Below are 70,794 nucleotides of genomic sequence, written 5' to 3'. Positions count from 1 at the left end.
CATGTGTGCATGCTGCTATAGACTCTGCATTGAGTCACAGTGAGCCATGTGTGTGTGCTGGCATAAGCTGTGCATTGAGTCATAGTGAGCTGTGTGGGGCTGCGCAGGTATAGCCTGAGCATTGAGTCACAGTGAGTTGCATGTGTGTGTGTGTATGTGTTACTTATAGACTGTGCATGGAGTCACAGTCAGGTGTGTTTGTGTGTGTGTGTGTTGGTATAGGCTGTGCACTGAGTCACCGTGAGCTGTGTTTGTTTGTGTGGGCTGGTACAGGCTGTGCATTGAGTCACACTGAGCCATGCGTGTGTGTGTGTGTGCTGGTATAGGCTGAGCATTGAGTCACACTGAGGGATGTGTGTGTGTGTGTGTGTGTGTGTGTGTGCTGGTTTAGGCTGTGCATTGAGTCACACTGATGTGTTTGTGTGGGTGTGCTGTTATAGATAGTGCATTGAGTCACAATGTCGTGTGTGTGTGTGTGTGTTTCTGCACACTGATATAAGCTGTGTATTGAGTCACAGTGAGAGGTGTGTTTGTGTGTGTTGCTATAGGCTGACCATTGAGTCACAGTGAGGGGTGTGTGCATGCTGGTATATGCTGCACATTGAGTCACAGGTATGTGTGGGTGTGAGTGTGCTGGTACAGGCTGCGCATTGAGTCACAGGTGTGTGTGTGTGTGTGTGTGTGTCCTGGTGCAGGCTATGCATTGAGTCACATTGAGTTGGGTGTGTGTGCTTGTGCTGGTATGGACAGTGCATTGAGTTAAACTGAGCAGTGTATGTGTGTATGTGCTGGCATAGACTGTGTATTGAATCACAGTCAGCTGTGTGTGTGTGTGTGCTGGTATAGACTGTGCAAAGAGTCACAGTCATGTGTGTGTGTCTGTGTGTCTGTATGCTGTTATAGGCTTTGCACTGAATCACAGTGAGCCATCTGTGTGTGTTTGTATGTGTGTGCAGGTATGGACGGTGCATTGAATCACAGTGAGCAGTGTGTGTGTGTGTGTCTGTGCACGGGTGCTAATTTAGGCTGTGCATTGGGTTGCAGTGAGCTGTGTGTGTGTATTTGTGCTGATATAAACTGTGCACTGAGTCACACTGAGCCGTGTGTGTGTGTGTGTTTGACCTGGTGTAGGCTGTGCATTGAGCCATAGTAGCTGTGTGTGTCTCTGTGCTGGTATAGGCTATCCATTGAGTCACAGTGAGATGTGTGTGTTTGTGTGTGCTGGTATAGACTGTGCATTGAGTCACAGCCATGCGTGTGAGTACGTGTGTGCTGGTATAGACCCTGAATTGAGTCACAGTCAGGTGTGTTTGTGTGTGTCTGTGTACTGGTATAGCCTGTGCATGGAGTCACAGTGAGCCGTTTGTGTGTGTCTGTGCACGATGGTATAGGCTGAGCATTGAGTCACAGTGGGGTGTGTGTGTGTGTGTGTGTGTGTGTGTGTGTGTGTGTGTGCCGGTTTAGGCTGTGCATGGAGTCACAGATGTATGTGTGTGTGTGTATGTGCTGATATGGAAAGTACATTGAGTCACCCTGAGCCATAAGTGTGTGTGTGTGTGTTGGTATAGAATGTGCATTGAGTCACTGGTGTGTTTGTGTGTGTGTGTGTGTGCTGGTGTAGAATGTACTTGAGTCACAGTCAGCCATGTGTGTGTGTGTGTGCACACTGGTATAGGCTGACTTTGAGCCAGAGTGCGCTGTGTGTGTGTGTGTGCATGTGCTGGTATAAGCTTTGCATTGAGTCACAATGAGCTTGTGTGTGTGTGTGTGTGTGTGTTGGTATAGACTTTGCACTGAATCACAGGGAGCCATGTGTGTATGCTGGTATAGACTGTGCATTGAGTCCCAGTGACCCGTTCTTGTGTGTGTGTGTGTGAGTGTGTGTGTGCTGCTATAGGCTCTGCACTGAGTCACATTCACCTGTGTGTGTGTGTGTGTGTGTGTGCACGCTGGTATAGGCTGTTCATTCAGTCACAGTTAGGGGTGTTTGTGTATGTGTGTGCTGGTATAGGCTGAATATTGAGCCACAGTGAGGTGTGTGTGCATGTGTGTGTGTTCCGTTAGAGTCTGTGCATTGAGTCCCAGTGATTCATGTGTGTGTGTGTGCATGCGTGTATGCTGGTATAGGCTGTGCATTGAGTCACAGCCATGCGTGTTTGTGTGTGTGCTGGTATAGACCCTGAATTGAGTCACAGTCAGGTGTGTTTGTGTGTGTCTGTGTGCAGGTATAGTCTGTGCATTGAGTCACAGTCAGCCGTGTGGGTGTGTGTGTGTGCACAATGGTATACACTGTGCATTGAATCACAATGAGGTGTGTGTGTGTGTGTGAGTGCTGGTATAGCCTGAGGACTGAGTCACATTGAGCCGTGTGTGTGTGTGTGTGTGTGTGTTTGTGCAGATATGGATGGTGGATTGAGTCACAGTCAGTCGTGTGTGTGTGTGTGCACACTGGTTTAGGCTGTGCATTCACTCACCATTATGGGTGTGTGTGTCTCTGTGTGCTGTTATAGGCTGATCATTGAGCCACAGTGAGGTGTGTGTGTGTGTCTGTGTGCCGTAAAAGCCTGTGTGCCATTAAAGTCTGTGCATTGAGTCACAGTGATTCATGTGTGTGTGTGTGCATGCGTGTGTGCTGGTATAGGCTGTGCATTCTGTCACAGTGACCCGTCTGTGTTTGTGCTAGTATAGACTGTGCATTGAGTCACAGCCAGAAATGCGTGTATGTGTGTGTGTGTGTGTGCTGGTATAGACCCTGCATTGAACCACAGTGAGCCGTGTGTGTGTGTGCTGGTATAGTCTGAGCATTGAGTCACAATGAGATGCGGTTGTGTATGTGCTGCTTATAGACTGTGCGTTGAGTCACAGTCAGCTGTGTTTTGTGGTTCTGTGTGCTGGTACAGACTGCATTGACTCACAATCAGCCATGTGTGTGTGTGCATGTGTGCATGCTGCTATAGACTCTGCATTGAGTCACAGTGAGCCATGTGTGTGTGCTGGCATAAGCAGTGCATTGAGTCATAGTGAGCTGTGTGGGGCTGCGCAGGTATAGCCTGAGCATTGAGTCACAGTGAGGTGCATGTGTGTGTGTGTATGTGTTACTTATAGACTGTGCATGGAGTCACAGTCAGGTGTGTTTGTGTGTGTGTGTGTTGGTATAGGCTGTGCACTGACTCACTGTGAGCTGTGTTTGTTTGTGTGGGCTGGTACAGGCTGTGCATTGAGTCACACTGAGCCATGCGTGTGTGTGTGTGTGCTGGTATAGGCTGAGCATTGAGTCACACTGAGGGATGTGTGTGTGTGTGTGTGTGTGCTGGTTTAGGCTGTGCATTGAGTCACACTGATGTGTTTGTGTGGGTGTGCTGTTATAGATAGTGCATTGAGTCACAATGTCGTGTGTGTGTGTGTGTGTTTCTGCACACTGATATAAGCTGTGTATTGAGTCACAGTGAGAGGTGTGTTTGTGTGTGTTGCTATAGGCTGACCATTGAGTCACAGTGAGGGGTGTGTGCATGCTGGTATATGCTGCACATTGAGTCACAGGTATGTGTGGGTGTGAGTGTGCTGGTACAGGCTGCGCATTGAGTCACAGGTGTGTGTGTGTGTGTGTCCTGGTGCAGGCTATGCATTGAGTCACATTGAGGTGGGTGTGTGTGCTTGTGCTGGTATGGACAGTGCATTGAGTTAAACTGAGTAGTGTATGTGTGTATGTGCTGGCATAGACTGTGTATTGAATCACAGTCAGCTGTGTGTGTGTGTGTGCTGGTATACACTGTGCAAAGAGTCACAGTCATGTGTGTGTGTCTGTGTGTCTGTATGCTGTTATAGGCTTTGCACTGAATCACAGTGAGCCATCTGTGTGTGTTTGTATGTGTGTGCAGGTATGGACGGTGCATTGAATCACAGTGAGCAGTGTGTGTGTGTGTGTGTCTGTGCACGGGTGCTAATTTAGGCTGTGCATTGGGTTGCAGTGAGCTGTGTGTGTGTGTTTGTGCTGATATAAACTGTGCACTGAGTCACACTGAGCCGTGTGTGTGTGTGTGTTTGACCTGGTGTAGGCTGTGCATTGAGCCACAGTAGCTGTGTGTGTCTCTGTGCTGGTATAGGCTATCCATTGAGTCACAGTGAGATGTGTGTGTTTGTGTGTGCTGGTATAGACTGTGCATTGAGTCACAGCCATGCGTGTGAGTACGTGTGTGCTGGTATAGACCCTGAATTGAGTCACAGTCAGGTGTGTTTGTGTGTGTCTGTGTACTGGTATAGACTGTGCATGGAGTCACAGTGAGCCGTATGTGTGTGTCTGTGCACGATGGTATAGGCTGAGCATTGAGTCACAGTGGGGGGTGTGTGTGTGTGTGTGTGTGTGTGTGCCGGTTTAGGCTGTGCATGGAGTCACAGATGTGTGTGTGTGTGTGTGTATGTGCTGATATGGAAAGTACATTGAGTCACCCTGAGCCATAAGTGTGTGTGTGTGTGTTGGTATAGAATGTGCATGGAGTCACTGGTGTGTTTGTGTGTGTGTGTGTGTGCTGGTGTAGAATGTACTTGAGTCACAGTCAGCCATGTGTGTGTGTGTGTGCACACTGGTATAGGCTGACTTTGAGCCAGAGTGAGCTGTGTGTGTGTGTGTGCATGTGCTGGTATAAGCTTTGCATTGAGTCACAATGAGCTTGTGTGTGTGTGTGTGTGTGTGTGTGTGTGTTGGTATAGACTTTGCACTGAATCACAGCGAGCCATGTGTGTATGCTGGTATAGACTGTGCATTGAGTCCCAGTGACCTGTTCTTGTGTGTGTGTGTGTGAGTGTGTGTGTGCTGGTATAGGCTCTGCACTGAGTCACATTCACCTGTGTGAGTGTGTTTGTGTGCACGCTGGTATAGGCTGTTCATTCAGTCACAGTTAGGGGTGTTTGTGTATGTGTGTGCTGGAATAGGCTGAATATTGAGCCACAGTGAGGTGTGTGTGCATGTGTGTTTGTTCCGTTAGAGTCTGTGCATTGAGTCCCAGTGATTCATGTGTGTGTGTGTGCATGCGTGTATGCTGGTATAGGCTGTGCATTGAGTCACAGCCATGCGTGTTTGTGTGTGTGCTGGTATAGACCCTGAATTGAGTCACAGTCAGGTGTGTTTGTGTGTGTCTGTGTGCAGGTATAGTCTGTGCATTGAGTCACAGTCAGCCGTGTGGGTGTGTGTGTGTGCACAATGGTATACACTGTGCATTGAATCACAATGAGGTGTGTGTGTGTGTGTGAGTGCTGGTATAGCCTGAGGACTGAGTCACATTGAGCCGTGTGTGTGTGTGTGTGTGTGTTTGTGCAGATATGGATGGTGGATTGAGTCACAGTCAGTCGTGTGTGTGTGTGTGCACACTGGTTTAGGCTGTGCATTCACTCACCATTATGGGTGTGTGTGTCTCTGTGTGCTGTTATAGGCTGATCATTGAGCCACAGTGAGGTGTGTGTGTGTGTCTGTGTGCCGTAAAAGCCTGTGTGCCATTAAAGTCTGTGCATTGAGTCACAGTGATTCATGTGTGTGTGTGTGCATGCGTGTGTGCTGGTATAGGCTGTGCATTCTGTCACAGTGACCCGTCTGTGTTTGTGCTAGTATAGACTGTGCATTGAGTCACAGCCAGAAATGCGTGTGTGTGTGTGTGTGTGTGTGTGTGCTGGTATAGACCCTGCATTGAGTCACAGTGAGCCGTGTGTGTGTGTGCTGCTATAGTCTGAGCATTGAGTCACAATGAGATGCGGTTGTGTATGTGCTGCTTATAGACTGTGCGTTGAGTCACAGTCAGCTGTGTTTTGTGGTTTTGTGTGCTGGTACAGACTGCATTGACTCACAATCAGCCATGTGTGTGTGTGCATGTGTGCATGCTGCTATAGACTCTGCATTGAGTCACAGTGAGCCATGTGTGTGTGCTGGCATAAGCAGTGCATTGAGTCATAGTGAGCTGTGTGGGGCTGCGCAGGTATAGCCTGAGCATTGAGTCACAGTGAGGTGCATGTGTGTGTGTGTATGTGTTACTTATAGACTGTGCATGGAGTCACAGTCAGGTGTGTTTGTGTGTGTGTGTGTTGGTATAGGCTGTGCACTGAGTCACCGTGAGCTGTGTTTGTTTGTGTCGGCTGGTACAGGCTGTGCATTGAGTCACACTGAGCCATGCGTGTGTGTGTGTGTGCTGGTATAGGCTGAGCATTGAGTCACACTGAGGGATGTGTGTGTGTGTTTGTGTGTGTGTGTGCTGGTTTAGGCTGTGCATTGAGTCACACTGATGTGTTTGTGTGGGTGTGCTGTTATAGATAGTGCATTGAGTCACAATGTCGTGTGTGTGTGTGTGTGTTTCTGCACACTGATATAAGCTGTGTATTGAGTCACAGTGAGAGGTGTGTTTGTGTGTGTTGCTATAGGCTGATCATTGAGTCACAGTGAGGGGTGTGTGCATGCTGGTATATGCTGCACATTGAGTCACAGGTATGTGTGGGTGTGAGTGTGCTGGTACAGGCTGCGCATTGAGTCACAGGTGTGTGTGTGTGTGTGTGTGTCCTGGTGCAGGCTATGCATTGAGTCACATTGAGTTGGGTGTCTGTGCTTGTGCTGGTATGGACAGTGCATTGAGTTAAACTGAGCAGTGTATGTGTGTATGTGCTGGCATAGACTGTGTATTGAATCACAGTCAGCTGTGTGTGTGTGTGTGCTGGTATAGACTGTGCAAAGAGTCACAGTCATGTGTGTGTGTCTGTGTGTCTGTATGCTGTTATAGGCTTTGCACTGAATCACAGTGAGCCATCTGTGTGTGTTTGTATGTGTGTGCAGGTATGGACGGTGCATTGAATCACAGTGAGCAGTGTGTGTGTGTGTGTCTGTGCACGGGTGCTAATTTAGGCTGTGCATTGGGTTGCAGTGAGCTGTGTGTGTGTATTTGCGCTGATATAAACTGTGCACTGAGTCACACTGAGCCGTGTGTGTGTGTGTGTTTGACCTGGTGTAGGCTGTGCATTGAGCCATAGTAGCTGTGTGTGTCTCTGTGCTGGTATAGGCTATCCATTGAGTCACAGTGAGATGTGTGTGTTTGTGTGTGCTGGTATAGACTGTGCATTGAGTCACAGCCATGCGTGTGAGTACGTGTGTGCTGGTATAGACCCTGAATTGAGTCACAGTCAGGTGTGTTTGTGTGTGTCTGTGTACTGGTATAGACTGTGCATGGAGTCACAGTGAGCCGTATGTGTGTGTCTGTGCACGATGGTATAGGCTGAGCATTGAGTCACAGTGGGGTGTGTGTGTGTGTGTGTGTGTGTTTGTGCCGGTTTAGGCTGTGCATGGAGTCACAGATGTGTGTGTGTGTGTGTGTATGTGCTGATATGGAAAGTACATTGAGTCACCCTGAGCCATAAGTGTGTGTGTGTGTGTTGGTATAGAATGTTCATGGAGTCACTGGTGTGTTTGTGTGTGTGTGTGTGCTGGTGTAGAATGTACTTGAGTCACAGTCAGCCATGTGTGTGTGTGTGTGCACACTGGTATAGGCTGACTTTGAGCCATAGTGAGCTGTGTGTGTGTGTGTGCATGTGCTGGTATAAGCTTTGCATTGAGTCACAATGAGCTTGTGTGTGTGTGTGTGTGTGTGTGTGTGTTGGTATAGACTTTGCACTGAATCACAGCGAGCCATGTGTGTATGCTGGTATAGACTGTGCATTGAGTCCCAGTGACCTGTTCTTGTGTGTGTGTGTGTGAGTGTGTGTGTGCTGGTATAGGCTCTGCACTGAGTCACATTCACCTGTGTGAGTGTGTTTGTGTGCACGCTGGTATAGGCTGTTCATTCAGTCACAGTTAGGGGTGTTTGTGTATGTGTGTGCTGGAATAGGCTGAATATGGAACCACAGTGAGGTGTTTGTGCATGTGTGTTTGTTCCGTTAGAGTCTGTGCATTGAGTCCCAGTGATTCATGTGTGTGTGTGTGCATGCGTGTATGCTGGTATAGGCTGTGCATTGAGTCACAGCCATGCGTGTTTGTGTGTGTGCTGGTATAGACCCTGAATTGAGTCACAGTCAGGTGTGTTTGTGTGTGTCTGTGTGCAGGTATAGTCTGTGCATTGAGTCACAGTCAGCCGTGTGGGTGTGTGTGTGTGCACAATGGTATACACTGTGCATTGAATCACAATGAGGTGTGTGTGTGTGTGTGAGTGCTGGTATAGCCTGTGGACTGAGTCACATTGAGCCGTGTGTCTGTGTGTGTGTGTGTGTGTGTGTTTGTGCAGATATGGATGGTGGATTGAGTCACAGTCAGTCGTGTGTGTGTGTGTGCACACTGGTTTAGGCTGTGCATTCACTCACCATTATGGGTGTGTGTGTCTCTGTGTGCTGTTATAGGCTGATCATTGAGCCACAGTGAGGTGTGTGTGTGTGTCTGTGTGCCGTAAAAGCCTGTGTGCCATTAAAGTCTGTGCATTGAGTCACAGTGATTCATGTGTGTGTGTGTGCATGCGTGTGTTCTGGTATAGGCTGTGCATTCTGTCACAGTGACCCGTCTGTTTGTGCTAGTATAGACTGTGCATTGAGTCACAGCCCGAAATGCATGTGTGTGTGTGTGTGTGTGTGTGTGTGTGCTGGTATAGACCCTGCATTGAGTCACAGTGAGCCGTGTGTGTGTGTGCTGGTATAGTCTGAGCATTGAGTCACAATGAGATGCGGTTGTGTATGTGCTGCTTATAGACTGTGCGTTGAGTCACAGTCAGCTGTGTTTTGTGGTTCTGTGTGCTGGTACAGACTGCATTGACTCACAATCAGCCATGTGTGTGTGTGCATGTGTGCATGCTGCTATAGACTCTGCATTGAGTCACAGTGAGCCATGTGTGTGTGCTGGCATAAGCAGTGCATTGAGTCATAGTGAGCTGTGTGGGGCTGCGCAGGTATAGCCTGAGCATTGAGTCACAGTGAGGTGCATGTGTGTGTGTGTATGTGTTACTTATAGACTGTGCATGGAGTCACAGTCAGGTGTGTTTGTGTGTGTGTGTGTTGGTATAGGCTGTGCACTGAGTCACCGTGAGCTGTGTTTGTTTGTGTGGGCTGGTACAGGCTGTGCATTGAGTCACACTGAGCCATGCGTGTGTGTGTGTGTGCTGGTATAGGCTGAGCATTGAGTCACACTGAGGGATGTGTGTGTGTGTGTGTGTGTGTGTGTGCTGGTTTAGGCTGTGCATTGAGTCACACTGATGTGTTTGTGTGGGTGTGCTGTTATAGATAGTGCATTGAGTCACAATGTCGTGTGTGTGTGTGTGTGTTTCTGCACACTGATATAAGCTGTGTATTGAGTCACAGTGAGAGGTGTGTTTGTGTGTGTTGCTATAGGCTGACCATTGAGTCACAGTGAGGGGTGTGTGCATGCTGGTATATGCTGCACATTGAGTCACAGGTATGTGTGGGTGTGAGTGTGCTGGTACAGGCTGCGCATTGAGTCACAGGTGTGTGTGTGTGTGTGTGTGTGTCCTGGTGCAGGCTATGCATTGAGTCACATTGAGTTGGGTGTGTGTGCTTGTGCTGGTATGGACAGTGCATTGAGTTAAACTGAGCAGTGTATGTGTGTATGTGCTGGCATAGACTGTGTATTGAATCACAGTCAGCTGTGTGTGTGTGTGTGCTGGTATAGACTGTGCAAAGAGTCACAGTCATGTGTGTGTGTCTGTGTGTCTGTATGCTGTTATAGGCTTTGCACTGAATCACAGTGAGCCATCTGTGTGTGTTTGTATGTGTGTGCAGGTATGGACGGTGCATTGAATCACAGTGAGCAGTGTGTGTGTGTGTGTCTGTGCATGGGTGCTAATTTAGGCTGTGCATTGGGTTGCAGTGAGCTGTGTGTGTTTGTTTGTGCTGATATAAACTGTGCACTGAGTCACACTGAGCCGTGTGTGTGTGTGTGTTTGACCTTGTGTAGGTTGTGCATTGAGCCACAGTAGCTGTGTGTGTCTCTGTGCTGGTATAGGCTATCCATTGAGTCACAGTGAGATGTGTGTGTTTGTGTGTGCTGGTATAGACTGTGCATTGAGTCACAGCCATGCGTGTGAGTACGTGTGTGCTGGTATAGACCCTGAATTGAGTCACAGTCAGGTGTGTTTGTGTGTGTCTGTGTACTGGTATAGACTGTGCATGGTGTCACAGTGAGCCGTATGTGTGTGTCTGTGCACGATGGTATAGGCTGAGCATTGAGTCACAGTGGGGTGTGTGTGTGTGTGTGTGTGTGTGTGCCGGTTTAGGCTGTGCATGGAGTCACAGATGTGTGTGTGTGTATGTGCTGATATGGAAAGTACATTGAGTCACCCTGAGCCATAAGTGTGTGTGTGTGTGTTGGTATAGAATGTGCATGGAGTCACTGGTGTGTTTGTGTGTGTGTGTGTGCTGGTGTAGAATGTACTTGAGTCACAGTCAGCCATGTGTGTGTGTGTGCACACTGGTATAGGCTGACTTTGAGCCAGAGTGAGCTGTGTGTGTGTGTGTGCATGTGCTGGTATAAGCTTTGCATTGAGTCACAATGAGCTTGTGTGTGTGTGTGTGTGTGTTGGTATAGACTTTGCACTGAATCACAGGGAGCCATGTGTGTATGCTGGTATAGACTGTGCATTGAGTCCCAGTGACCTGTTCTTGTGTGTGTGTGTGTGAGTGTGTGTGTGCTGCTATAGGCTCTGCACTGAGTCACATTCACCTGTGTGTGTGTGTGTGTGTGTGTGTGCACGCTGGTATAGGCTGTTCATTCAGTCACAGTTAGGGGTGTTTGTGTATGTGTGTGCTGGTATAGGCTGAACATTGAGCCACAGTGAGGTGTGTGTGCATGTGTGTGTGTTACGTTAGAGTCTGTGCATTGAGTCACAGTGATTCATGTGTGTGTGTGTGCATGCGTGTATGCTGGTATAGGCTGTGCATTGCGTCACAGCCATGCGTGTTTGTGTGTGTGCTGGTATAGACCCTGAATTGAGTCACAGTCAGGTGTGTTTGTGTGTGTCTGTGTGCAGGTATAGTCTGTGCATTGAGTCACAGTCAGCCGTGTGTGTGGGTGTGTGTGCACAATGGTATACACTGTGCATTGCATCACAATGAGGTGTGTGTGTGTGTGTGAGTGCTGGTATAGCCTGAGGACTGAGTCACATTGAGCCGTGTGTTTGTGTGTGTGTGTGTTTGTGCAGATATGGATGGTGGATTGAGTCACAGTCAGTCGTGTGTGTGTGTGTGTGCACACTGGTTTAGGCTGTGCATTCACTCACCATTATGGGTGTGTGTGTCTCTGTGTGCTGTTATAGGCTGATCATTGAGCCACAGTGAGGTGTGTGTGTGTGTCTGTGTGCCGTAAAAGCCTGTGTGCCATTAAAGTCTGTGCATTGAGTCACAGTGATTCATGTGTGTGTGTGTGCATGCGTGTGTGCTGGTATAGGCTGTGAATTCTGTCACAGTGACCCGTCTGTGTTTGTGCTAGTATAGACTGTGCATTGAGTCACAGACCGAAATGCGTGTGTGTGTGTGTGTGTGTGCAGGTATAGACCGGGCATTGAGCCACAGTGAGACGTGTGCGTGTGTTTGTTTTTGTGTGTGTGTATCTGCTGGTATGGAAAGAGCATTGAATCACACTGAGCCGTGTCTGTGTGTGTGTGTGTGTGTGTGCTGGTATGGACCCTGCATTGAGTCACAGTGAGCTGTGTGTGTGTGTGCTGGTATAGTCTGAGCATTGAGTCACAATGAGATGCGGTTGTGTATGTGCTGCTTATAGACTGTGCATTGAGTCACAGTCAGCTGTGTTTTGTGGTTCTGTGTGCTGGTACAGACTGCATTGAGTCACAATCAGCCATGTGTGTGTGTGCATGTGTGCATGCTGCTATAGACTCTGCATTGAGTCACAGTGAGCCATGTGTGTGTGCTGGCATAAGCTGTGCATTGAGTCATAGTGAGCTGTGTGGGGCTGCGCAGGTATAGCCTGAGCATTGAGTCACAGTGAGTTGCATGTGTGTGAGTGTATGTGTTACTTATAGACTGTGCATGGAGTCACAGTCAGGTGTGTTTGTGTGTGTGTGTGTTGGTATAGGCTGTGCACTGAGTCACCGTGAGCCGTGTTTGTTTGTGTGGGCTGGTACAGGCTGTGCATTGAGTCACACTGAGCCATGCGTTTGTGTGTGTGTGTGCTGGTATAGGCTGAGCATTGAGTCACACTGAGGGATGTGTGTGTGTGTGTGTGTGCTGCTTTAGGCTGTGCATTGAGTCACACTGAGGTGTGTGTGTGGGTGTGCTGTTATAGATAGTGCATTGAGTCACAATGTCGTGTGTGTGTGTGTGTGTGTGTCTGCACACTGGTATAAGCTGTGTATTGAGTCACAGTGAGAGGTGTGTTTGTGTGTGTTGCTATAGGCTGACCATTGAGTCACAGTGAGGGGTGTGTGCATGCTGGTATATGCTGCACATTGTGTCACAGGTATGTGTGGGTGTATGTGTGCTGGTACAGGCTGCACATTGAGTCACAGGTGTGTGTGTGTGTGTGTGTCCGGGTGCAGGCTATGCATTGAGTCACAGTGAGGTGGGTGTGTGTGCTTGTGCTGGTATGGACAGTGCATTGAGCTAAACTGAGCAGTGTATGTGTGTATGTGCTGGCATAGACTGTGTATTGAATCACAGTCAGCTGTGTGTGTGTGTGTGCTGGTATAGACTGTGCAAAGAGTCACAGTCATGTGTGTGTGTCTGTGTGTCTGTATGCTGTTATAGGCTTTGCACTGAATCACAGTGAGCCATCTGTGTGTGTTTGTATGTGTGTGCAGGTATGGACGGTGCATTGAATCACAGTGAGCAGTGTGGGTGTGTGTGTCTGTGCACGGGTGCTAATTTAGGCTGTGCATTGGGTCGCAGTGAGCTGTGTGTGTGTGTTTGTGCTGATATAAACTGTGCACTGAGTCACACTGAGCCGTGTGTGTGTGTGTGTTTGACCTGGTGTAGGCTGTGCATTGAGCCACAGTAGCTGTGTGTGTCTCTGTGCTGGTATAGGCTATCCATTGAGTCACAGTGAGATGTGTGTGAGTACGTGTGTGATGGTATAGACCCTGAATTGAGTCACAGTCAGGTGTGTTTGTGTGTGTCTGTGTACTGGTATAGCCTGTGCATGGAGTCACAGTGAGCCGTTTGTGTGTGTCTGTGCACGATGGTATAGGCTGAGCATTGAGTCACAGTGGTGTGTGTGTGTGTGTGTGTGTGTGTGTGTGTGTGTGTGTGTGTGTGCCAGTTTAGGCTGTGCATGGAGTCACAGATGTATGTGTGTGTGTGTATGTGCTGATATGGAAAGTACATTGAGTCACCCTGAGCCATAAGTGTGTGTGTGTGTGTTGGTATAGAATGTGCATTGAGTCACTGGTGTGTTTGTGTGTGTGTGTGTGTGCTGGTGTAGAATGTACTTGAGTCACAGTCAGCCATGTGTGTGTGTGTGTGCACACTGGTATAGGCTGACTTTGAGCCAGAGTGCGCTGTGTGTGTGTGTGTGCATGTGCTGGTATAAGCTTTGCATTGAGTCACAATGAGCTTGTGTGTGTGTGTGTGTGTGTGTTGGTATAGACTTTGCACTGAATCACAGGGAGCCATGTGTGTATGCTGGTATAGACTGTGCATTGAGTCCCAGTGACCCGTTCTTGTGTGTGTGTGTGTGAGTGTGTGTGTGCTGCTATAGGCTCTGCACTGAGTCACATTCACCTGTGTGTGTGTGTGTGTGTGTGTGCACGCTGGTATAGGCTGTTCATTCAGTCACAGTTAGGGGTGTTTGTGTATGTGTGTGCTGGTATAGGCTGAATATTGAGCCACAGTGAGGTGTGTGTGCATGTGTGTGTGTTCCGTTAGAGTCTGTGCATTGAGTCCCAGTGATTCATGTGTGTGTGTGTGCATGCGTGTATGCTGGTATAGGCTGTGCATTGAGTCACAGCCATGCGTGTTTGTGTGTGTGCTGGTATAGACCCTGAATTGAGTCACAGTCAGGTGTGTTTGTGTGTGTCTGTGTGCAGGTATAGTCTGTGCATTGAGTCACAGTCAGCCATGTGGGTGTGTGTGTGTGCACAATGGTATACACTGTGCATTGAATCACAATGAGGTGTGTGTGTGTGTGTGAGTGCTGGTATAGCCTGAGGACTGAGTCACATTGAGCCGTGTGTGTGTGTGTGTGTGTGTGTTTGTGCAGATATGGATGGTGGATTGAGTCACAGTCAGTCGTGTGTGTGTGTGTGCACACTGGTTTAGGCTGTGCATTCACTCACCATTATGGGTGTGTGTGTCTCTGTGTGCTGTTATAGGCTGATCATTGAGCCACAGTGAGGTGTGTGTGTGTGTCTGTGTGCCGTAAAAGCCTGTGTGCCATTAAAGTCTGTGCATTGAGTCACAGTGATTCATGTGTGTGTGTGTGCATGCGTGTGTGCTGGTATAGGCTGTGCATTCTGTCACAGTGACCCGTCTGTGTTTGTGCTAGTATAGACTGTGCATTGAGTCACAGCCAGAAATGCGTGTATGTGTGTGTGTGTGTGTGCTGGTATAGACCCTGCATTAAACCACAGTGAGCCGTGTGTGTGTGTGCTGGTATAGTCTGAGCACTGAGTCACAATGAGATGCGGTTGTGTATGTGCTGCTTATAGACTGTGCGTTGAGTCACAGTCAGCTGTGTTTTGTGGTTCTGTGTGCTGGTACAGACTGCATTGACTCACAATCAGCCATGTGTGTGTGTGCATGTGTGCATGCTGCTATAGACTCTGCATTGAGTCACAGTGAGCCATGTGTGTGTGCTGGCATAAGCAGTGCATTGAGTCATAGTGAGCTGTGTGGGGCTGCGCAGGTATAGCCTGAGCATTGAGTCACAGTGAGGTGCATGTGTGTGTGTGTATGTGTTACTTATAGACTGTGCATGGAGTCACAGTCAGGTGTGTTTGTGTGTGTGTGTGTTGGTATAGGCTGTGCACTGACTCACTGTGAGCTGTGTTTGTTTGTGTGGGCTGGTACAGGCTGTGCATTGAGTCACACTGAGCCATGCGTGTGTGTGTGTGTGCTGGTATAGGCTGAGCATTGAGTCACACTGAGGGATGTGTGTGTGTGTGTGTGTGTGCTGGTTTAGGCTGTGCATTGAGTCACACTGATGTGTTTGTGTGGGTGTGCTGTTATTGATAGTGCATTGAGTCACAATGTCGTGTGTGTGTGTGTGTGTTTCTGCACACTGATATAAGCTGTGTATTGAGTCACAGTGAGAGGTGTGTTTGTGTGTGTTGCTATAGGCTGACCATTGAGTCACAGTGAGGGGTGTGTGCATGCTGGTATATGCTGCACATTGAGTCACAGGTATGTGTGGGTGTGAGTGTGCTGGTACAGGCTGCGCATTGAGTCACAGGTGTGTGTGTGTGTGTGTCCTGGTGCAGGCTATGCATTGAGTCACATTGAGGTGGGTGTGTGTGCTTGTGCTGGTATGGACAGTGCATTGAGTTAAACTGAGTAGTGTATGTGTGTATGTGCTGGCATAGACTGTGTATTGAATCACAGTCAGCTGTGTGTGTGTGTGTGCTGGTATACACTGTGCAAAGAGTCACAGTCATGTGTGTGTGTCTGTGTGTCTGTATGCTGTTATAGGCTTTGCACTGAATCACAGTGAGCCATCTGTGTGTGTTTGTATGTGTGTGCAGGTATGGACGGTGCATTGAATCACAGTGAGCAGTGTGTGTGTGTGTGTGTCTGTGCACGGGTGCTAATTTAGGCTGTGCATTGGGTTGCAGTGAGCTGTGTGTGTGTGTTTGTGCTGATATAAACTGTGCACTGAGTCACACTGAGCCGTGTGTGTGTGTGTGTTTGACCTGGTGTAGGCTGTGCATTGAGCCACAGTAGCTGTGTGTGTCTCTGTGCTGGTATAGGCTATCCATTGAGTCACAGTGAGATGTGTGTGTTTGTGTGTGCTGGTATAGACTGTGCATTGAGTCACAGCCATGCGTGTGAGTACGTGTGTGCTGGTATAGACCCTGAATTGAGTCACAGTCAGGTGTGTTTGTGTGTGTCTGTGTACTGGTATAGACTGTGCATGGAGTCACAGTGAGCCGTATGTGTGTGTCTGTGCACGATGGTATAGGCTGAGCATTGAGTCACAGTGGGGGGTGTGTGTGTGTGTGTGTGTGTGTGTGCCGGTTTAGGCTGTGCATGGAGTCACAGATGTGTGTGTGTGTGTGTGTATGTGCTGATATGGAAAGTACATTGAGTCACCCTGAGCCATAAGTGTGTGTGTGTGTGTTGGTATAGAATGTGCATGGAGTCACTGGTGTGTTTGTGTGTGTGTGTGTGTGCTGGTGTAGAATGTACTTGAGTCACAGTCAGCCATGTGTGTGTGTGTGTGCACACTGGTATAGGCTGACTTTGAGCCAGAGTGAGCTGTGTGTGTGTGTGTGCATGTGCTGGTATAAGCTTTGCATTGAGTCACAATGAGCTTGTGTGTGTGTGTGTGTGTGTGTGTGTGTGTTGGTATAGACTTTGCACTGAATCACAGCGAGCCATGTGTGTATGCTGGTATAGACTGTGCATTGAGTCCCAGTGACCTGTTCTTGTGTGTGTGTGTGTGAGTGTGTGTGTGCTGGTATAGGCTCTGCACTGAGTCACATTCACCTGTGTGAGTGTGTTTGTGTGCACGCTGGTATAGGCTGTTCATTCAGTCACAGTTAGGGGTGTTTGTGTATGTGTGTGCTGGAATAGGCTGAATATTGAGCCACAGTGAGGTGTGTGTGCATGTGTGTTTGTTCCGTTAGAGTCTGTGCATTGAGTCCCAGTGATTCATGTGTGTGTGTGTGCATGCGTGTATGCTGGTATAGGCTGTGCATTGAGTCACAGCCATGCGTGTTTGTGTGTGTGCTGGTATAGACCCTGAATTGAGTCACAGTCAGGTGTGTTTGTGTGTGTCTGTGTGCAGGTATAGTCTGTGCATTGAGTCACAGTCAGCCGTGTGTGTGTGTGTGTGTGCACAATGGTATACACTGTGCATTGAATCACAATGAGGTGTGTGTGTGTGTGTGAGTGCTGGTATAGCCTGAGGACTGAGTCACATTGAGCCGTGTGTGTGTGTGTGTGTGTGTTTGTGCAGATATGGATGGTGGATTGAGTCACAGTCAGTCGTGTGTGTGTGTGTGCACACTGGTTTAGGCTGTGCATTCACTCACCATTATGGGTGTGTGTGTCTCTGTGTGCTGTTATAGGCTGATCATTGAGCCACAGTGAGGTGTGTGTGTGTGTCTGTGTGCCGTAAAAGCCTGTGTGCCATTAAAGTCTGTGCATTGAGTCACAGTGATTCATGTGTGTGTGTGTGCATGCGTGTGTGCTGGTATAGGCTGTGCATTCTGTCACAGTGACCCGTCTGTGTTTGTGCTAGTATAGACTGTGCATTGAGTCACAGCCAGAAATGCGTGTGTGTGTGTGTGTGTGTGTGTGTGCTGGTATAGACCCTGCATTGAGTCACAGTGAGCCGTGTGTGTGTGTGCTGCTATAGTCTGAGCATTGAGTCACAATGAGATGCGGTTGTGTATGTGCTGCTTATAGACTGTGCGTTGAGTCACAGTCAGCTGTGTTTTGTGGTTTTGTGTGCTGGTACAGACTGCATTGACTCACAATCAGCCATGTGTGTGTGTGCATGTGTGCATGCTGCTATAGACTCTGCATTGAGTCACAGTGAGCCATGTGTGTGTGCTGGCATAAGCAGTGCATTGAGTCATAGTGAGCTGTGTGGGGCTGCGCAGGTATAGCCTGAGCATTGAGTCACAGTGAGGTGCATGTGTGTGTGTGTATGTGTTACTTATAGACTGTGCATGGAGTCACAGTCAGGTGTGTTTGTGTGTGTGTGTGTTGGTATAGGCTGTGCACTGAGTCACCGTGAGCTGTGTTTGTTTGTGTCGGCTGGTACAGGCTGTGCATTGAGTCACACTGAGCCATGCGTGTGTGTGTGTGTGCTGGTATAGGCTGAGCATTGAGTCACACTGAGGGATGTGTGTGTGTGTTTGTGTGTGTGTGTGCTGGTTTAGGCTGTGCATTGAGTCACACTGATGTGTTTGTGTGGGTGTGCTGTTATAGATAGTGCATTGAGTCACAATGTCGTGTGTGTGTGTGTGTGTTTCTGCACACTGATATAAGCTGTGTATTGAGTCACAGTGAGAGGTGTGTTTGTGTGTGTTGCTATAGGCTGATCATTGAGTCACAGTGAGGGGTGTGTGCATGCTGGTATATGCTGCACATTGAGTCACAGGTATGTGTGGGTGTGAGTGTGCTGGTACAGGCTGCGCATTGAGTCACAGGTGTGTGTGTGTGTGTGTGTGTCCTGGTGCAGGCTATGCATTGAGTCACATTGAGTTGGGTGTGTGTGCTTGTGCTGGTATGGACAGTGCATTGAGTTAAACTGAGCAGTGTATGTGTGTATGTGCTGGCATAGACTGTGTATTGAATCACAGTCAGCTGTGTGTGTGTGTGTGCTGGTATAGACTGTGCAAAGAGTCACAGTCATGTGTGTGTGTCTGTGTGTCTGTATGCTGTTATAGGCTTTGCACTGAATCACAGTGAGCCATCTGTGTGTGTTTGTATGTGTGTGCAGGTATGGACGGTGCATTGAATCACAGTGAGCAGTGTGTGTGTGTGTGTCTGTGCACGGGTGCTAATTTAGGCTGTGCATTGGGTTGCAGTGAGCTGTGTGTGTGTATTTGTGCTGATATAAACTGTGCACTGAGTCACACTGAGCCGTGTGTGTGTGTGTGTTTGACCTGGTGTAGGCTGTGCATTGAGCCATAGTAGCTGTGTGTGTCTCTGTGCTGGTATAGGCTATCCATTGAGTCACAGTGAGATGTGTGTGTTTGTGTGTGCTGGTATAGACTGTGCATTGAGTCACAGCCATGCGTGTGAGTACGTGTGTGCTGGTATAGACCCTGAATTGAGTCACAGTCAGGTGTGTTTGTGTGTGTCTGTGTACTGGTATAGACTGTGCATGGAGTCACAGTGAGCCGTATGTGTGTGTCTGTGCACGATGGTATAGGCTGAGCATTGAGTCACAGTGGGGTGTGTGAGTGTGTGTGTGTGTTTGTGCCGGTTTAGGCTGTGCATGGAGTCACAGATGTGTGTGTGTGTGTGTGTATGTGCTGATATGGAAAGTACATTGAGTCACCCTGAGCCATAAGTGTGTGTGTGTGTGTTGGTATAGAATGTTCATGGAGTCACTGGTGTGTTTGTGTGTGTGTGTGTGCTGGTGTAGAATGTACTTGAGTCACAGTCAGCCATGTGTGTGTGTGTGTGCACACTGGTATAGGCTGACTTTGAGCCATAGTGAGCTGTGTGTGTGTGTGTGCATGTGCTGGTATAAGCTTTGCATTGAGTCACAATGAGCTTGTGTGTGTGTGTGTGTGTGTGTGTGTGTTGGTATAGACTTTGCACTGAATCACAGCGAGCCATGTGTGTATGCTGGTATAGACTGTGCATTGAGTCCCAGTGACCTGTTCTTGTGTGTGTGTGTGTGAGTGTGTGTGTGCTGGTATAGGCTCTGCACTGAGTCACATTCACCTGTGTGAGTGTGTTTGTGTGCACGCTGGTATAGGCTGTTCATTCAGTCACAGTTAGGGGTGTTTGTGTATGTGTGTGCTGGAATAGGCTGAATATGGAGCCACAGTGAGGTGTTTGTGCATGTGTGTTTGTTCCGTTAGAGTCTGTGCATTGAGTCCCAGTGATTCATGTGTGTGTGTGTGCATGCGTGTATGCTGGTATAGGCTGTGCATTGAGTCACAGCCATGCGTGTTTGTGTGTGTGCTGGTATAGACCCTGAATTGAGTCACAGTCAGGTGTGTTTGTGTGTGTCTGTGTGCAGGTATAGTCTGTGCATTGAGTCACAGTCAGCCGTGTGGGTGTGTGTGTGTGCACAATGGTATACACTGTGCATTGAATCACAATGAGGTGTGTGTGTGTGTGTGAGTGCTGGTATAGCCTGTGGACTGAGTCACATTGAGCCGTGTGTCTGTGTGTGTGTGTGTGTGTGTGTTTGTGCAGATATGGATGGTGGATTGAGTCACAGTCAGTCGTGTGTGTGTGTGTGCACACTGGTTTAGGCTGTGCATTCACTCACCATTATGGGTGTGTGTGTCTCTGTGTGCTGTTATAGGCTGATCATTGAGCCACAGTGAGGTGTGTGTGTGTGTCTGTGTGCCGTAAAAGCCTGTGTGCCATTAAAGTCTGTGCATTGAGTCACAGTGATTCATGTGTGTGTGTGTGCATGCGTGTGTTCTGGTATAGGCTGTGCATTCTGTCACAGTGACCCGTCTGTTTGTGCTAGTATAGACTGTGCATTGAGTCACAGCCCGAAATGCATGTGTGTGTGTGTGTGTGTGTGTGTGTGCTGGTATAGACCCTGCATTGAGTCACAGTGAGCCGTGTGTGTGTGTGCTGGTATAGTCTGAGCATTGAGTCACAATGAGATGCGGTTGTGTATGTGCTGCTTATAGACTGTGCGTTGAGTCACAGTCAGCTGTGTTTTGTGGTTCTGTGTGCTGGTACAGACTGCATTGACTCACAATCAGCCATGTGTGTGTGTGCATGTGTGCATGCTGCTATAGACTCTGCATTGAGTCACAGTGAGCCATGTGTGTGTGCTGGCATAAGCAGTGCATTGAGTCATAGTGAGCTGTGTGGGGCTGCGCAGGTATAGCCTGAGCATTGAGTCACAGTGAGGTGCATGTGTGTGTGTGTATGTGTTACTTATAGACTGTGCATGGAGTCACAGTCAGGTGTGTTTGTGTGTGTGTGTGTTGGTATAGGCTGTGCACTGAGTCACCGTGAGCTGTGTTTGTTTGTGTGGGCTGGTACAGGCTGTGCATTGAGTCACACTGAGCCATGCGTGTGTGTGTGTGTGTGCTGGTATAGGCTGAGCATTGAGTCACACTGAGGGATGTGTGTGTGTGTGTGTGCTGGTTTAGGCTGTGCATTGAGTCACACTGAGGTGTGTGTGTGGGTGTGCTGTTATAGATAGTGCATTGAGTCACAATGTCGTGTGTGTGTGTGTGTGTGTGTGTCTGCACACTGGTATAAGCTGTGTATTGAGTCACAGTGAGAGGTGTGTTTGTGTGTGTTGCTATAGACTGACCATTGAGTCACAGTGAGGTGTGTGTGCATGCTGGTATATGCTGCACATTGTGTCACAGGTATGTGTGGGTGTGTGTGTGCTGGTACAGGCTGCGCATTGAGTCACAGTTGTGTGTGTGTGTGTGTGTGTCCTGGTGCAGGCTATGCATTGAGTCACAGTGAGGTGGGTGTGTGTGCTTGTGCTGGTATGGACAGTGCATTGAGTTAAACTGAGCAGTGTATGTGTGTATGTGCTGGCATAGACTGTGTATTGAATCACAGTCAGGTGTGTGTGTGTGTGTGCTGGTATAGACTGTGCAAAGAGTCACAGTCATGTGTGTGTGTCTGTGTGTCTGTATGCTGTTATAGGCTTTGCACTGAATCACAGTGAGCCATCTGTGTGTGTTTGTATGTGTGTGCAGGTATGGACGGTGCATTGAATCACAGTGAGCAGTGTGTGTGTGTGTGTCTGTGCACGGGTGCTAATTTAGGCTGTGCATTGGGTCGCAGTGAGCTGTGTTTGTGTGTTTGTGCTGATATAAAGTGTGCACTGAGTCACACTGAGCCGTGTGTGTGTGTGTGTTTGACCTGGTGTAGGCTGTGCATTGAGCCACAGTAGCTGTGTGTGTCTCTGTGCTGGTATAGGCTATTCATTGAGTCACAGTGAGATGTGTGTGTTTGTATGTGCTGGTATAGACTGTGCATTGAGTCACAGCCATGCGTGTGAGTACGTGTGTGATGGTATAGACCCTGAATTGAGTCACAGACAGGTGTGTTTGTGTGTGTCTGTGTACTGGTATAGACTGTGCATGGAGTCACAGTGAGCCATTTGTGTGTGTCTGTGCACGATGGTATAGGCTGAGCATTGAGTCACAGTGGGGTGTGTGTGCATGTGTGTGTGTTCCGTTAGAGTCTGTGCATTGACTCACAGTGATTCATGTGTGTGTGTGTGCATGCGTGTGTGCTGGTACAGGCTGTGCATTCTGTCACAGTGACCCGACTGTGTTTGTGCTAGTATAGACTGTGCATTGAGTCACAGCCAGAAATGCGTGTGCGTGTGTGTGTGTGCTGGTATAGACCCTGCATTGAGTCACAGTGAGCCGTGTGTGTGTGTGCTGGTATAGTCTGAGCATTGAGTCACAATGAGGTGCGGTTGTGTATGTACTGCTTATAGACTGTGCATTGAGTCACAGTCAGCTGTGTTTTGTGGTTCTGTGTGCTGGTACAGACTGCAATGATTCACAATCAGCCGTGTGTGTGTGCATGTGTGCATGCTGCTATAGACTCTGCATTGAGTCACAGTGAGCCATGTGTGTGTGCTGGCATAAGCTGTGCATTGAGTCATAGTGAGCTGTCTGGGGGTGCGCAGGTATAGCCTGAGCATTGAGTCACAGTGAGTTGCATGTGTGTGTGTTTGTATGTGTTACTTATAGACTGTGCATGGAGTCACAGTCAGGTGTGTTTGTGTGTGTGTGTGTTGGTATAGGCTGTGCACTGAGTCACCATGAGCTGTGTTTGTTTGTGTGGGCTGGTATAGGCTGTGCATTGAGTCACACTGAGCCATGCGTGTGTGTGTGTGTGTGCTGGTATAGGCTGAGCACTGAGTCACACTGAGGGATGTGTGTGTGTGTGTGTGTGTGTGTGCTGGTATAGACTGCGCAATGAGTCACATTTGTGTGTGTGTGAGTGTGTGTGTCTGTGTGCTGTTACAGGCTTTGCACTGAATCACTATGAGCCATCTGGGTGTGTTTTTATGTGTGTGCAGGTATGGATGGTTCATTGAATCACAGTGAGCAGTGTGTGTGTGTGTGCACAAGTGCTAAATTAGGCTGTGCATTGGGTCACAGTGAACCGTGTGTGTGTGTTTCTGCTGATATAGGCTGTGCACTGAGTCACACTGAGCCGTGTGTGTGTGTGTGTGTGTGTATGTTTGATCTGGTGTAGTCTGTCCATTGAGTCACAATAGCTGTGTGTGTCTCTGTGCTGGTATACGCTATCCATTGAGTCACAGTGAGATGTGTGTGTTTGTGTGTTTTGGTATAGCTGAGAATTGAGTCACAGTGAGGTGTGTGTGTGTGTGTGTGCAGGTATAGGCTGTGCATTGGGTCACAATGAGGTGTGTGTGTGGGTGTGCTGGTATAGATAGTGCATTGAGTCAAAGTGCTGTGTGTGTGTGTTTCTGCAAGCTGGTATAGGCTGTGTATTCAGTCACAGTGTGGGATGTGTGTGTCTGTGTGTGCTGCTATTGGCTGACCATTGAGTCACAGTGAGGGGTGTGTCTGTGCTGGTATATGCTGCGCATTGAGTCACAGGTATGTGTGGGTGTGTGTGTGCTGCTACAGGCTGCGCATTGAGGCACAGGTGTTTGTGTGTGTGTGTGTGTGTGTGTGTGCTGGTGCAGGCTGCGCATTGAGTCACAGTGAGGTGGGTGTGTGTGCTTGTGCTGGTATGGACGGTGCATTGAGTTAAACTGAGCAGTGTATGTGTGTGTGTGTATGTGCTTGTATAGACTGTGTATTGAGTCACAGTCAGGTGTGTGTGTGTGTGTGCTGGTTTGGAGTGCATTGAGTCCAGTCGTGTGTGTGTGAGTGTGTGTGTCTGTGTGCTGTTACAGGCTTTGCACTGAGTCACAGTGAGCCATTTGTGTGTGTTTGTATGTGTGTGCAGGTATGGACGGTGCATTGAATCACAGTGAGCAGTGTGTGTTTGTGTGTGTGCATGGGTGCTAATTTAGGCTACACCTTGAATCACAGTGAACCATGTGTGTGTGTGTTTGTGCTTGTATAGACTGTGCACTGTGTCACACTGAGCCATGTGTGTGTGCGTGTGTTTGTCCGGTTGTCGGCTGTGCATTGAGTCACAATTAGCCATGTGTGTGTCTGCAGGTATAGGCGATTCATTCAGTCACATTAAGCCATGTGTGAGTGTGTGTTTGTGTTTATGTGTGTTCTGCTATATGCTTTGCATTAAGTCACATGATCCCTGTATCTTTGCGTGTGTGTGTGTGTGTGCTGGTAAGGCTGTGCATTGAGTCACACTGACGTGTGTGTGCGGGTGTGCTGGTATACATAGTGCATTGAGTCACAGTGCCATGTGTGTGTGTCTGCAGGATGCTATAGGCTGTGCATTGAGTCACAGTGAGGGGTGTGTGTGCTGGTACAGGCTGCACATTGAGTCACAGTTGTGTGTGTGTGTGATGGTGCAGGCTGTGCATTGAGTCACAGTGAGCCTTGTGTCTGTGTGCTGGTATAGTCTGAGCATTAAGTCACACTGAGGTGTGTGTGTGTGTGTGTGTGTGTGTATGTGCTGCTATAGGCTGAGCATTGAGTCACAGCTGTGTGTGTGTGAGTGTGTGTGCCTGTGTGCTGTTATAGGCTTTGTCCTGAATCACAGTGAGACATCTTTGTGTGTTTTTGTGTGGGTGTTTTTGAAGGTATGAACGGTGCACTGAGTGACAGTGAGCTGTGTGTGTGTCTGTGTGTGTACATGTGTGCTGGTACAGGCTGTGCATTGACTCACACTGAGATGTGTGTGTGTGCATGTGTGCTGGTATAGATAGTGCATTGAGTCACAGTGCCGTGTGTGTGTCTGCACACTGCTATAGGCTGTGCATTGAGTCACAATGAGGTGTGTGTGTGTGCTGGTACAGGCTGCACATTGTGTCACAGGTGTGTGTCTGTGTGTGCTGGTGCAGGCTGTGCATTGAAGCACAGTAAGGTATGTGTGTGTGTGTGTGTGTTGGTATAGACTCTTCACTAAGTCACAGTGAACCATGTGTGTGTGATGGCATAAGCATTGCATTGAGTCACAGTGAGCTATGTTTCTGTGTGCTGGTATAGTCTGAGCATTGAGTCACACTGAGGTGTGTGTGTGAGTATGTGCTGGTATGGATGGTGCATTGAGTTACACTGAGCCGTGTGTGTGTGTGTATGTGCTGCTATAGACTGTGCATTGAGTCACAGCTGTGTGTGTGAGTGTGTGTGTCTGTGTGCTGTTATAGGCTTTGCCCTGAATCACAGTGAGACGCTTTTGTGTGTTTTTATGTGTGTGTGTGTGAAGGTATGGACAGTGCATTGAGTCACAGTGAGCCGTGTGTGTGTCTGTGTGCATATGTGTCTGCTTGTACAGGTTGTTCATTGAGTCACACTGAGGTGTGTGTGTGTGCATGTGTGCTGGTATAGATAGTGAATTGAGTCACAGTGTCATGCGTGTGTGTGTCTGCAAGCTAGTATAGGCTGTGTATTGAGTCACAGTGAGAGGTGTGTGTGTCTGTGTATGCTGCTATAGGCTGACCATTGAGTCACACTGATGTGTATGTGTGTGTGTGTGTGCTGGTATAGGCTGCTCATTGAGTCACAGTGAGGTGTGTGTTTGTTTGTATGTGCTGGTATGGACGGTGCATTGAGTTGCACTGAGCCATGTATACACTGTGTGTTGAGTCACAGTCAGGTGTGTGTGTGTGTGCTGGTGTATACTGTGCAATGAGTCACAGTCGTGTGGGTGTGAGTGTGTGTGTCTGTGTGCTGTTATAGGCTTTGCACTGAGTCACAGTGAGCCTCTGTGTGTGTTTGTATGTGTGTGCAGATATGGATGGTGCATTGAATCACAGTGAGCAGTGTGTGTGTGTGTGAACGAGTGCTAAATTAGGCTGTGCATTGGGTCACAGTGAGCCGTGCGTGTGTTTGTGCTGATATAGACTGTGCACTGAGTCACATTGAGCCATGTGTGTGTCTGTTTGACCTGGTGTAGGCTGTGCAAAGAGTCACAGTAGCTGTGTGTGTGTCTGTGCTGGTATAGGCTATCCATTGAATCACAGTGAGATGTGTGTGTTTGTGTGTGTTGATATAGGCTGAGCACTGAGTCACAGTGAGGTGTGTGTGTGTTTGTGCCAGTTTAGGCTGTGCATGGAGTAACAGATGTGTGTGTGTGTGTGTATGTGCTGGTATGGAAAGTGCATTGAGTCACCATGAGCCATGTGTTTGTGTGTGTTTGTTTGTGTTCTGGTGTAGAATGTACACTGAGTCACAGTCAGCCGTGTGTGTGTGTCCACACTGGTATAGGCTGATTTGGAGCCAGAGTGAGGTGTGTATATGTGTGTGTGTGTGTGCATGTGCTGGTAAAAGCTTTGCATTGAGTCACAATGAGCTGTGTGTGTGTGTGTGTGTTTTGGTATAGACTTTGCACTGAGTCACAGGGAGCCGTGTCTTTGCTGGTATAGACTGTGCATTGAGTCCCAGTGACCTGTTTTTGTGTGTGTGTGTGAGTGTGTGTGTTCTGCTATAGGCTCTGCACTCGGTCACATTCACCTGTGTGTGTGTGTGTGTGTGTGTGTATGCAGGCTGGTATAGGCTGTGCATTCAATCACAGTTAGTGGTGTTTGTGTGTGTGTGTGCTGGTGTAGGCTAAACATTGAGCCACAGTGAGGTGTGTGTGTATGTGTGTGTGGGTGGTCCGTTAGAGTCTGTATATTGAGTCACAGTGATTCATGTATGTGGGTGTGCATGTGTGTGTGAATGCGTGTATGCTGATATAGGCTGTGCATTGAGTCACAGTGACCCACGTGTGTTTGTGCTGGTATAGACTGTGCATTGAGTCACAGCCAGAAATGCGTGTGTGTGTGTGCTGGTATAGACCCTGCATTGAGTCACAGTGAGCCGTGTGTGTGTGTGCTGGTATAGTCTGAGCATTGAGTCACAGTGAGGTGTGTTTGTGTATGTGCTGCTTATAGAATGTGCATTGAGTCACAGTCAGCTGTGTTTTGTGTTTCTGTGTGCTGGTATAGACTGCACTGAGTCACAATCAGCCGTGTGTGTGTGTGTGTGTGCATGCAGGTATAGACTGTGCATTGAGTCACAGTGCGGGGTGTGTGTGTGTGTACATGTGTGTGTGCTGGTAGAGACTCTGCATTGAGTCACAGTGAGCCATGTGTGTGTGCTGGCATAAGCTGCTCATTGAGTCATAGTGAGCCGTGTGGGAGTGCTCAGGTTTATCCTGAGCATTGAGTCACAGTGAGTTGCATGTGTGTGTGTGTGTGTGCAACTTATAGACTGTGCATGGAATCACAGTCAGGTGTGTTTGTGTGCGTGTGTGCTGGTATAGGCTTTGCACTGAGTCACAGTGAGCTGTGTTTGTTTGTGTGGGCTGGTATATGCTGTGCATTGAGTCACACTGAGCCATGCATGTGTTTGTGTGTGTGTGTGTTGGTATACGCTGAGCATTGAGTCACAGGTTTGTGTGTGTGTGTGAACATATAAACTTTGTATTGAGCCACAATGAGCCGAGTGTGTGTATGTGTGTATGTGCTGATATGGATAATGCATTGAGTCACACTGAGCTGGACCTGTGTGTGTGTATATGTGCTGCTATAGACTCTGCATTGTGTCAGAGTCAGGTGTGTGTGCATGCGTCTGTGTGTGTGCTGGTATAGTTTGTGCATTTATTCACAGTAACATATGCATGCATGTGTGTGTGTGTGTGTGTGTGTGCTGGTATAGACTGAGCATTGAGTCAAAGTGAGTTATGGGTGTCTGCTAGTTTAGGCAGTGCATTGATTCACAGGGAGGTTTGTGTGTGAGTGTGTGTTCAGGTATCAGATGTGAAAAGAGTCAGAGTGAGTCATGTATTTGTGTGTGTTTGTGCTGCTATTGGCTGTGTATTGAGTGATAGGGGTGTGTGTGTGTGTATGTGCTGGGATAGGCTGCACATTGAGTCACAGTGAGGTGTGTGTGTGTGTGAGTGTGTGCTTGTATAGAATGTTCATGGAGTCACAGTTAGCCGTGTGTGTGTATGTGTGTGTGTGTTTGTGTGTCCTGGTATAGAATCTCTAGTGAGTGACAGTGAGCCATGTGTGTGTGCTGGCATAGGCTGTGCATTGAGTTGCAGTGAGCTGTTCTTGTGTGTGTGTGTGTGTGTGTGAGTGCTGGTTTAAGCTCTGCACTGAGTCATAGTCACCTGTGTGTGTGTGTACAGGCCATGCATTGAGTCACACTGATGTGTGGGTGTGTGCAGGTGTGCTGGTATAGATAGTGCATTGAGTCACAGTGCCGTGTGTGTGTGTATCTGCACGCTGGTATAGGGTGTGTATTGAGTCACAGTGAGGGGAGTGTGTGTGTGTGCTGGAATACGTTGTGCATTGAGTCACAGGTATATGTGTGTGTGTGTGTGCTGGTGCAGGCTGTGCATTGAGTCACAGTGAGGTGTGTGTGTGTGTGTATGTGCTGGTATAGACTCTGTATTGAGTCACAGTCAGTTGTGTGTGTGTGTGTGCTGGTATAGGCTTTGCACTGAATCAGAGTGAGCTGTCTGTGTGTGTTTGTATGTGTGTGCAAGTAAAGATGGTGCATTGAATCACAGTGAACAGTGTGTGTGTGTGTGTGTGTGTGCACGGGTGCTAATTTAGGCTATGCTTTGAGTCACAGTGAGCCATGTCTGTGTGTTTGTGCTGGTATAGACTGTGCACGGAGTCACATTGAGCCTTGTATATGTGCGTGTGTTTGTCCTGGTGTAGGCTGTGCATTGAGTCACAGTAGCTGTTTGTGTGTTTGTGCTGGTATAGGCTATGCATTGAGTCACAGTGAGCTGTGTGTGTTTGTGTGCGCTGGTATAGGCTGAGCATTGAGTCACAGTGAGGTGTGTGTCTGTGTATGTGTGTGTGTGTATGTGTTGTGGTATAGGCTCTGCAATGAGTCTCCATGAGCTGTGAGTGTGTGTTTGAGTGTGTGTGTGTGCTGGTATAGGCTGAGCATTGAGTCACAGTGAGGCATGTCTGTGTGCCGGTATAGGCTGTGCATTGAGTTACAGATGTGTGTGTGTGTGTGTGTGTGTGTGCAGGTATTGATTGGGCATTGAGCCACAGTGAGATGTGTGCATGTGTGTGTGTGTGTGAGTGTGTGCTGGTATAGACGGTGCATTGAGTCACCGGTGTTTGTGTGTGTGTGTGTGTATGCTGGGATAGACTGTACATTGAGTCACAGTCAGTCATGTGTGTGTATGTGTGTGTGTGTGCACTGGTATAGGCTGACTTTGAGTCAGAATGAGGTGTATGTGTGGTATATCTGCTGGTATATGGTTTGCATTGAGTCACAATGAGATATGGGTTTGTGCGTGTGTGTGTGTGTGTTGGTATAGATTTTACCCTGAGTCACAGGGAGCCGTGTGTGTGCTGGTATAGACTGTGCATTAAGTCTCAGTGAGCTTTTCTTGTGTGTGTGTGTGTGTGTTGGGTGTGTGTGTGTGCTGGTATAGGCTGAGCACTGAGTCACAGTCACTCGTGTGTATGCGTGTGTGTGTGTGTGCAGGTTTGGAGGATACATTGAGTCACACTCACCCGTGTGTGTTTGTGTGTGTGTGTGTGTGCATGCGGGTATAGGCTGTGCATTCAGTCACATTTAGGGGTGTTTGAGTATGTGTGTGCTGGTATAGACTGAGCATTGAGCCGCAGTGCGGTGCATGTGTTTGTGTGTGTGTGTGCCGTTAGAATCTGTGCATTGAGTCACAGTGATTCATGTGTGTGTGTGTGCATGCGTCTGTGCTGGTATAGGCTGTGCATTGAGTCACAGCCATGTGTGTGACTGTGTGTGTGCTGGTATAGACCATGAATTGAGTCACAGTCAGGTGTGTTTGTGTGTGTCTGTGTGCTGGTATAGAAGGTGAATGGAGTCCCAGTGTGCAGTGTGTGTGTGTGCATGATGGTATAGACTGTGCATTGAGTCACAGTGAGGTGTGTGTGTGTGAGTGCTGGTATAGGCTGTGGACTGAGTCACATTGACCTGTGTGTGTTTGTGTGTGTGTGCAGGTATGGATGGTGCATTGAGTTACAGTCAGCGATGTGTGTGTGTGTGTGTGTGTGTGTGTGTGTGTGCTGGTATAGACCCTGCATTGAGTCACAGTGAACCGTGTGTGTGTGTGCTGGTATATTCTGAGCATTCAGTCACAGTCAGGTACATGTGTGTATGTGTTCCTTATAGACTGTGCATTGAGTCACAGTCAGATGTGTTTTGTGGTTCTGTGTGCTGGTATAGACTGCATTGAATCACAGTGAGCCGTGTGTTTGTGTGTGTGTGTGTGTGTGTATGATGGTATAGACTGTGCATTGTGTCACAGTGAGGTGTGTCTGTGTGAGTGCTGGTATAGGCTGTGGACTAAGTCACATTAGGCCATGTGTGTGTGTGGGTGTGCAGGTATGTACGGTTCATTGAGTCACAGTCAGCGATGTGTGTTTGTTTTTGTGTGTGTGTGCTGGTATAGACCCTGCATTGAGTCACAGTGAGCTGTGTGTGTGTGCTGCCATAAGATATGCTTTGAGTCACAGTTAGCCGTGTGTGTGTGTGCTGGTATAGTCTGAGCATTGAGTTACAGTGAGGTGCGTGTGCGTATGTGCTGCTTATAGACTGTGCATTGAGTCACAGTCAGGTGTGTTTTGTTGTTCTGTGTACTGTTATAGACTGCATTGAGTCAGTCAGCCGTGTGTGTGTGTGTGTGTGTGTGTGCATGTGTGTGTGCAGGTATAGACTATGCATTGAGTCACAGTGAGCCATGTGTGTGTGCTGGCATAAGCTGTGCATTGGGTCATTGTGAGCCATTTGGGGGTGTGCAGGTATAGCCTGAGCATTGAGTCACAGTGAGTTGCTTGTGTGTGTGTGTATGTGCTGCTTATAGACTGTGCATTGAGTCAGAGTCAGGTGTGTTTGTGTGTGTGTTTGCTGGTGTAGGCTGTGCACTGAGTCACAGTTGGCTGTGTTTGTTTGTGTGTGCTGGTATAGGCTGAGCATGGAGTCAAAGTTAGGTGTGCGTGTGTGTGTGTGTGTGCTGGTATAAACTGTGCACTGTGTCACTGATCTGTTTGTGTGTGTGTGATGGAATAGAGTGTGCATTGTCTCACAGTGAGCTGTTCATTTGTGTGTGTGTGTGTGTGTGTCTGCTGTTAGAGCCTGTGCATTGAGTCATAGAGAGCCATATGTGTTTGAGTGTACGCGAGTGTGCTGGTACAGGTTGTGCATTGAGTCACAGTCAACCGTGTTTGTGTGTGCAGGTATAGACTATGCATTGAGTCACGGTCAACTGTGCCTGTGTGAGTATATGTGCTGCTACAGGCTGAGTACGGAGACACAGGTGTGTGTGTGTGTTGATATAGGCTATGGACTGTGCCACATTGAGCCGTCTGTGTGTGTGTGTGTTTCTGTTTGCATGTATGGACGGTTCATTGAGTCTCAGGGAGCCATGTGTGTGTGTGTGTGTCTGTGCTGGTATAGGCTATGTATTCACAGTGAGCTGTTCATTTTGTGTGTGCTGGTATAGGCTGAGCATTTAGTCACAGTGAGGTGTGTGCCTGCGTATGTGTGTGCGTGTGTATGTGTTCTGGTATAGGCTCTGCATTGAGTCCCCTTGAGCTGTGTGTGTGTGTTTGTGTATGTGAGTGTGCTGGTATAGGCTGAGAATTGAGTCACAGTGATGTGTGTGTGTGTGCCAGTATAGGCTGTGCATTGAGTCACAGATGTGAGTTTGTGTGTGTGTGTGTGTTTGCAGGTATAGGCTGGGCATTGAGCCACATTGTAACGTGTGTGTGTGTGTCTGCTGGGATAGACTGTACATTGAGTCACAGTCAGCCGTGTGTGTGTGTGTGTGTGCACAATGGTATAGACTGTACATTGAGTCACAGTGAGGTGTGTGCGTGTGAGTGCTGATATAGGCTCTTGACTGGGTCACATTGAGCCGTGTTTGTGTGTTTGTGTGTGTGCAGGTATGGACAGGGCATTGAATCACAGTCAGTGATGTGTGTGTGTGTGTGTGTGTGTTTGTGCTGGTATACACCCTGCATTGAGTCACAGTGAGCCATGTGTGTGTGCTGCCATAAACTGTGCATTGAGTCACGGAGAGCCGTGTGTGTGTGCTGGTATAGTATGAACATTCAGTCACAGTGAGGTGCGGGGGTGTATGTGCTGCTTATAGAGTGTGCATTGAGTCACAGTCAGGTGTGTTTTGTGGTTCTGTGTGCTGGTATAGACTGCATTGAGTCACAGTCAGCCGTGTGTGTGTGTGCACGCAGGTATAGATGGTGCATTGAGTCACAGTGGTGTGTGTGCATGTCTGTGTGCAGGTAGAGACTCTGCATTGAGTCACAGTGAGCCATGTGTGTGTGCTGGCATAAGCTGTGCATTGATTCATAGGTAGCCGTTTGGGAGTGCGCAGGTATAGACTGTGTGTTGAGTCACAGTCAGGTGTGTTTGTGTGTGTGTGTGTTGGTGTAAGCTGTGCACTGAGTCACAGTTAGGTGTGTTTGTTTGTGTGTGCTGGTATAGGCTGAGCATGGAGTCACAGTGAGGTGTGCGTGTGTGTGTGTGTGTGCTGGTATAGACTGTGCCTTGACTCACAGTGAGCTGTTCATTTGTGTGTGTGTGTCTGCTGTTAGAGCCTGTGCATTGAGTCACAGAGAGCCATATGTGTTTGAATGCATGAGAGTGTGCTGTTATAGGCTGTGCATTGAGTCACAGTGGACCGCGTTTGTGTGTGCAGGTATAGACTGTGAATTGAGTCACAGTCAACTGTGCATGTTTGAGTATATGTGCTGTTACAGGCTGAGTACTGAGACACAGGTGTGTGTGTCTGTTGACATAGGCTATGGACTGAGTCACATTGAGCCGTCTGTGTGTGTGTGTTTCTATTTGCAGGTATGGACGGTGCATTGAGTCACAGGGAGCCGTGTGTGTGTGTGTCTGTCCTAGTATAGGCTATGCATTGAGTCACAGTGAGCTGATTGTTTTGTGCATGCTGGTATAGGCTGAGCATTTAGTCACAGTGAGGTGTGTGTCTGTGAATGTGTATGTGTGTATGTGTTCTGCTATAGGCTCTGCTATGAGTCCCCTTGAGCTATATGTGTGTGTTTGTGGGTGTGTGTTCGTATAGGCTGAGAATTGAGTCACAGTGAGGTGTGTGTGTGTGCCAGTATAGGCTGGGCATTGAGTCACAGATGTGTATGTGTGTTTTCAGGTATAGGCTGCGCATTGAGCCACAGTGAGAAGTGTGTGTGTTTGTGTGTATGTGCTGTTATGGAAAGTGCATTGAGTCACACTGAGCCATGTGTGTGTGTGTGTGAGTGTTTATGTGTGCAGGTAAACGCTGTGTATTGAGTCACACTGGGCCGTGTGTGTGTTTGAGTGTGCAGTTATAAATTGTACATTGACTCACAGGGAAGGGTGTGTGTGTGCATGCTGGGAAAAGCTTTGCATTGAGTCAGAGTGAACAGTGTGTGTGTGAGTGTGTGTGTGCTGGTACAAACTTTGCACTGAATCTCAGGGAGCTGTGTGTGTGTGCTTGTATAGACTGTGCATTGAGTCCCAGTGAGCTTTTCTTGTGTGTGTGTGTGTGTTTGCTGGTATAGGCTGTGCACTGAGTCACAGTCACTCGTGCATGTGGACGTGTGTGTGTGTGCAGGTATGGAGGGTGCATTGAGTCACAGTCACCCATGTGTGTGTGTGTGTTTGCACACTGGTCTAGACTGTGCATTCAGTCACAGTTAGGAGTGTTTGTGTATGTGTGTGCCGGTATAGGCTGAGCATTGAGCCACAGTGAGAGGTGTGTGTGTGTGTGTGCCATTAGAGTCTGTGCATTGAGTCACAGTGAGCCGTGTGTGTGTGTGTGCATTCGTGTGTGCTTGTATAGGCTGTGCATTTAGTCACAGTGACCCGCGTGTGTTTGCTCTAGTATAGACTATGCATTGAGTCTCAGAAATGCGTGTCCATGTTTGTGTGTGCTGGTATAGACCCTGCATTGAGTCACAGTGAGCCGTGTGTGTGTGTGCTGGTATAGTCTGAGCACTGAGTCACAGTGAGGTGCGGGTGTGTATGTGCTGCTTCTAGACTGTGCATTGCGTCACAGTCAGCTGTGTTTTGTGGTTCTGTGTGCTGGTATAGACTCCACTGAGTCACAGTCAGCTGTGTGTGTGTGTGTGTGTTTGTGAACTCAGGTATAGACTGTGTATTGAGTAACAGTGGTGCGTGTGTGCATGTGTGCATGCTGGTATAGACTCTACATTGAGTCACAGTGAGCCATGTGTGTGTGCTGGCATAAGGTGTGCATTGAGTCATAGTGAGGCGTGTGGGGTTGCACAGGTATAGCCTGAGCATTGAGTCACAGTGAGTTACATGTGTGTGTGTGTATGTGATACTTATAGACTGTGCATTGAGTCACAGTCAGGTGTGTTTGTGTGTATGTTTGCTGGTATAACTGTGCATTGAGTCACAGTCAACTACGTGTGTGTGTGTGTGTGTATACTGGTATATGCTGTGCATGCACTCACAGTGAGGGGTGTCTGTGTGTGTGTGTGTATGCTGGTATAGTCTGAGCATTGAGTCACAGTGAGCTGTGTGTGTGTGTGTGTTTGTGCTGTTGGAGACTGTGCATTGAGTCACAGTGAGCCATATGTGTGTGTGCATGCCTGTGTGCTGGTGTAGGGTGCACATTGAATCAAATTGACCCATGCTTGTTTGTGCTAGTATCGACTGTGCATCGAGTCACAATTAGCCATGTGTCATGTGTGTGTGTTGGTGTGTGTGTGTGTGCTGGTATAGGCTGAACAGTGAGTCATACTCATGTGTGTGTGAGTGTGGTGGTATCAGCTTTGCATTGAGTCACAGTGAGGGTTGCATGTGTCTGTGTGTGTATACTACTATTATCTGAGCATTGAGTCACAGTGAGGTCTGTGTTTGTGTGCACAGGTGGTAATTTAGGCTGGGCATTGAGTCACAGTGCACCATGTGTGTTTGTTTTTGTGCTGGTATAGACTATGCACTGAGTCACTTTGAGCCGTGTGTGTGTGTGTTTGTCCTGGTATAAGCTGTGCATTGAATCACATTGAGCTGTGTGTGTATGTGTGTGCTGGTATAGGCTGAGCATTGAGTCACAGTGAGCTGTGTTTGTGTGTCTGTGCTGGTATAGGCTGCACATTGAGTCACAGTGAGGTTTGTGTCTGTGTGTGTGAGCACTGGTACAGGCTGTGCATTGAATCAAAGGTGTGTGTGTGTGTGTTTGCTGGTGCAGGCTGCGCATTGAATCACAGTGAGCTGTGTGTGTGTGTGTATGTATGCTGGTACAGGCATTGCACTGTGTCACAGTGAGCTGTGAATGTGTGTGTGTGTGTGTGTGTAGGTAAGAATGGTGCTTTGAATTACAGTAAGCAGTGTGTGTGTGTGTGTGTGTGTGTGCGCGCTGGTATAGGCTGTGCATTGAGTCCCATTGAGGTGCGTGTGTGTGTGTCTACTGTTAGAAAATGTGCTTTGAGTCACAGAGAGCCATATGTGTTTGAGTGCATGCGAGTGTGCTGGTATAGGCTGCGCTTTGAGTCATGGTGAGATGTGTGTGTGTGTGTGTGTGTGCTGGTATAGAATGTTCATTGAGTCACAGTTAGCCGTGTGTGTGTGTGTGTGTGTGTCCTGATATTGAATCTGCATTGAGTCACAGTGAGCCATGTGTGTGTGCTGGCATAGGCTGTGCATTGAGTCACAGTCACCTGTGCATTTGTGTGTATGGGTTTGTGCTGCTACAGGCCGAATATTCAGTCACAGTTAGGTGTGTGTGTGTTGATATAGGCTATGGACTGAGTCACATTGAGCCGTCTGTGTGTGTATGTGTGTGTGTGTGTGCTGTCATAGGCTGTGCATTGAGTCACAATGAGCCATGTGTGTGTGTGATGGTATAGTGTGAGCACTGAGTCACAATGAGGTGTGTTGGTGCGTGCATGTGCTGGTATGGATGGTGCATTCAGTCACATTGAGCCGTGCCTGTGGGTGTGTATGTGTGCTGGCATAGGCTGTGCATTGAGTCACAGTGAACCTTGTTTGTCTGTGCTGGTATAGTCTGAGCATTCAGTCACATCATGGTGTGTGTGTGCATGCCTGTGTGTGTGTGTGGCATGTGTGTTTGTGTGTGTAATGGTATGGACAGTGCATTCAGTCACCCTAAGCCATGCATGTGTGTGTGTGTGTATGTACTGCTGTAGGCTGAGCATTGAGTCACAGTTAGGTGTGTGTGTGTGTGTGTTCTGGTATAGGCTGTGCACTGAGGGACACTGAGCCGTCACTGTGTGTGTGTGTGTGTGTGTGCAGGCAGGTATGGGTGGTGCATTTAGTCACACTGAGCCGAGTGTGTCTGTGTGTGCTGGCATAGGCTGTGCATTGATTCACAGTGAGCCGTGTGTGTGTGGGGGGGTGTGGGTGCTGGTATAGGTTGTACATTCAGTCCCAGTGAGGTGTCTGTGTGTGCGTGTGTGTGCGTGCTGGTATAGGCTGTGCATTGAGTCACTTTGATGTGGGTGTGTGTGTGTGTGCTGCTATAGACTCTACATTGAGTTACAGTGAGGTGCGTGTGTGTGTGTATGCTGTATATGCTGTGCATTGAATCACAGTCAGTCGTGTGTGTGTGTGTGTGTGTGTGTGTGTGTGTGTGCTGGTATAGGCTGTGCATTGACACACAGTGAGGGGTGTGTGTGTGTGTGATGCTACAGAAAGTGCTTTGAGTCACAATGAGGTGTGTGTGTTTGCAGGTATAGGCTGAGGATTGAGTCATAGTGAGGTTTGTGTGTGTGTGTGTGTGTGCTGGTATAGACTCTGCATTGAGTCAGAGTGAGCCGTGTGTGTGTTTGCTGGTATAGTCTGAGCACTGAGTCACAGTAAGGTGCATGTGTGTGTGTATGTGCTCGTATGGATGATGCATATAGTCACACTGATCCATACGACTGTGTGTTTGTGTGTGTGTGCTGTTATAGGCTGTTCACTGAGTTGCAGAGAGCCGTCTGTGTGTGTCTGTGTGTGTCTGTGTGCAGGTATGGACGGTGCATTTAGTAACAGGGTGCCATGTGTCTGTGTCTGTGTGTGTGTGCGTTCATGGGTGATCGTTTAGGCTGTGCATTCAGTCACAGTGAGCCATATGAGTGTGTGTTTGAGCTGGTATAGACAGTGCACTGGGTCAAATTGAGCCATGTGTGTGTTTGTGTTTGTCGTTGTATAGACTGTGCATTGTGTCACCGTGAGCTGTGCGTTTGTGTGTGCAGGTATAGGTTGTGCACTGAGTCACAGTGTGTCATGTGTGTGTGTGCTGGTATAGTCTGAGCAATGTGTCACAGTGAGGTGTGTGTGTGTGTGTGTGTTTGTGCTAGTATAGACTCTGCATTGACTCACTGTGAGCTGTGTGTGTGTGGTTGTGTGTGTGTGCTGGTATAGGCAGTGCATTGAGTCACAGTGAGGTGTGTGTGTGTGCGTGTGCATGTGCTGTTATGGGTTTTGCCTTGAGTCATAGTGAGCTGTGAGTGTGTACTTGTGTGTTGGTATAGACAATGCACTAACTCACAGTGAGTGAGTGTGTGTTTGTGTGATGGAATACACTGTGAATTGAGTCAGAGTGAGCTGATTGTGTGTGGGTGGGTGTGGGTGTGCTGTTATAGACTTTGCATGGAGCCACGGGGAGCAATGTGTGTGTGTGTGCATGTATGTGTGCTGGTGTACGCTGAGTATTGAGTCACAGTTAGGTGTGTTTTCATGTGCCGGTATAAGTTGTGGACTGAGTCACATTGAGCCGTCTGTGTGTGTATGTGTGTGCAGGGATGGATGGTGCATTTAGTCAAAGGGAGCCGAGTGTTTGTGTGTGTTTGGTGGTATAGGCTGTATATTGAGTCACAGTGAGCCGTGTGTGTGTGTGTGTGTGTGTGCGTGTTGGCATAGGCTGTGCATTGAGTCACAGTGAGCCGTGTGTGTGTGTGATGGTATAGTCTGAGCATTGAGTCACAATGAGGTGTGTTGTTGTGTTTGCTGCTTATAGACTGTGCATTGATTCACAGTCAGGTGTGTGTTGTGGTTCTGTGTGCTGGTATAGACTGCATTGAGTCACAGTCAGCCATGTGTGTGTGTGTGTGTGCACAGGTATAGACTGCGCATTGAGTCACAGTGGTGTGTGTGTGTGTGTGTGAATGTGTGTGTGCTGGTAGAGACTCTGCATTGAGTCACAGTGAGCCATTTGTGTGTGCTGGCATAAGCTGTGCATTGAGTTATAGTGAGCCATATGGGGGTGTGCAGGTATAGCCTGAGCATTGAGTCACAGTGAGTTGCATGTGTGTATGTGTATGTGCTACTTATAGACTGTGCATTGAGTCACAGTCAGGTGTGTCTGTGTTTGTGTGTGCTGGTATAGTCTGTGCACTGAGTCACAGTGAGCTGTGTTTCTTTGTGTGTGCTGGTATAGGCTGAGCATGGAGTCACAGTGAAGTGTGTGTGTGTGTGTGTGTGTGCAGGTATAGGCTGTGCATTGAGTCACAGTGAGCCATGCATGTGTGTGTGTGTGTGCTGATATAGGCTGAGCATTGAGTCACAGTGAGCTGTGTGTGTGTATGTGTGTATGTGCTGGTATGGATGGTGCATTGAGACACACTGAGCAGTGTGTGTGTGTGCTGGTATAGGCTCTGCATTGAGTCACTCTGAGATGTGTGTGTGTTTGTGTGTTTGTGCTGGTATAGGCTGTTCATTGAGTCACAGTGACCTGTGTGTGTGTGTGTGTGTGTTTGTGTGTGTGTGCTCGTATAGGCTGAGCATTGAGTTATACTGAGCTATGTGTGTGTGCTCGTATAGGCATATCATTGAGTCACAGTGAGGTGTGTGTGTGAGTGTGTGTTCATGAATGAATTGTGAAATGAGTCACAGTGAGTCATGTATTTGTGTGTGTTTGTACTGCTATCGGCTGTGCACTGAGTGACAGGTGTGTGTGTGTTTGTGTGTGCTGGTATAGGCTGCACATTGAGTCACAGTGATGTGTGTGTGTGTGTGTGTGTGCTGGTATAGAATATTCATTGAGTCACAGGGAGCCGTGTGTGTGTGTGCGTGTTTGTGTGTCCTGGTATAGAATCTGCATTGAGTCACCGTGAGCCATGTGTGTGTGCTGGCATAGGCTATGCATTGAGTCGCAGTGAACCTTGTTTGTGTGTGCTTTTATAGTCTGAGCATTGAGTCACAGCGTGGTGTCTGTGTGTGTGTGTGTGTATGTGTGTATGTGTATGATGGTATAGATGGTGCATTCAGTCACCCTGAGCCATGCGTGTGTATGTGTGTGTGTGTGTGTGTGGCTATAGGCTGAGCACTGAGTCACAGTTATGTTTGTGTGTGTGTGGTGATATGAGCATTGCATTGAGTCACAATTAGGGTTATGTCTGTCTGTGTGTGTGTGCTGCTGTAGGCTGAGCATTGAGTCACAGTTAGGTGTGTGTGTGTGTTCTGGTATAGGCTGGGCACCGAGGCAAACTGAGCCATCACTGTGTGTGTGTGTGTGTGTTTGTGTGCAGGTATGCATGGTGCATTTAGTCACAGTTAGCCGAGTGTGTCTGTGTGTACTGGCATAGGCTGTGCAATGATTCACAGTGAGTCGTGTGTGTGTTGTGTGCGTGGTGGTAGAGGCTGTGCATTTAATCACAGTGAGGTGTCTGTGTGTGATATGTGTGTGTGCTGGTATAGGCTGCGGATTGAGTCACAGTGAGGTGTGTGTGTCTTGGTATAGGCTGCCCATTGAGTCACTGTGATGTGGATGTGTGTGTGTGTGTGCTTCTATAGACTCTGCATTGAGTTACAGTGAGGTGCGTGTGTGTGTGTGTGTATGCTGTATAGGCTGTGCATTGAGTCACACTCAGCCATGTGTGTGTGTGTGTGTGTGTATGGTGCTGGCAAAGGCTGTGCATTGAGTCACAGTCAGATGTGTTTGTGTGTGTGTGCTGGTATAGACTGTGCATTGAGTCACAGACAACCATGTGTGTGTGTGTGCATGTGCTGGTATAGGCTTTGCATTGAGTGACAGCTGTGAGTGTGTGTGTGTGTGTGCTGGTATAGAGTGTGCACTGAATCACTGATCTGTGTGTGTGTGTATGTGATGGAATAGACTGTGCATTGACTGACAGTGAGCTGTTCGTGTGTGTGTGTTTGTGTGTGTGTGTCTGCTGTTAGAGCCTGTGCATTGAGTCACAGAGAGCCATGTGTGTTTGAGTGCATGTGAGTGTGCTGGTATAGGCTGTGCACTGAGGCACAGTGAACCACGTTTTTGTGTGCAGGTATATACTGTGCATTGAGTCACAATCAGCTGTTCGTGTGTGCTTGTGCTGCTACAGGTTGAGTACTGAGTCACAGGTGTGTGTGTGTGTTGATATAGGCTATGGACTGAGTCACATTGAGCCTTCTGTGTGTGTGTGTTTTTGTTTGCAGGTATGGACGGTGCATTGAGTCACAGGGAGCCTTGTGTGTGTGTGTGCTGATATAGTCTGAGCATTGAATCATTGTGAGGTGTGTGTGTGTGTGTGTGTGTGCCGGTATAGGCTGTGCACTGAGTCACAGAGAGCCATCTATGTGTTTGTGTGTGTGCTGGTATGGACAGTGCATTGAGTAATAGTGAGCCGTGTGTGTGTGTGTTCATGGGTGCTGGTTTAGGCTGTACATTGAGTCACAGTGAGCTGTGTTTGTGTGTCTGTGCTGGTATAGGCTGTGCATTCAGTCACAGTGAGCCCTGTGTGTGTGTGTGTGTGTTTGTGCTCGTATAGGCTGAGCATTGAGTCAAAGTGAGGTGCTTGTTTGTGTGTGCTGGTATAGTCTGTGCATTGAGTCACAGGGGTGTGTGTTTGTGTGTGTGCACATATAGACTGGACATTGAGCCACAGTGAGCCATGTGTGTGTATGTGTGTATGTGCCAGTATGGACAGTGCATTGAGACACACTGAGCAATGCGTGTGTGTGTGTGTATATGCTGGTATAGACTGTGCATTGAATCACAGTCAGTGGTGTTTGTGTGTGTGTTTGTGCTGGTATAGACTGTGCATTGAGTCACAGTCAGCCATGTGTGTGTGTCTGTATGTGCACACTGGTATAGGATGACCTTTGAGTCACAGTGAGATGTGTATGTGTGTGTGTGCATGCTGGTATAGGCTATGCATAGAGTCAGAGTGTGCTGTGTGTGTGTGTGTGCTGGTACTGACTTTACACTGAGCTACAGGGAACTGTGTGTGTGTGTGTGTGCTTGTATAGAATGTGCATTGAAAAACAGTGAGGTGTTCATGTGTGTGTGTGTGCTGGTATAGGCTGTGCACTGAGTCACACTGAGCCGTGTGTGTGTGTGTGTGTGTGTGTGTGTGTGCAGGTATGGATGGTGCATTGAGTCACAGTGAGCTGTGTGTGTGCGTGTGTGTGTTTGCTGATATAGGCTGTACATTGATTCACAGTGAGCTGTGTGTGTGTGTGCGGGTATAGGCTGTGCATTGAGTCAAAGTGAGCTATGTGTGTGTGCTGGCATAGGCGGTGCATTAAGTCACAGTGAGCCGTGTGTGTGTGTGTGCTGGTAAAGGCTGAGTTTTGAGTCACAGTGAGGTGTGTGTGTTTGTGTGTATGTGCTGGTATGGATGATGCATTGAGTCACAATAAGCTGGACATGTGTTGTTTGTGTGTGTAGGTGCTGGTATAGACTCTGCATTGAGTCAGAGTCAGGTGTGTGTGTGTGTGCGTGTGTGTGTGTGTGCTGGTATAGGCTCTGCATTGAGTCACTGTGAGCTGTGTGTGTGTTTGTGTGTTTCTGCTGGTATAGGCTGTGCATTGAGTCACAGTGACCAGTGCGTGTGTGTTTGTGTACTGGTATAGGCTGAGCATTGATTCAAAGTGAGCTAGGTGTGTGTGCTTGTATAGGAAGTGCAATGAGACACAGTGAGTTATGTGTGTGAGTGTGTGTTCAGGTATGAGCTGTGAAATGAGTCACAGTGTGTCATGTATTTGTGTGTGTTTGTGATGCTATCAGCTGTGCATTGAGTGACAGGTGTGTGTGTGTGTGTGCTGGTATAGGCTGCACATTGAGTCACATTGAGCTGTGTGTGTGAGTGTGTGTGCTTATATCGACTGAGCATTGAGTCACACTAAGCCGTGTGTGTGTGTGCTGGTATAGGTTCTGCACTGAGTCACAGTGAGGTGTCTGTGTGTGTGTGTGTTGGTACAGGAAGCAATTTGAGTTACAGTGTGGTATGTGTGTGTGTGTGTTTGCTGCTATAGGCTGTGCATTGAGTCACAGTGAGGTGTGTGTGGTGAGTGCTTGTATAGACTGTGCATTAAGTCTCAGTGAGCTTTTCTTGAGTGTCTGTGGGTGTGTGTGTGTGTTTGCTGGTATAGGCTGTGTACTGACTCACAGTCACTCGTGTGTGTGTGTGTGTGTGCACAAATGGAGGATGCATTGAGTCACAGTCACCCGTGTGTGTGTTTGTGCACGCTGGTATAGGCTGGGCATTCGGTCACAGTTAGGAGTGTTTGTGTATGTGTGTGCTGGTATAGGCTGAGCATTGAGCCACAGTGAGGTGCGTGTGTTTGTGTGTGTGTGTGCTGTTAGAATCTGTGCATTGAGTCACAGTGATTCATGTGTGTGTGTGCATGTGTGTGTGCTGGTATAGGCTGTGCATTGAGTCACAGTAACCCGTGTGTGTTTGTGCTGGTATACACTGTGCATTGAGTCACAGCCATGTGTGTGACTGTGTGTGTGCTGGTATAGACCCTGAATTGAGTCACAGTCAGGTGTGTTTGTGTGTGTCTGTGTGCTGGTATAGACTGTGCATGGAGTCACAGTGTGCCGTGTGTGTGTGTGCATGATGGTATAGACTGTGCATTGAGTCACAGTGAGGTGTGTGTGTGTGAGTGCTGGTATAGGCTGTGGACTGAGTCACATTGACCTGTGTGTGTGTGTGTGTGTGTGTGTGCAGGTACGGGTGGTGCATTGAGTCACAGTCAGCGATGTGTGTGTGTGTGTGTGTGTGTGCTGGTATAGACCCTGCATTGAGTCACAGTGAACCGTGTGTGTGTGTGCTGGTATATTCTGAGCATTGAGTCACAGTCAGGTGCATGTGTGTATGTGTTGCTTATAGACTGTGCATTGACTCACAGTCAGGTGTGTTTTGTGGTTTTGTGTGCTGGTATAGACTGCATTGAATCACAGTCAGCCGTGTGTGTGTGTGTACACAGGTATAGACTGTGCATTAAGTCACACTGGGGTGTGTGTGTGTGTGTGCTTGTATAGAATGTTCATGGAGTCAGTGTTTAGCCATGTTTCTGTGTGTGTGTGTTTGTGTGTCCTGGTGTAGAATCTGCATTGAATGACAGTGAGCCATGTGTGTGTGCTTGCATAGGCTGCACATTGAGTCGCAGTGAGCTGTTCTTGTGTGTGTGTGTGTGTGTTTGTGTGCTGGTATAGACTGTAAACTGAGTCACAGTCACCCGTGTGTGTGTGTACAGACTGTGCATTGAGTCACACTGAGGTGTGTGTGCGGGCGTGCTGGTATAGATAGTGCATTGGGTCACAGTGCCGTGTGTGTGTGTGTCTGCACGCTGGTATAGGCTGTGTATTGAGTCACAGTGAGGGGTGTGTGTGTCTGTGTGTGCTGCTATAGGCTGACCGTTAAGTCACAGTGATGCGGGTGTGTGTGTGTGCTGGTACAGGCTGGGCATTGAGTCACAGGTGTGTGTGTGTGTGTGCTGGTGCAGGCTGTGCATTGATGCACAGTAAGGTGTGTGTGTGTGTGTCAGTATAGACTCTTCATTGAGTCACAGTGAGCCGTGTGTGTGAAGGCATAGGCTGTGCTTTGAGTCACAGTGAGCCGTGTGTCTGTGTGCTGGTATAGTCTGAGCATTGAGTCACACTGAGGTGTGTGTGTGTGTGTATGTGCTGGTATGGTTGGTACATTAAGTTACTCTGAGCCATGTGTGTGTATGTATGTGCTGCTATTGACTGTGCATTGAGTCACAGCTGTGTGTGTGTGAGTGTGTGTGTCTGTGTGCTGTTATAGGCTTTGCCCTGAATCACAGTGAGACGTCTTTGTGTGTTTTTATGTGTGTGTGTGCAGTTATGGACGGTGCATTGAGTCACAGTTTGCCGTGTGTGTGTATGTCTGTGCTGATACAGGCTGTGCATTGAGTCACACTGAGGTGTGTGTATGTGCATGTGTGCTGGTATAGATAATGCATTGAGTCACCGTGCCATGTGTGTGTGTGTGTTTGTAAGCTGGTATAGGCTGTGTATTGAGTCACAGTGAGCGGTGTGTGTGTCTGTGTGTGCTACTATAGGCTGACCATTGAGTCACAGGTATATGTGTGTGTGTGTGTGCTGGTGCAGGCTGTGCATTGAGTCACAGTGAGGTGTGTGTGTGTGTGTATGTGCGGGTATAGACTCTGTATTGAGTCACAGTCAGTTGTGTGTGTGTGTGTGCTGGTATAGACTTTGCACTGAATCAGAGTGAGCCGTCTGTGTGTGAGTTTTTATGTGTGTGCAAGTAAGGATGGTGCATTGAATCACAGTGAACAGTGTGTGTGTGTGTGTGTGTGTGTGCACGGGTGCTAATTTAGGCTATGCTTTGAGTCACAGTGAGCCATGTCTGTGTGTTTCTGCTGGTATAGACTGTGCACGGAGTCACATTGAGTCATGTATGTGTGCTTGTGTTTGTCTTGGTGTAGGCTGTGCATTGAGTCACAGTAGCTGTTTGTGTGTCTGCGCTGGTATAGGCTATGCATTGAGTCACAGTGAGCTGTGTGTGTTTGTGTGCGCTGGTATAGGCTGAGCATTGAGTCACAGTGAGGTGTGTGTCTGTGTATGTGTGTGTGTGTATGTGTTGTGGTATAGCCTCTGCAATGAGTCTCCATGAGCTGTGAGTGTGTGTTTGAGTGTGTGTGTGTGCTGGTATAGGCTGAGCATTGAGTCACAGTGAGGCATGTGTGTGTGCCGGTATAGGCTGTGCATTGAGTTACAGATGTGTGTGTGTGTGTGTGTGTGCAGGTATTCACTGGGCATTGAGCCACCTTGAGATGTGTGCATGTGTGTGTGTGAGTGTGTGGTGGTATAGATTGTGCATTGAGTCACAGGTGTTTGTGTGTGTGTGTGTGTGCTGGAATAGACTGTACATTGAGTCTCAGTCAGTCATGTGTGTGTATGTGTGTGTGTGTGCACTGGTATAGGCTGACTTTGAGTCAGAATGAGGTGAATGTGTGTGTGCATCTGCTGGTATATGCTTTGCATTGAGTCACAATGAGCTATGGGTGTGTGTGTGTGTGTGTGTGTGTGTGTGCTGGTATAGATTTTACCCTGAGTCACAGGGAGCCGTGTGTGTGCTGGTATAGACTGTGCATTAAGTCTCAGTGAGCTTTTCTTGAGTGTCTGTGGGTGTGCGTGTATGTGTGCTGGTATAGGCTGTGCACTTACAGTCACTCGTGTGTGTGTGTGTGTGTGTGTGCAGGTATGGAGGATGCATTGAGTCACAGTCACCCGTGTGTGTGTTTGTGCACGCTGGTATAGGCTGCATTCGGTCACAGTTAGGAGTGTTTGTGTATGTGTGTGCTGGTATAGGCTGAGCATTGAGCCACAGTGAGGTACGTGCGTTTGTGTGTGTGTGTGCCGTTAGAATCTGTGCATTGAGTCACAGTGATTCATGTGTGTGTGTGCATGTGTGTGTGCTGGTATAGGATGTGCATTGAGTCACAGTAACCCGTGTGTGTTTGTGCTGGTATAGACAGTGCATTGAGTCACAGCCATGTGTGTGACTGTGTGTGTGCTGGTATAGACCCTGAATTGAGTCACAGTCAGGTGTGTTTGTGTGTGTCTGTGTGTTGGTATAGACTGTGCATGGAGTCACAGTGTGCCGTGTGTGTGTGTGTGCATGATGGTATAGACTGTGTATTGAGTCACAGTGAGGTGTGTTTGTGTGAGTGCTGGTATAGGCTGTGGACTGAGTCACATTGACCTGTGTGTGTGTGTGTGTGTGTGTGCAGGTACGGGTGGTGCATTGAGTCACAGTCAGCGATGTGTGTGTGTGTGTGTGTGTGTGTGTGTGTGTGTGTGTGTGTGTGTGCTGGTATAGACCCTGCATTGAGTCACAGTGAACCGTGTGTGTGTGTGCTGGTATATTCTGAACATTGAGTCACAGTCAGGTGCATGTGTGTATGTGTTGCATATAGACTGTGCATTGAGTCATAGTCAGGTGTGTTTTGTGGTTCTGTGTGCTGGTATAGACTGCATTGAATCAGTCAGCCGTGTGTGTGTGTGTACATAGGTTTAGACTGTGCATTAAGTCACACTGGGGTGTGTGTGTGTGTGTGCTTGTATAGAATGTTCATGGAGTCAGTGTTTATCCGTGTTTGTGTGTGTGTGTCTGTTTGTGTGTCCTGGTGTAGAATCTGCATTGAGTGACAGTGAGCCATGTGTGTGTGCTTGCATAGGCTGCACATTGAGTCGCAGTGAGCTGTTCTTGTGTGTGTGTGTGTGTGTGTGTGCTGGTATAGACTGTGCACTGAGTCACAGTCACCCGTGTGTGTGTGTACAGGCTGTGCATTGAGTCAAACTGAGGTGTGTGTGCGGATGTGCTTTTATAGAGAGTGCATTGAGTCACCGTGCCATGTGTGTGTGTGCGTCTGTAAGCTGGTATAGGCTGTGTATTGAGTCACAGTGAGGGGTGTGTGTGTCTGTGTGTGCTACTATAGGCTGACCATTGAGTCACAGTGATGTGTGTGTGTGTGTGTGCTGGTATAGGCTGCTCATTGGGTCAGAGTGAGGTGTGTGTGTGTTTGTATGTGCTGGAATGGATGGTACATTGAGTTGCACTGAGCCGTGTATAGACTGTGTGTTGAGTCACAGTCAGGTGTGTGTGTGTGTGTGTGTGTGCTGGTATAGACTGTGCAATTAGTCACAGTTGTGTGTGTGTGAGTGTGTGTGTCTGTGTGCTGTTATAGGCTTTGCACTGAGTCACAGTGGGCCTTCTGTGTGTGTTTGTATGTGTGTGCAGATATGGATGGTTCATTGAATCACAGTGAGCAGTGTGTGTGTCTGTGTGCTGGTATAGGTGATCCATTGTGTCACAGTGAGCCATGTGTGAGTGCGTGTTTGTGTGTGTTCTGGTATAGGCTGTGTATCAAGTCACAGTGAGCCCTGTATCTGTGCGTGTGTGTGTGTGTGCTGGTATAGGCTGTGCATTGAGTTATATTAGGGTGTGTGTATGTGCTGGTTTAGGGTGTGCATTGAGTCACAGCTTTGTGTGTGTCTGTGTGTGTGTATGTATGTGTGTGTACTGTTACAGGCTTTGCATTGAGTCACACTGAGGTGTGGGTGCGAGTGTGCTTGTATAGATAGTGCATTGAGTCAGAGTGCCATGTGTGTGTGTCTGCACGCTGGTATAGGCTGTGCATTGAGTCACAGTGAGGGGTGTGTGTGTCTGTGTGTGCTGCTATATGCTGACCATTGAGTCACCGTGAGGTGTGTGTGCGTGTGTGCTGGTATAGGCTGCGCATTGATTCATAGGTGTGTGTGTGTGTGTGCCGTTGCAGTCTGCACATTGAAACACAGTGAGGTGAGTGTGTGTGTTGGTATAGACTCTTCATTGAGTCACAGTGAGCCATATGTGTTAGAAGGCATAGGCTGTGCATTGAGTCACAGTGAGCTGTGTGTGTTTGTGTGCGCTGGTATAGGCTGAGCATTGAGTCACAGTGAGGTGTGTGTCTGTGTATGTGTGTGTGTGTATGTGTTGTGGTATAGGCTCTGCAATGAGTCTCCATGAGCTGTGAGTGTGTGTTTGAGTGTGTGTGTGTGCTGGTATAGGCTGAGCATTGAGTCACAGTGAGGCATGTTTGTGTGCCGGTGTAGGCTGTGCATTGAGTTACAGTTGTGTGTGTGTCTGTGTGCAGGTATTGACTGGGCATTGAGCCACATTGAGATGTGTGCATGTGTGTTTGTGTGTGAGTGTGTGCTGGTATAGACTGTGCATTGAGTCACAGGTGTTTGTGTGTGTGTGTGGTGGAATAGACTGTACATTGAGTCTCAGTCAGTCATGTGTGTGTATGTGTGTGTGTGTGCACTGGTATAGGCTGACTTTGAGTCAGAATGAGGTGAATGTGTGTGTGCATCTGCTGGTATATGCTTTGCATTGAGTCACAATGAGCTATGGGTGTGTGTGTTTGTGTGTGTGCTGGTATAGATTTTACCCTGAGTCACAGGGAGCTGTGTGTGTGCTGGTATAGACTGTTCATTAAGTCTCAGTGAGCTTTTCTTGAGTGTATGTGGGGGTGTGTGTGTGTGTGCTGGTATAGGCTGTGCACTGACTCACAGTCACTCGTGTGTGTGTGTGTGTGTGAAGGTATGGAGTATGCATTGAGTCACAGTCACCCGTGTGTGTGTTTGTGCACGCGGATATAGGCTGTGCATTCGGTCACAGTTAGGAGTGTTTGTGTATGTGTGTGCTGGTATAGGCTGAGCATTGAGCCACAGTGAGGTGCGTGTGTTTATATGTGTGTGTGCCGTTAGAATCTGTGCAATGAATCACAGTGATTCATGTGTGTGTGTGTGCATGTGTGTGTGCTGGTATAGGCTGTGCATTGAGTCACAGTAACCCGTGTGTGTTTGTGCTGGTATAGACTGTGCATTGAGTCACAGCCATGTGTGCGACTGTGTATGTGCTGGTATAGACCCTGAATTGAGTCACAGTCAGGTGTGTTTGTGTGTGTCTGTGTGCTGGTATAGACTGTGCATGGAGTCACAGTGTGCCGTGTGTGTGTGTGTGCATGATGGTATAGACTGTGCATTGAGTCACAGTGAGGTGAGTGTGTGTGAGTGCTGGTATAGGCTGTGGACTGAGTCACATTGACCTGTGTGTGTGTGTGTGTGCAGGTACGGGTGTTGCATTGAGTCACAGTCAGCGATGTGATTGTGTGTGTGTGTGTGTGCTGGTATAGACCCTGAATAGAGTCACAGTGAACCGTGTGTGTGTGTGCTGGTATATTCTGAGCATTGAGTCACAGTCAGGTGCATGTGTGTATGTGTTGCTTATAGACTGTGCATTGAGTCACAGTCAGGTGTGTTTTGTGGTTCTGTGTGCTGGTATAGACTGCATTGAATCACAATCAGCCGTGTGTGTGTGTGTACACAGGTATAGACTGTGCATTAAGTCACACTGGGGTGTGTGTGTGTGTGTGCTTGTATAGAATGTTCATGGAGTCAGTGTTTAGCCATGTTTGTGTGTGTGTGTGTGTTTGTGTGTCCTGGTGTAGAATCTGCATTGAATGACAGTGAGCCTTATGTGTGTGCTTGCATAGGCTGCACATTGAGTCGCAGTGAGCTGTTCTTGTGTGTGTGTGTGTGTGTGTGTGTGCTGGTATAGACTGTGCACTGAGTCACAGTAACCCGTGTGTGTGTGTACAGGCTGTGCATTGAGTCACAGTGCCGTGTGTGTGTGTGTCTGCACGCTGGTATAGGCTGTGTATTGAGTCACAGTGAGGGGTGTGTGTGTCTGTGTGTGCTGCTATAGGCTGACCGTTAAGTCACAGTGATGGGGGAGTGTGTGTGTGCTGGTACAGGCTGGGCATTGAGTCACAGGTGTGTGTGTCTGTGTGTTGGTGCAGGCTGTGCATTGATGCACAGTAAGGTGTGTGTGTGTGTGTCAGTATAGACTCTTCATTGAGTCACAGTGAGCCTTGTGTTTGATGGCATAGGCTGTGCATTGAGTAACAGTGTGCCGTGTGCCTGTGTGCTGGTATAGTCTGAGCATTGAGTCACACTGAGGTGTGTGTGTGTGTGTGTGTATGTGCTGGTATGGATGGTGCAATAAGTTACTCTGAGCCGTGTGGGTGTGTGTATGTGCTGCTATAGACTGTGCATTGGGTCACAGCTGTGTGTGTGTGAGTGTGTGTGTCTGTTTGCTGTTATAGGCTTTGCCCTGGATCACAGTGAGACGTCTTTGTGTGTTTTTATGTGTGTGTGTGCAGTTATGGACGGTGCATTGAGTCACAGTTTGCCGTGTGTGTGTATGTGTGTGCTGGTACAGGCTATGCATTGAGTCACACTGAGGTGTGTGTATGTGCATGTGTGCTGGTATAGATAGTGCATTGAGTCACCATGCCGTGTGTGTGTGTGTGTCTGTAAGCTGGTATAGGTTGTGTATTGAGTCACAGTGAGGGGTGTGTGTGTCTGTGTGTGCTACTATAGGCTGACCTTTGAGTCACAGTGATGTGTGTGTGTGTGTGTGCTGGTATAGTCTGCTCATTGAGTCACAGTGAGGTGTGTGTGTGTTTGTATGTGCTGGTATGGACGGTACATTGAGTTGCACTGAGCCCTCTATAGACTGTGTGTTGAGTCACAGTCAGGTGTGTGTGTGTGTGTGTGTGTGCTGGTATAGACTGTGCAATGAGTCACAGTTGTGTGTGTGTGAGTGTGTGTGTCTGTGTGCTTTTATAGGCTTTGCCCTGAGTCACAGTGAGCCTTCTGTGTTTGTTTGTATGTGTATGCAGATATGGATGGTTCATTGAATCACAGTGAGCAGTCTGTGTGTCTGTGTGCTGGTATAGGTGATTCATTGTGTCACAGTGAGCCATGTGTGAGTGCGTGTTTGTGTTTGTGTGTGTTCTGGTATAGGCTGTGTATCAAGTCACAGTGAGCCCTGTATCTGTGCGTGTGTGTGTGTGTGCTGGTATAGGCTGTGCATTGAGTTATATTAGGGTGTGTGTATGTGCTGGTTTAGGGTGTGCATTGAGTCACAGCTTTGTGTGTGTCTGTGTGTGTGTATGTATGTGTGTGTACTGTTACAGGCTTTGCATTGAGTCACACTGAGGTGTGTGTGCGAGTGTGCTTGTATAGATAGTGCATTGAGTCACCATGCCGTGTGTGTGTGTGTGTCTGTAAGCTGGTATAGGCTGTGCATTGAGTCACAGTGAGGGGTGTGTGTGTCTGTGTGTGCTGCTATATGCTGACCATTGAGTCACAGTGAGGTGTGTGTGCGTGTGTGCTGGTATAGGCTGCGCATTGAGTCATAGGTGTGTGTGTGTGTGCGGTTGCAGTCTGCACATTGAAACACAGTGAGGTGAGTGTGTGTGTTGGTATAGACTCTACATTGAGTCACAGTGAGCCATATGTGTTAGAAGGCATAGGCTGTGCATTGAGTCACAGTGAGCCATGTGTCTGTGTGCTGGTATAGTCTGAGCATTGAGTCACACTGAGGTGTGTGTGTGTGTGTATGTACTGGTATGGATGGTGCATTGAGTTACACTGAACCGTGTGAGTGTGTATATGTGCTGGTGAAGACTGTGTATGGAGTTATAGTCTGTGTGTGTGTGCTGGTATAGACTGTGCATTGCAACACAGCTGTGTGTGTGAGTGTCTGTGTCTCTGTGCTGTTAAAGGTTTTGCCCTAAATCACAGTGAGCCGTCTGTGTGTGTTTTTATGTGTGTGTCTGTCATGTATGGATGGTGTATTGAGTGACAGTGAGCCGTGTGTGTATATGTGTGTGCTGGTACAGGCTGTGCATTGTGTCACAGTGAGGTGTGTGTGTGTGCATGTGTGCTGGTATACATAGTGCATTGAGTCACAATGCCGTGTGGGTGTGTGTGTCAGCACGCTGGTATAGGTTGTGTAATGAGTCACTGTTAGGGTTGTGTGTCTGTGTGTGCTGCTATAGGCAGACCATAGAGTCACAGTGAGGTGTGTGTGTGTGTGTGTGCTGGTATATGCTGCGCATTGAGTCACAGGTATGTGTGGGTGTGTGTGTGTGGTACAGGCTGCGTGTTGAGTCACAGGTGTGTGTGTGTGCTGCTGCAGGCTGTGCATTGAGTCACAGTGAGGTGTATGTGTGTTTGTATGTGCCAGTAAGAATGGTGCATTGAGTTGCACTGAGCCGTGTATGTGTGTATGTGTATGTGCTGGTATAGACTGTGTATTGAGTCACAGTCAGTTGTGTGTGTGTGTGTGCTGGTATAGACTGCATTGAGTCACAACCATGTGTGTGTGAGTGTGTGTGTCTGTGTGCTGTTATAGGCTTTGCACTGAATCACAGTAAGCCGTCTGTGTGTGTTTGTATGTGTGTGCAGGTATGGACGGTGCATTGAATCAGAGTGAGCAGTGTGTGTGTGTGTCTGTGTGTGCACGGGTGTCAATTTAGGCTGTGCCTTGAGTCACAGTGAGCCATGTGTGTGTGTGTTTTTGCTGGTATAGACTGTGCAGTGAGTCACAGTAGGTGTGTGTGTCTGTGCTCATATAGGCTGAGCATTGAGTCACAGTAAGGTGTGTGTCTGTGTATTTGTGTGTGTGTATATGTTGTGGTATAGTCTCTGCATTGAGTTACCGTGAGCTGTGAGTGTGTGTTTCTGTGTGTGTGTGTGCTGGTATAGGCTGAGCATTGAGTCACAGTGAGGCCTGTGTGTGTGCCGGTATAGGCTACCCATTGAGTAACAGAGGTGTGAATGTGTGTGTGTGTGTGTGTGTGTGTGTGCAGGTATTGACCGAGCATTGAGCCACAGTGAGACGTATGCGTGTGTTTGTGTTTGTGTGTGTGTATCTGCTGGTATGGAAAGAGCATTGAATCACACTGAGCCGTGTCTGTGTGTGTGTGTGTGTGCTGGTATAAACCCTGCATTGAGTCACAGTGAGCTGTGTGTGTGTGTGCTGGTATATTCTGAGCATTGAGTCACAGTGAGGTGCGTGTGTGTATGTGCTGCTTATAGACTGTGCATTGAGTCACAGTCAGCTGTGTTTTGTGTTTCTGTGTGCTGGTATAGACTGCACTGAGTCACAATCAGCCGTGTGTGTGTGTGTGTGTGCATGCAGGTATAGACTGTGCATTGAGTCACAGTGGGGTGTGTGTGTGTGTGCATGTGTGTGTGCTGGTAGAGACTCTGCATTGAGTCACAGTGAGCCATGTGTGTGTGCTGGCATAAGCTGCTCATTGACTCATAGTGAGCCGTTTGGGAGTGCTGAGGTATAGCCTGAGCATTGAGTCACAGTGAGTTGCATGTGTGTGTGTGTGTGTGCGACTTATAGACTGTGCATGGAAGCACAGTCAGGTGTGTTTGTGTGTGTGTGTGCTGGTATAGTTTGTGCATTTATTCACAGTAACATATGCATGCATGTGTGTGTGTGTGTGTGCTGATAAAGACTGAGCATTGAGTCAAAGTGAGCTATGTGTGTGTGCTGGTATAGGCAGTGCATTGAGTCACAGTGAGGTTTGTGTGTGAATGTGTGTTCAGGTATCGGATGTGAAAAGAGTCACTGTGAGTCATGTATTTGTGTGTGTTTGTGCTGCTATTGGCTGTGCATTGAGTGATAGGGGTGTGTGTGTGTGTATGTGCTGGGACAGGCTGCACATTGAGTCACAGTGAGGTGTGTGTGTGTGTGAGTGTGTGCTTGTATAGAATGTTCATGGAGTCACAGTTAGCCATGTGTGTGTGTGTGTGTTTGTGTGTCCTGGTATAGAATCTGTAGTGAGTGACAGTGAGCCACGTGTGTGTGCTGGCATAGGCTGTGCATTGAGTTGCAGTGAGCTGTTCTTGTGTGTGTGTGTGTGTGTGTGTGTGTGCTGATATAAGCTCTGCACTGAGTCACAGTCACCTGTGTGTGTGTGTACATGCCATGCATTGAGTCACACTGATGTGTGGGTGTGTGCAGGTGTGCTGGTATAGATAGTGCATTGAGTCACAGTGCCGTGTGTGTGTGTATCTGCACGCTGGTGTAGGGTGTGTATTGAGTCACAGTGAGGGGAGTGTGTGTGTGTGCTGGTATACGTTGTGCATTGAGTCACAGGTATATGTGTGTGTGTATGTGCTGGTGCAGGCTGTGCATTGAGTCACAGTGAGGTGTGTGTGTGTGTGTATGTGCTGGTATAGACTCTGTATTGAGTCAGAGTCAGTTATGTGTGTTTGTGTGCTGGTATAAGCTTTGCACTGAATCAGAGTGAGCCGTCTGTGTGTGTTTGTATGTGTGTGCAAGTAAGGATGGTGCATTTAATCAGAGTGAACAGTGTGTTTGTTTGTGTGTGTGTGCACGGGTGCTAATTTAGGCTGTGCTTTGAGTCACAGTGAGCCATGTCTGTGTGTTTCTGTTGGTATAGACTGTGCACGGAGTCACATTGAGCCATGTATGTGTGCGTGTGTTTGTCTTGGTGTAGGCTGTGCATTGAGTCACAGTAGCTGTTTGTGTGTCTGTGCTGGTATAGGCTATGCATTGAGTCACAGTGAGCTGTGTGTGTTTGTGTGCGCTGGTATAGGCTGAGCATTGAGTCACAGTGAGGTGTGTGTCTGTGTATGTGTGTGTGTGTATGTGTTGTGGTATAGGCTCTGCAATGAGTCTCCATGAGCTGTGAGTGTGTGTTTGAGTGTGTGTGTGTGCTGGTATAGGCTGAGCATTGAGTCACAGTGAGGCATGTCTGTGTGCCGTTATAGGCTGTGCATTGAGTTACAGATGTGTGTGTGTTTGTGTGTGCAGGTATTGACTGGGCATTGAGCCACATTGAGATGTGTGCATGTGTGTGTGTGTATGAGTGTGTGCTGGTATAGACTGTGCATTGAGTCACAGGTGTTTGTGTGTGTGTGTGTGTGCTGGAATAGACTGTACATTGAGTCTCAGTCAGTCATGTGTGTGTATGTGTGTGTGTGTGCACTGGTATAGGCTGACTTTGAGTCAGAATGAGGTGAATGTGTGTGTGCATCTGCTGGTGTATGCTTTGCATTGAGTCACAATGAGCTATGGCTTTGTGTGTGTGTGTGTATGCTGGTATAGATTTTACCCTGAGTCACAGGGAGCTGTCTGTGTGCTGGTATAGACTGTGCATTAAGTCTCAGTGAGCTTTTCTTGAGTGTCTGTGGGTGTGTGTGTGTGTGTGCTGGTATAGGCTGTGCACTAACTCACAGTCACTCGTGTGTGTGTGTGTGTGTGTGTGCAGGTATGGAGGATGCATTGAGTCACAGTCACCCGTGTGTGTGTTTGTGCACGCTGGTATAGGCTGTGCATTTGGTCACAGTTAGGAATGTTTGTGTATGTGTGTGCTGGTATAGGCTGAGAATTGAGCCCCAGTGAGGTGCGTGTGTTTGTGTGTGTGTGTGCCGTTAGAATCTGTTCATTGAGTCACAGTGATTCATGTGTGTGTGTGTGCATGTGTGTGTGCTGGTATAGGCTGTGCAATGAATCACAGTCACCCGTGTGTGTGTGTACAGGCTGTGCATTGAGTCACACTGAGGTGTGTGTGTGGGTGTGCTGGTATAGATAGTGCATTGAGTCACAGTGCCATGTGTGTGTGTGTGTCTGCACGCTGGTATAGGCTGTGTATTGAGTCACAGTGAGGGGTGTGTGTGTCTGTGTGTGCTGCTATAGGCTGACCGTTAATTCACAGTGATGGGGGTGTGTGTGTGTGCTGGTACAGGCTGGGCATTGAGTCACAGGTGTGTCTGTGTGTGTGCTGGTGCAGGCTGTGCATTGATGCACAGTAAGGTGTGTGTGTGTGTGTCAGTATAGACTCTTCTGACAGTCACATTGAGCCGTGTGTGTGATGGCATCGTCTGTGCATTGAGTCACAGTGAGCCGTGTCTCTGTGTGCTGGTATAGTCTGAGCATTGAGTCACACTAAGGTGTGTGTGTGTATGTGTATGTGCTGGTATGGATGGTGCATTAAGTTACTCTGAGCCGTGTGTGTGTGTGTATGTGCTGCTATAGACTGTGCATTGAGTCACAGCTGTGTGTGTGTGAGTGTGTGTGTCTGTGTGCTGTTATAGGCTTTGCCCTGAATCACAGTGAGACGTCTTTGTGTGTTTTTATGTCTGTGTGTGCAGTTACGGACGGTGCATTGAGTTACAGTTTGCCGTGTGTGTGTATGTGTGTGCTGGTACAGGCTATGCATTGAGTCACACTGAGGTGTGTGTATGTGCATGTGTGCTGGTATAGATAGTGCATTGAGTCACCGTGCCGTGTGTGTGTGTGTGTCTGTAAGCTGGTAGAGGCTGTGTATTGAGTCACAGTGAGGGGTGTGTGTGTCTGTGTGTGCTACTATAGGCTGACCATTGAGTCACAGTGATGTGTGTGTGTGTGTGTGTGCTGGTATAGTCTGCTCATTGAGTCACAGTGAGGTGTGTGTGTGTTTGTATGTGCTGGTATGGACGGTACATTGAGTTGCACTGAGCCGTGTATAGACTGTGTGTTGAGTCACAGTCAGGTGTGTGTGTTTGTGTGTGTGTGCTGGTATAGACTGTGCAATGAGTCACAGTTGGGTGTGTGTGAGTGTGTGTGTCTGTGTGCTGTTATAGGCTTTGCCCTGAGTCACAGTGAGCCTTCTGTGTGTGTTTGTATGTGTGTGCAGATATGGATGGTTCATTGAATCACAGTGAGCAGTGTGTGTGTCTGTGTGCTGGTATAGGTGATTCATTGTGTCACAGTGAGCCATGTGTGAGTGCGTGTTTGTGTTTGTGTGTGTTCTGGTATAGGCTGTGTATCAAGTCACAGTGAGCCCTGTATCTGTGCGTGTGTGTGTGTGTGCTGGTATAGGCTGTGCATTGAGTTATATTAGGGTGTGTGTATGTGCTGGTTTAGGGTGTGCATTGAGTCACAGCTTTGTGTGTGTCTGTGTGTGTGTATGTATTTGTGTGTACTGTTACAGGCTTTGCATTGAGTCACACTGAGGTGTGTGTGCGAGTGTGCTTGTATAGATAGTGCATTGAGTCAGAGTGCCGTGTGTGTGTCTGCACGCTGGTATAGGCTGTGCATTGAGTCACAGTGAGGGGTGTGTGTGTCTGTGTGTGCTGCTATATGCTGACCATTGAGTCACAGTGAGGTGTGTGTGCGTGTGTGCTGGTATAGGCTGCGCATTGAGTCATAGGTGTGTGTGTGTGTGTGCGGTTGCAGTCTGCACATTGAAACACAGTGAGGTGAGTGTGTGTGTTGGTATAGACTCTTCATTGAGTCACAGTGAGCCATATGTGTTAGAAGGCATAGGCTGTGCATTGAGTCACAGTGAGCCGTGTGTCTGTGTGCTGGTATAGTCTGAGCATTGAGTCACACTGAGGTGTGTGTGTGTGTGTATGTACTGGTATGGATGGTGCATTGAGTTACACTGAACCGTGTGAGTGTGTATATGTGCTGGTGTAGACTGTGTATTGAGTTATAGTCTGTGTGTGTGTGCTGGTATAGACTGTGCATTGCAACACAGCTGTGTGTGTGAGTGTCTGTGTCTCTGTGCTGTTAAAGGTTTTGCCCTAAATCACAGTGAGCCGTCTGTGTGTGTTTTTATGTGTGTGGGTGTCATGTATGGATGGTGCATTGAGTCACAGTGAGCCGTGTGTGTATATGTGTGTGCTGGTACAGGCTGTGCATTGTGTCACAGTGAGGCGTGTATGTGTGCATGTGTGCTGGTATACATAGTGCATTGAGTCACAATGCCGTGTGGGTGTGTGTGTCAGCACGCTGGTATAGGTTGTGTAACGAGTCACAGTTAGGGTTGTGTGTCTGTGTGTGCTGCTATAGGCAGACCATAGAGTCACAGTGAGGTGTGTGTGTGTGTGTGTGCTGGTATATGTTGTGCATTGAGTCACAGGTATGTGTTGGTATGTGTGTGTGGTACAGGCTGCGTGTTGAGTCACAGGTATGTGTGTGTGTGCTGCTGCAGGCTGTGCATTGAGTCACAGTGAGGTGTATGTGTGTTTGTATGTGCCAGTAAGAATGGTGCATTGAGTAGCACTGAGCCGTGTATCTGTGTATGTGTATGTGCTGGTATAGACTGTGTATTGAGTCACAGTCAGTTGTGTGTGTGTGTGTGCTGGTATAGACTGCATTGAGTCACAACCATGTGTGTGTGAGTGTGTGTGTCTGTGTGCTCTTATAGGCTTTGCAGTGAATCACAGTAAGCCGTCTGTATGTGTTTGTATGTGTGTGCAGGTATGGACGGTGCATTGAATCAGAGTGAGCAGTGTGTGTGTGTGTCTGTGTGTGCACGGGTGTTAATTTAGGCTGTGCCTTGAGTCACAGTGAGCCATGTGTGTGTGAGTTTTTGCTGGTATAGACTGTGCAGTGAGTCACAGTAGGTGTGTGTGTCTGAGCTCTTATAGGCTGAGCATTGAGTCACAGAAGGGTGTGTGTCTGCGTATTTGTGTGTGTGTATGTGTTGTGGTATAGTATCTGCATTGAGTCACCGTGAGCTGTGAGTGTGTGTTTCTGTGTGTGTGTGTGCTGGTATAGGCTGAGCATTGAGTCACAGTGAGGCCTGTGTGTGTGCCGGTATAGGCTACGCATTGAGTCACAGAGGTGTGAATGTGTGTGTGTGTGTTTGTGTGTGCAGGTATTGACCGGGCATTGAGGCACAGTGAGACGTGTGCGTGTGTTTGTGTTTGTGTGTGTGTATCTGCTGGTATGGAAAGAGCATTGAATCACACTGAGCCGTGTCTGTGTGTGTGTGTGTGTGTGTGTGCTGGTATAGACCCTGCATTGAGTCACAGTGAGCTGTGTGTGTGTGTGCTGGTATAGTCTGAGCATTGAGTCACAGTGAGGTGCGTGTGTGTATGTGCTGCTTATAGACTGTCCATTGAGTCACAGTCAGCTGTGTTTTGTGTTTCTCTGTGCTGGTATAGACTGCACTGAGTCACAATCAGCCGTGTGTGTGTGTGTGTGTGCATGCAGTTATAGACTGTGCATTGAGTCACAGTGGGGTGAGTGTGTGTGTGCATGTGTGTGTGCTGGTAGAGACTCTGCATTGAGTCACAGTGAGCCATGTGTGTGTGCTGGCATAAGCTGCTCATTGACTCATAGTGAGCCGTTTGGGAGTGCTCAGGTATAGCCTGAGCATTGAGTCACAGTGAGTTGCATGTGTGTGTGTGTGTGTGCGACTTATAGACTGTGCATGGAATCACAGTCAGGTGTGTTTGTGTGTGTGTGTGCTGGTATAGTTTGTGCATTTATTCACAGTAACATATGCATGCATGTGTGTGTGTGTGTGTGTGCTGGTATAGACTGAGCATTGAGTCAAAGTGAGCTATGTGTGTGTGCTGGTATAGGCAGTGCATTGAGTCACAGTGAGGTTTGTGTGTGTATGTGTGTATGTGCCGGTATGGACAGTGCATTGAGACACACTGAGCAGTGTGTGTGTGTGTATGTATATGCTGGTATAGACTGTGCATTGAGTCACAGTGAGGTGTGTGTGTGTGAGTGCTGGTATAGGCTGTGGACTGAGTCACATTGACCTGTGTGTGTGTGTGTGTGTGTGCAGGTACAGGTAGTGCATTGAGTCACAGTCAGCGATGTGTGTGTGTGTGTGTGTGTGTGTGTGTGCTGGTATAGACCCTGCATTGAGTCACAGTGAACCGTGTGTGTGTATGCTGGTATATTCTGAGCATTGAGTCACAGTCAGGTGCATGTGTATATGTGTTGCTTATAGACTGTGCATTGAGTCACAGTCAGGTGTGTTTTTGTGGTTCTGTGTGCTGGTATAGACTGCATTGAATCACACTCAGCCGTGTGTGTGTGTGTACACAGGTATAGACTGTGCATTAAGTCACACTGGGGTGTGTGTGTGTGCTTGTATAGAATGTTCATGGAGTCAGTGTTTAGCCATGTTTGTGTGTGTGTGTGTGTTTGTGTGTCCTGGTGTAGAATCTGCATTGAATGACAGTGAGCCTTATGTGTGTGCTTGCATAGGCTGCACATTGAGTCGCAGTGAGCTGTTCTTGTGTGTGTGTGTGTGTGTGTGTGTGTGTGTGTGTGTGTGTGTGCTGGTATAGACTGTGCACTAAGTCACAGTCACCCGTGTGTGTGTGTACAGGCTGTGCATTGAGTCACAGTGAGGTGTGTGTGTGGGTGTGCTGGTATAGATAGTGCATTGAGTCACAGTGCCATGTGTGTGTGTGTGTCTGCACGCTGGTATAGGCTGTGTATTGAGTCAGAGTGAGGGGTGTGTGTGTCTGTGTGTGCTGCTATAGGCTGACCGTTAAGTCACAGTGATGGGGGTGTGTGTGTGTGCTGGTACAGGCTGGGCATTGAGTCACAGGTGTGTGTGTGTGTGTGCTGGTGCAGGCTGTGCATTGATGCACAGTAAGGTGTGTGTGTGTGTGTCAGTATAGACTCTTCATTGAGTCACAGTGAGCCGTGTGTGTGATGGCATAGGCTGTGCATTGAGTCACAGTGAGCCGTGTGTATGTGTGCTGGTATAGTCTGAGCATTGAGTCACACTGAGGTGTGTGTGTGTATGTGTATGTGCTGGTATGGATGGTGCATTAAGTTACTCTGAGCCGTGTGTGTGTGTGTATGTGCTGCTATAGACTGTGCATTGAATCACAGCTGTGTGTGTGTGAGTGTGTGTGTCTGTGTGCTGTTATAGGCTTTGCTCTGAATCACAGTGAGACGTCTTTGGGTGTTTTTATGTGTGTGTGTGCAGGTATGGACGGTGCATTGAGTCACAGTTTGCCGTGTGTGTGTATGTGTGTGCTGGTACAGGCTATGCATTGAGTCACACTGAGGTGTGTGTATGTGCATGTGTGCTGTTATAGATAGTGCATTGAGTCACCGTGCCGTGTGGGTGTGTGTGTCTGTAAGCTGGTATAGGCTGTGTATTGAGTCACAGTGAGGGGTGTGTGTGTCTGTGTGTGCTACTATAGGCTGACCATTGAGTCACAGTGATGTGTGTGTGTGTGTGTGCTGGTATAGGCTGTTCATTGAGTCACAGTGAGGTGTGTGTGTGTTTGTATGTGCTGGTATGGACGGTACATTGAGTTGCACTGAGCCGTGTATAGACTGTGTGTTGAGTCACAATCAGGTGTGTGTGTGTGTGTGTGTGTGCTGGTATAGACTGTGCAATGAGTCACAGTTGTGTGTGTGTGAGTGTGTGTCTGTGTGCTGTTATAGGCTTTGCCCTGAGTCACAGTGAGCCTTCTGTGTGTGTTTGTATGTTTGTGCAGATATGGATGGTTCATTGAATCACAGTGAGCAGTGTGTGTGTCTGTGTGCTGGTATAGGTGATTCATTGTGTCACAGTGAGCCGTGTGTGAGTGCGTGTTTGTGTTTGTGTGTGTTCTGGTATAGGCTGTGTATCAAGTCACAGTGAGCCCTGTATCTGTGCGTGTGTGTGTGTGTGCGGGTATAGGCTGTGCATTGAGTTATATTAGTGTGTGTGTATGTGCTGGTTTAGGGTGTGCATTGAGTCACAGCTTTGTGTGTGTCTGTGTGTGTGTATGTATGTGTGTGTACTGTTACAGGCTTTGCATTGAGTCACACTGAGGTGTGTGTGCGAGTGTGCTTGTATAGATAGTGCATTGATTCCGAGTGCCATGTGTGTGTGTCTGCACGCTGGTATAGGCTGTGCATTGAGTCACAGTGAGGGGTGTGTGTGTCTGTGTGTGCTGCTATATGCTTACCATTGAGTCACAGTGAGGTGTGTGTGCGTGTGTGCTGGTATAGGCTGCGCATTGAGTCATAGGTGTGTGTGTGTGTGTGTGCGGTTGCAGTCTGCACATTGAAACACAGTGAGGTGAGTGTGTGTGTTGGTATAGACTCTTCATTGACTCACAGTGAGCCATATGTGTTAGAAGGCATAGGCTGTGCATTGAGTCACAGTGAGCCGTGTGTCTGTGTGCTGGTATAGTCTGAGCATTGAGTCACACTGAGGTGTGTGTGTGTGTGTGTGTGTATGTACTGGTATGGATAGTGCATTGAGTTACACTGAACCGTGTGAGTGTGTATATGTGCTAGTGTAGACTGTGTATTTAGTTATAGTCTGTGTGTGTGTGCTGGTATAGACTGTGCATTGCAACACAACTGTGTGTGTGAGTGTCTGTGTCTCTGTGCTGTTAAAGGTTTTGCCCTAAATCACAGTGAGCCGTCTGTGTGTGTTTTTATGTGTGTGTGTGTCATGTATGGATGGTGCATTGAGTCACAGTGAGCCGTGTGTGTATATGTGTGTGCTGGTACAGGCTGTGCATTGTGTCACAGTGAGGTGTGTGTGTGTGCATGTGTGCTGGTATACATAGTGCATTGAGTCACAATGCCATGTGGGTGTGTGTGTCAGCACGCTGGTATAGGTTGTGTAATGAGTCACAGTGAGGGCTGTGTGTCTGTGTGTGCTGCTATAGGCAGACCATAGAGTCACAGTGAGGTGTGTGTGTGTGTGTGTGCTGGTATATGCTGCGCATTGAGTCACAGGTATGTGTGGGTGTGTGTGTGTGGTACAGGCTGCGTGTTGAGTCACAGGTGTGTGTGTGTGTGCTGGTGCAGGCTGTGCATTGAGTCACAGTGAGGTGTGTGTGTGTTTGTATGTGCCAGTAAGGACGGTTCATTGAGTTGCACTGAGCCTTGTATGTGTTTATGTGTATGTGCTTGTATAGACTGTGTATTGAGTCACAGTCAGTTGTGTGTGTGTGTGTGCTGGTATAGACTGCATTAAGTCACAACCATGTGTGTGTGAGTGTGTGTGTCTGTGTGCTGTTATAGGCTTTGCACTGAATCACAGCAAGCCGTCTGGGTGTGTTTGTATGTGTGTGCAGGCATGGAAAGTGCATTGAATCACTGTGAGCAGTGTGTGTCTGTGTGTGTGTGTGTGTGTGCACGGGTGTTAATTTAGGCTGTGCCTTGAGTCACAGTGAGCCATGTGTGTGTGTGTTTGTGCTGGTATATGCTGTGCAGTGAGTCACAGTAGCTGTGTGTGTGTCTGTGCTGGTATAGGCTATGCATTGAGTCACAGTGAGCAGTGTGTGTTTGTGTGTGCTGGTGTAAGCTGAGCATTGAGTCACAGTGAGGTGTTTGTCTGCATATGTGTCTGTGTGTGTGTGTGAGTTATGGTTTAGGCTCTGCAATGAGTCACCGTGAGCTGTAAGTGTGTGTTTGTGTGTGTTTGTGTGTTTGTATGTGCTAGTATGGAAAGAGCATTGAGTCACACTGAGCCGTGTGTGTGGGTGTGTGTGCATGTTTGTGTGCTGGTATAGACTGTGTATTGAGTCACCGTTGTTTTTGTGTGTGTGTTTGTGTATTATGGGATAGACTGTACATTGAGTCACAGTCAGCCGTGCGTGTGTGTGTCTGTGTATGTGTGCAGGGGTATAGGCTGACTTTGAGTCAGAATGAGGTGTGTGTGTGTGAGTGCGTATGTGTTGGTACATGCTTTGCCTTGAGTCACAATGAACTCTGTGTGTGTGTGTGTTGTGTATAGACTTTGCTCTTAGTCACAGGGAGTCATTTGTGTGTGCTGGTAAGACTGTGCATTGAGTCCCAGTGAGCTTTTCTTGTGTGTGTGTGTGTGTGTGTGTGTGTGTGTGTGTGTGTGCTGGTATAGCTGTGCACTGAGTCACAGTCACTCGTGTGTATGCGTGTGTGTGTGTGTGCATGTTTGGAGGGTACATTGAGTCACAGTCACCCGTGTGTGTGTGTGTGTGTGTGTGCATGCACGTATAGGCTGTGTATTCAGTCACCTTTAGGGGTGTTTGAGTATGTGTGTGCTGGTATAGGCTGAGCATTGAGCCACAGTGAGGTGCGTGTGTGTGTGTGTTCCGTTTGATTCTGTGCATTGAGTCACAGAGATTCATGTGTGGGTCTGTGTGCATGCCTGTGTGCTGGTATAGGCTGTGCATTGAGTCACAGTAACCTGCGTGTGTTTGTGCTGGTATAGACTGGGCATTGAGTCACAGCCATGCGTGTGAGGGTGTGTGTGCTGGTATAGACCCTGAATTGAGTCACAGTCAGGTGTGTTTTTGTGTGTCTGTGTTCTGTTATAGACTGTGCATTGAGTCACAGTGAGCCGTGTTTGTGTGTGTGTGTGTGTGTGTATGATGGTATAGACTGTGCATTGTGTCACAGTGAGGTGTGTCTGTGTGAGTGCTGGTATAGGCTGTGGACTAAGTCACTTTAGGCCATGTGTGTGTGTGGGTGTGCAAGTATGGACGGTTCATTGAGTCACAGTCAACGATGTGTGTTTGTTTGTTTGTGTGTGTGTGCTGGTATAGACCCTGCATTGAGTGACAGTGAGCTGTGTGTGTGTGCTGCCATAAGATATGCATTGAGTCACAGTTAGCCGTGTGTGTGTGTGCTGGTATAGTCTGAGCATTGAGTTACAGTGAGGTGCGTGTGTGTATGTGCTGCTTATAGACTGTGCATTGAGTCACAGTCAGGTGTGTTTTGTTGTTCTGTGTACTGGTATAGACTGCATTGAGTCAGTCAGCCGTGTGTGTGTGTGTGTGTGTGTGTGCATGTGTGTGTGCAGGTATAGACTATGCATTGAGTCACAGTGAGCCATGTGTGTGTGCTGGCATAAGCTGTGCATTGAGTCATAGTGAGCCATTTGGGGGTGCGCAGGTATAGCCTGAGCATTGAGTCGCAGTGAGTTGCTTGTGTGTGTGTGTATGTGCTGCTTATAGACTGTGCATTGAGTCAGAGTCAGGTGTGTTTGTGTGTGTGTTTGCTGGTGTAGGCTGTGCACTGAGTCACAGTTAGCTGTGTTTGTTTGTGTGTGCTAGTATAGGCTGAGCATGGAGTCAAAGTTACGTGTGCGTGTGTGTGTGTGTGTGCTGGTATAAACTGTGCACTGAGTCACTGATCTGTTTGTGTGTGTGTGATGGAATAGAGTGTGCCTTGTCTCACAGTGAGCTGTTCATTTGTGTGTGTGTGTGTGTGTGTCTGCTGTTAGAGCCTGTGCATTGAGTCATAGAAAGCCATATGTGTTTGAGTGTACGCGAGTGTGCTGGTACAGGCTGCTCATTGAGTCACAGTCAACCGTGTTTGTGTGTGCAGGTATAGACTGTGCACTGAGTCACAGTCAACTGTGCGTGTGTGAGTATATGTGCTGCTACAGGCTGAGTACTGAGACACAAGTGTGTGTGTGTGTTGATATAGGCTATGGACTGAGCCACATTGAGCCGTCTGTGTGTGTGTCTGTTTCTGTTTGCAGGTATGGACGGTTCATTGAGTCTCAGGGAGCCATGTGTGTGTGTGTGTGTGTGTCTGTGCTGGTATAGGCTATGTATTCACAGTGAGCTGTTTATTTCGTGTGTGCTGGTATAGGCTGAGCATTTAGTCACAGTGAGGTGTGTGTCTGCGTATGTGTGTGCGTGTGTATGTGTTCTGGTATAGGCTCTGCATTGAGTCCCCTTGAGCTGTGTGTGTGTGTTTGTGTATGTGAGTGTGCTGGTATAGGCTGAGAATTGAGTCACAGTGAGGTGTGTGTGTGTGCCAGTATAGGCTGTGCATTGAGTCACAGATGTGTGTGTGTGTGTGTGTGTGTGTGTATGAGCAGGTATAAGCTGGGCATTGAGCCACAGTGAAACGTGTGTGTGTGTGTGTGTGTGTGTGCACAATGGTATAGACTGTACGTTGAGTCACAGTGAGGTGTGTGCGTGTGAGTGCTGGTATAGGCTGTGGACTGGGTCACATTGAGCCGTGTGTGTGTGTGTGTGTGTGTATGTGTGTGCAGATATGGACAGGGCATTGAATCACAGTCAGTGATGTGTGTGTGTGTGTGTGTATATGTGTTTGTGCTGGTATAGACCCTGCATTGAGTCACAGTGAGCCATGTGTGTGTGCTGGCATAAGCTGTGCATTGATTCATAGGTAGCCGTTTGGGAGTGCGCAGGTATAGCCTGAGCATTGAGTCACAGTGAGTTGCTTGTGTGTGTGTGTATGTGCTGCTTATAGACTGTGTGTTGAGTCACAGTCAGGTGTGTTTGTGTGTGTTGGTGTAAGCTGTGCACTGAGTCACAGTTAGCTGTGTTTGTTTGTGTGTGCTGGTATAGGCTGAGCATGGAGTCACAGTGAGGTGTGCGTGTGTGTGTGTGTGTGCTGGTATAGACTGTGCCTTGACTCACAGTGAGCTGTTCATTTGTCTGTGTGTGTCTGCTGTTAGAGCCTGTGCATTGAGTCACAGAGAGCCATATGTGTTTGAGTGCATGAGAGTGTGCTGTTATAGGCTGTGCATTGAGTCACAGTGGACCGCGTTTGTGTGTGCAGGTATAGACTGTGAATTGAGTCACAGTCAACTGTGCGTGTTTGAGTATATGTGCTGCTACAGGCTGAGTACTGAGACACAGGTGTGTGTGTCTGTTGATATAGGCTATGGACTGAGTCACATTGAGCCGTCTGTGTGTGTGTGTTTCTATTTGCAGGTATGGACGGTGCATTGAGTCACAGGGGGCCGTGTGTGTGTGTGTGTCTCTCCTAGTATAGTCTATGCACTGAGTAACAGTGAGCTGATTTTTTTTGTGCATGCTGGTATAGCCTGAGCATTTAGTCACAGTGAGGTGTGTGTCTGTGTATGTGTATGTGTGTATGTGTTCTGGTATAGGCTCTGCTATGAGTCCCCTTGAGCTGTATGTGTGTGTTTGTGTGTGTGTGTTGGAATAGGCTGAGAATTCAGTCACAGTGAGGTGTGGGTGTGTGCCAGTATACGCTGTACATTGAGTCACAGATGTGTATGTGTGTGTGCAGGTATAGGCTGCGCATTGAGCCACAGTGAGAAGTGTGTGTGTGTGTGTGTGTGTATGTGCTGTTATGGAAAGTGCATTGAGTCACAGTGAGCCGTGTGTCTGTGTGCTGGTATAGTCTGAGCATTGAGTCACACTGAGGTGTGTGTGTGTGTGTGTGTGTGTGTATGTACTGGTATGGATGATGCATTGAGTTACACTGAACCGTGTGAGTGTGTATATGTGCTGGTATAGACTGTGTATTGAGTTACAGTCTGTGTGTGTGTGCTGGTATAGACTGTGCATTGCAACACAGCTGTGTGTGTGAGTGTCTGTGTCTCTGTGCTGTTAAAGGTTTTGCCCTAAATCACAGTGAGCCGTCTGTGTGTGTTTTTATGTGTGTGTGTGTCACGTATGGATGGTGCATTGAGTCACAGTGAGCCGTGTGTGTGTATGTGTGTCCTGGTACAGGCTGTGCATTGTGTCACAGTGAGGTGTGTGTGTGTGCATGTGTGCTGGTATACATAGTGCATTGAGTCACAATGCCATGTGGGTGTGTGTGTCAGCACGCTGGTTTAGGTTGTGTAATGAGTCACAGTGAGGGGTGTGTGTCTGTGTGTGCTGCTATAGGCTGACCATTGAGTCACAGTGAGGTGTGTGTGTGTGTGTGCTGGTATGTGCTGCGCATTGAGTCACAGGTATGTGTGGGTGTGTGTGTGTGGTACAGGCTGCGTGTTGAGTCACAGGTGTGTGTGTGTGTGCTGGTGCAGGCTGTGCATTGAGTCACAGTGAGGTGTGTGTGTGTTTGTATGTGCCAGTAAAGACGGTGCATTGATTTGCACTGAGCCGTGTATGAATGTATGTGTATGTGCTGGTATAGACTGTGTATTGAGTCACAGTCAGTTGTGTGTGTGTGTGCGCTGGTATAGACTGCATTGAGTCACAACCATGTGTTTGTGAGTGTGTGTGTCTGTGTGCTGTTATAGGCTTTGCACTGAATCACAGTAAGCCGTCTTGGTGTGTTTGTATGTGTGTGCAGGTATGGATGGTGCATTGAATCACATTGAGCAGTGTGTGTCTGTGTGTGTGTGTGTGCACGGGTGCTAATTTAGGCTGTGCCTTGAGTCACAGTGATCCGTGTGTGTGTGTTTGTGCTGGTATAGACTGTGCAGTGAGTCACAGTAGCTGTGTGTGTGTCTGTGCTGGTATAGACTGTGCAGTGAGTCACAGTAGCTGTGTGTGTGTCTGTGCTGGTATAGGCTATGCATTGAGTCACAGTGAGCTGTGTGTGTTTCTGTGTGCTGGAATAAGCTGAGCATTGAGTCACAGTGAGGTGTGTGTCTGCATATGTGTGTGTGTGTATGAGTTATAGTATAGGCTGTGCAATGAGTCACCGTGAGCTGTAAGTGTGTGTGTGTTTGTGTGTGTGTATGTGCTAGTATGGAAAGAGCATTGAGTCACACTGAGGCATGTGTGTGTGTGTGTGTGCGTGTTTGTGTGTTGGTATAGACTGTGTATTGAGTCGCCGTTGTTTTTGTGTGTGTGTTTGTGTATGCTGGGATAGACTGAACATTGAGTCACAGTCAGCCGTGCGTGTGTGTTTCTGTGTATGTGTGCAGGGGTATAGGCTGACTTTGAGTCAGAATGAGGTGTGTGTGTGTGTGTGCGCATGTGTTGGTACATGCTTTGCCTTGAATCACAATGAGCTCTGTGTGTGTGTGTGTTGGTATAGACTTTGCTCTGAGTCACAGGGAGCCGTGTGTGTGTGCTGGTAAGACTGTGCATTGAGTCCCAGTGAGCTTTTTTGTGTGTGTCTGTGTGTGTGTGTGTGTGTTGGTATAGGCTGTGCACTGTGTCACAGTCACTCGTGTGTGTGTGTGTGTGTGTGTGTGTGTGCAGGTTTGGAGTGTACATTGAGTCACAGTCACCCATGTGTGTGTGTGTGTGTGTGTGTGTGCATGTGGGTATAGGCTGTGCATTCAGTCACATTTAGGGGTGTTTGAGTATGTGTGTGCTGGTATAGGCTGAGCATTGAGCCACAGTGAGGTGCGTGTGTGTGTGTGTGCCGTTTGATTCTGTGCATTGAGTCACAGTGATTCATGTGTGGGTCTGTGTGCATGCCTGTGTGCTGCCATAGGCTGTGCATTGAGTCACAGTAACCTGCGTGTGTTTGTGCAGGTAGAGACTGTGCATTGAGTCACAGCCATGCGTCTGAGTGTGTGTGTGCTGTTATAGACCCTGAATTGAGTCACAGTCAGGTGTGTTTGTGTGTGTCTGTGTGCTGGTATAGACTGTGCATTGAGTCACAGTGAGCCGTGTGTGTGTGTGTGTGTGTGTGTGTATGATGGTATAGACTGTGCATTGTGTCACAGTGAGGTGTGTCTGTGTGAGTGCTGGTATAGGCTGTGGACTAAGTCACATTAGGCCATGTGTGTGTGTGGGTGTGAAGGTATGGACGGTTCATTGAGTCACAGTCAGGGATGTGTGTTTGTTTGTGTGTGTGTGTGTGCTGGTATAGACACTGCATTGAGTCACAGTTAGCTGTGTGTGTGTGCTGCCATAAGATATGCATTGAGTCACAGTTAGCCATGTGTGTGTGTGCTGGTGTAGTCTGAGCATTGAGTTACAGTGAGGTGCGTGTGTGTATGTGCTGCTTATAGACTGTGCATTGAGTCACAATCAGGTGTGTTTTGTTGTTCTGTGTACTGGTATAGACTGCATTGAGTCAGTCAGCCGTGTGTGTGTGTGTGTGTGTGTGTGCATGTGTGTGTGCAGGTATAGACTATGCATTCAGTCACATTGAGCCATGTGTGTGGGCTGGCATAAACTGTGCATTGAGTCATAGTGAGCCATTTGGGGGTGCGCAGGTATAGCCTGAGCATTGAGTCACAGTGAGTTGCTTGTGTGTGTGTGTATGTGCTGCTTATAGACTGTGCATTGAGTCAGAGTCAGGTGTGTTTGTGTGTGTGTTTGCTGGTGTAGGCTGTGCACTGAGTCACAGTTAGCTGTGTTTGTTTGTGTGTGCTTGTATAGGCTGAGCATGGAGTCAAAGTTAGGTGTGCGTGTGTGTGTGTGTGTGCTGGTATAAACTGTGCACTGAGTCACTGATCTGTTTGTGTGTGTGTGATGGAATAGAGTGTGCATTGTCTCACAGTGAGCTCTTCATTTGTGTGTGTGTGTGTGTGTGTGTGTGTCTGCTGTTAGAGCCTGTGCATTGAGTCATAGAGAGCCATATGTGTTTGAGTGTACGCGAGTGTGCTGGTACAGGCTGTGCATTGAGTCACAGTCAACCGTGTTTGTGTGTGCAGGTATAGACTGTGCTTTGAGACAGAGTCAACTGTGCGTGTTTGAGTATATGTGCTGCTACAGGCTGAGTACTGAGACACCGGTGTGTGTGTGTGTTGATATAGTCTATGGACTGAGCCACATTCAGCCGTCTGTGTGTGTGTGTGTTTCTGTTTGCAGGTATGGACGGTTCATTGAGTCTCAGGGAGCCGTGTGTGTGTGTGTGTGTGTGTCTGTGCTGGTATAGGCTTGGTATTCACAGTGAGCTGTTTATTTTGTGTGTGCTGGTATAGGCTGAGAATTTAGTCACAGTGAGGTGTGTGTGTGTGCAAGTATAGGCTGTGCATTGAGTCACAGATGTGTGTGTGTGTGTGTGTGTGTGCAGGTATAGGCTGGGCATTGAGCCACAGTGAAACGTGTGTGTGTGTGTGTGTTTCTGCTGAGATAGACTGTACATTGAGTCACAGTCAGCCATGTGTGTGTGTGTGTGTGTGTGCACAATGGTATAGACTGTACATTGAGTCAAAGTGAGGTGTGTGCGTGTGCGTGCTGGTATAGGCTGTGGACTGGGTCACATTGAGCCGTGTGTGTGTGTGTGTGTATGTGTGTGCAGGTATGGACAGGGCATTGAATCACAGTCAGTGATGTGTGTGTGTGTGTGTGTGTGTTTGTGCTGGTTTAGACCCTGCTTTGAATCACAGTGAGCCGTGTATGTGCTGCCACAAACTGTGCATTGAGTCACAGAGAGCCTTGTGTGTGTGCTGGTATAGTCTGAGCATTCAGTCACAGTGAGGTGCGGGGGTGTATGTGCTGCTTATAGAGTGTGCATTGAGTCACAGTCAGGTGTGTTTTGTGGTTCTGTGTGCTGGTATAGACTGCATTGAGTCACAGTCAGTCGTGTGTGTGTGTGTGTGTGTGTGTGTGTGTGCACGCAGGTATAGATGGTGCATTGAGTCACAGTGGTGTGTGTGCATGTTTGTGTGCAGGTAGAGACTCTGCATTGAGTCACAGTGAGCCATGTGTGTATGCTGGCATAAGCTGTGCATTGATTCATAGGTAGCCTTTTGGGAGTGCGCAGGTATAGCCTGAGCATTGAGTCACAGTGAGTTGCTTGTGTGTGTGTGTATGTGCTGCTTATAGACTGTGTGTTGAGTCACAGTCAGGTGTGTTTGTGTGTGTGTGTGTTGGTGTAAGCTGTGCACTGAGTCACAGTTAGCTGTGTTTGTTTGTGTGTGCTGGTAT

Source organism: Balaenoptera physalus, assembly GCF_965194825.1.
Source record: "Balaenoptera physalus genome assembly, chromosome: Y".
Taxonomy (NCBI): domain Eukaryota; kingdom Metazoa; phylum Chordata; class Mammalia; order Artiodactyla; family Balaenopteridae; genus Balaenoptera; species Balaenoptera physalus.
This window is presented reverse-complemented; position numbering follows the sequence as displayed.